At 41.0% G+C, this 51129-nt stretch overlaps 1 protein-coding gene across 2 annotated transcripts; it reads left to right on the top strand.

Annotated features, from left to right (window-relative positions):
- Positions 1 to 17414: 17414 nt before the first annotated feature.
- Positions 17415 to 50781, top strand: RHCE (Rh blood group CcEe antigens). 2 transcript variants are annotated; one of them, XM_072609365.1, is made up of 10 exons: positions 17415 to 17550; positions 27824 to 28010; positions 28982 to 29132; positions 32064 to 32211; positions 38571 to 38737; positions 38967 to 39104; positions 40133 to 40266; positions 41190 to 41269; positions 46623 to 46696; positions 50619 to 50781. In XM_072609365.1, the coding sequence occupies exons 2-10, from the start codon at positions 27844 to 27846 to the stop codon at positions 50643 to 50645; spliced, it is 1086 nt and encodes a 361-aa protein (XP_072465466.1). In that variant the 5' UTR covers positions 17415 to 17550; positions 27824 to 27843; the 3' UTR covers positions 50646 to 50781. The 2 variants fall into 2 exon arrangements, with proteins under 2 accessions (XP_072465466.1, XP_072465465.1); XM_072609364.1 differs by lacking the exon at positions 17415 to 17550 and adding an exon at positions 21542 to 21721.
- The last annotated feature ends 348 nt before the right edge of the window (positions 50782 to 51129 follow it).

The raw sequence follows: 51129 nt of genomic DNA, 5'->3' as shown, positions 1-51129 counted from the left end.
CTCCTTCATCGGAGAGCCTCTAGTCCAGCCCCCTCGTGCTACAGATGGGGAAACTGAGGCCCAGAGCGGTTCACCTCTCCAGCCGAATGTGTGTGTGTGTGACTGCGTGACGCCCACCCTTCTCATACAGAGGAGCATTTGGGACCCGGGCTCAAAGCCCATTTTTGTCCCTTACTACTTGTGACCTTGGACAAGTCGATGAGCCTTGATTTCTTTCTCTGAAATGAGTGTTGTGCCCTTTAAAATTCCACAAGCATTTATCCTTTCATCTCCAAAATCCCTTCTAACTCTAAATGCATGTGATCTGTATGGATGGTTGAGGCTGCCTGTCAAAGCCTCACACACGCACACACATGCACGCACACACACGCACGCACACGCATGCACACACACACATGCATACGCAGACTTTGCAGGGGACCTTGAGATCCAGACACGTGTTCTGTTTGGATTTGTCATGGATCAAATGAGATCACGTATGAAAAATGCTTCGCAAACCTTAAAGGGCTACATAGAGGTGAGTTGTTAGTGGGATTATGACAGCATATTCCCAAGCACTTAGCAGAAAGCCTGGCACATAGTAGGCGCTCCGTAAATGCTAATCGACCGACTGTATGTGTCTGAATCTGAGAACCAGCGTTCCTCCCTATCCCTCTTGTTTTACAGATGGGGAAACTGAGACCCAGAAACAGGAAAGAATTTGTCCCTGGTCGCACAGCTATTTAAAAACCCTCCCTGCTTCTAGTGCCTTCCCACTCCCCCCAGAATAACTTTGAATGTATTTTGTTTACAGTTGTCATCTATTTGTATATGGAATATACAGCTTCGGAGCATGACCTTGGGGCAGTCACTGTAAAAAGAGGCTGGATTGGAATTCCTATGGAAGGGTCATTATATGTGCAAATTGTTCTTTTCCCCTCTCTAAGTAAGTTCCGTGAAAGCTAGTATGGTTTTGCTTTTGCCTTGGTATCTTGGGTGCGTAGTATGGAGCCTGACGGGTCTCCCGCCTTGCAGTCAGTCCAGGACTCAGAACCCTACACCAGTGATCAGCGTACTCTTTGGGAAATCGCTTCCTTTCTCTGGACTTCAGCTGTCACCTCGATAAAATAGGTGGTTAGCCTCTAGACGATCTCTTAAGAGCCCGTCCAGCTCTGGCTTTCCAAGTGCTAGCGAGTATCTGCGTCTGGAGATGTGAGTTGACATGTTCCCTGTTCCGCAGCTCGAATTAATGTTTACGACCTCGCAGTGTTTTTTGGGTGATGACACAATGACAGGGCCTAGGCACAGCCCTTCGTTTAGAGCGTCCAGTCTCAAGGCCTTTAGGTTTGCTCCAGGCAAGGCCCCTGCAGGCACTCTTGCTGCTCCAAGCCGAACTGACCTGGCCCCATGAAGCCTGCAGGGATGCTGGAGGCGGGGCAAGGTTTGGCAATCCCACTTTGGGGCTAGAGGAATCAGACTCTTGCTTCCCTTAGTCTCCAGCCTATCACTCCTCCTCCTCCCTCCCCTCTCCCTTCAAGCTGCTCTAACTTCATCACCAGCCCAGTCAGGTACCCTTCTGTGAGAGACAGAAATTTTCATGCTATTAAAAAAAGAACATTTTCATATAATGTTAGAAGTATAAGGTACTTGAAAGAGCATCTGATCAACTCCCTAATTTTACAGAAGAGGAAATTGACACCAAATAGAGGAGGAAGCTACTTGTCCAAGGTCACACAGCTAGCACCTGGTCGAATGGGAACTGGAACCCAAATCTTCCTATTCCGAATCCGATTGAAAAAGCCTAATGCAGTTATATGCAACGCTCTTCTTTCTTGGTCCCAGACCTTGCGCTGCAGCCGCTCCCCAGCTGTCTCCACAAATGAGTCAACCTTCAACAATGACCCTCCCCCCAAACACGCCCGTTGGTCTCCAGTTCTCTCACCCTCCTGACAGGCCTCTAGATCTGTTCTCTCTCTTATCAATAAGGCCTTTCCTATAATATAGCTCTAGAATTCAATGTGAAACTCCAGCTTTGTGATATGACCAGGACCGAGCATAGTAGAACCTATGACATTCTTCTCCCTGCCCTCCCCCTCTCACCTCTGAAAGGGTGGGGTCTAAGAGTCGTTCTGGCTCTGGCTTAATGCAACCAATCTACTCTCAAGAGCTTTTCTAGCTGCCAGGTCACACACCATTGTTGACTCAGTGGGACTAGCAGATTTATACCAGGCAAGTCAATTCAACAGGCATTTATTAAGGAGCTCCTCCCTGACAAGGCTCTAGCCAGTGATGGTAGAAAGGCAAGAATGAAAACCGTCCCATCAAGGCCCAGGCACTCTCCTGGGTAGATACGCAATTCAACAAACCCAATGCGTACACAAACGAGCAACTACAAAATGTAAGCCAAGTGAATCCAAAAGAATGGGGTAAGGAGAACTTCCTTTATTGACATGGCACCTAAGATGAGCCTTTAGGGAAGCTAGAGAGATTCTAAGAAGTGGATGGGGAGGAGGGGGAAACACAGCAGGTGTGGGGGACATTCTGTGCAAATACATGAAGGCAGGAGATGGAAGGTGATCTATCTCTATGGAATGGTGAGTATGCCAGTGGAAATCATATGAAACGAGTCTGAAAAGGTAGATTGGGGCCACGATGTTAAGATCATAGGATCAAGACTGAAAGAAAAGCCAAGCTAAAGAAGTGGATAGTTTATTCTAGAGACTAATTAAGGCTATTATTGGGGATTCTTGAGTGAGCAAATGACATGGTCAGAACTGTGCTTTAGGAAGATTATTAGAGCATCTTCTGTGGAGGATAGACTAAAGATGGCTAATACTGGAGGCAGGAGAACATTTTAGAAACTGTTATAATGGACCAGGAGAGGAATGATGAGTTATGGAACCATATGATATTTCATTTCCCCACCTCCCAGTGCTATTATAAAGTTTGATTAGCAGAGAGGGTGGAGTTGGATCAGTATAGTCTGCTTTCGGGAAGTAGACAAACCTGACTGACCCCTGGATAAATCAGAGAGTCCATCATCCATTCTGTAGGAAGTACAGAAATCCAACCTAAATCCTTCTGATTACAAATTAAGTTCTGGCCACCCAACCAGTTCTCAAGGGAGAGGATTGGTTACTCTTCTGCCAACTGTAAAAATTCCAGCATGGGTTGTTGGGCCCTCCCCGTCTTCATTGTCCTCAATTTCCATAACACCCTAGTAATGGCACATTCTTTAAAAATCAAACCCAGTAAACATTTGTTAAACACCCAGGATGTATAAAGGTTGAACTCACAGTACAAAGATAAAAGTCTCACATCTCCTACCCTTATAGAGCTTACCAGCAAAAAGGAAAAGAAACTGTACAATGACTGGCCCCAGTCCTTTGACAGAGGGAAAAAAATGCCATCTTCATTCCACTGTCTTTTCCTATCACAAGGAAACAGACCAGCTAGACACGGAGCTGGTCAAGCCAAGCCAACAGGCATTTATAAGCACCTACTACCTGCATTGTGTTAAGTGCTGGGAACACCAAGTATTTATTAGTACCTACTATGTGCCAACAAGCACTTATTAGCACCTACTACCTGCACTGTGTTAAATTCTGGGGACGTCAAGTATGTATTATCACCTACTATAAGAACCTACTATGTGCCAAAACCATTTGTTAGCATCTGCTACAAGCACCTACTGTGTGCCATGCTGGGGATACCAAAAAAAGGGGAGAAAAAGCCCACCTAACCAAGTCCCTGCTCTCAAGGAATTTACAGTTTAACAAGAGGAGACAACATGCAAGCAATCAGGGACAAGCAAGATATAGACAGGATAAAATGGAGATAATCTTAGAGCAAACTCAGGCCTAGCAAGCAGAGGTCATTGCAAAAAGACAAATCAAACCTAGCCAGGCAGGCTGGTCTCATAGGTGAAACAGTCTATATTATGATGTGATTTCTCTGAACCAGGAAAACCACCTAGGCCAAAAAAATCTACCTCTGCCAGACAGAAAATTGCACTGGGTTTTGATACCAGTTAAAATGGCAGTCTCTCAGAGAATGGAAAAACTTTAAGGTGGAGCCTCCCATAAGTAGACTGGGATCTGTGTGTATGTCTTAACACTTTATCTGTTATATTTCCAAAGTTGGTTGTCTCTGAGCCTTTGGCTTCTTAGACTGGGCTGAATCCCTGAGGAGAAGGATGGAACAGGCCAATGTCTATGTTGACACATCAGCACTGGGCGGGGGTAGGGAACACACAGTAACCACAAAAAGCCTAGGCTCTGGGGAGGAAGGTTGAGTCAGACCAAGAGTTGGCTTGCAAACACTCCCTGTAAGCCTCCTTCTGATCCATGACAGACTCCCCAGCTTGAATCTATTCATGTATCTAGATTTTTTGCTCATCCCAGTCCCTTGAATTTTAGCTCTCTAGAAAGACCCAAGTTCTCCACTTGATCTGAAAGCTGACTTGGGATGGCTTGGATCCCCATTTGGTTTCCACCTGTCTTCCCTCAGGAGAAGAATCACCATCACTAGGGATTTCCCTAATCACTGGCTCATGTTGGTCCCCTGCAAGGAACTCATGAGACACTCCACTCCCTTTCTCAAGTGTGCTATGTAGTAGGAATGACAGGACAGCTAGGTGACATAGTGGATAGATCACCCAGCCTGGATTCAGGAAGACTCATCTATGTGAGTTCTGATCTGGCCTCAGACACTTACTACCTGAGTGACCCTGGGCAAGTCACTTTACCTTAATTTGCCTTAGTTTCCTCATCTATAAAATGAGCTGGAGAAGAAAATGGCGGACTACTTCAATACCTTTGCCAAGAAAACCCCAAATGGGGTCATGAAGAGTCAGACACTGAAAGTCAGACTGAAAAGCTACTCAGCAGTAGAAATGACATTCAAGAGTCACTCACATATTGTAGCAGATCATGTTTGTGTATGTGTATGTGTTTGTGTATCATGTTCTGATTTGTTATACGATTTCTTTCATTTATCTTAGTCTGACTACATAGCATGACTATAGTGAAAATATACTCAATAGGAAAGTATATGTAGAATCTATACAGAATTGTATGCAGTCGTGGGGAGGGAGGGGGGGAGTGGGGGGTAGGTGGGGGGGATAAAATCACAATTGTATGGCAGTGATTGTTAAACATTACAAAATAAAAAAAAAAAAAAAGAAATGACATTCAAGGAGGCAGCTAAGGGGTGAAGTGGATAGAGCAAAGATCCTGGAGTCAGGAGGACCAAAGTTCAAATCTAGCCTCAGACACTTGACACTAGCTGTGTGACCTGGGGCACCAAATTGCCTTCCCCAAAAAAAATATTCAACTGAGGGGTGTGGGTAAGTAAGGGTGGTCAGAAGATTCCACTTGACTTGAATCCTAGCAGTAGCAGCATAACCATTGTTAAATTACTTCACCCCTCTAAGTCTCATCTACAAAACAGGAGTGAGGCTGGTAAAATGAGATGATTTGTAAGGTGCCTCCCAGCTCAGATGTTCTATGAGTCACTTTGTTGATCTATCGATTGAATGGTTTATTCATCCCAGTAAATGAATGAATGAATGAACTCACTTGCCAAATAAAATGATCTTTTTTTCATCCTTGTTGAACCCTTTGCAGCTTTTAACAATGACAATTGTCTTTGTCTCCTCTGTACCTTCTTTTCTCTAGGTTTTCATGATACTGCTTTATCTTGGTTCTCCCCCTACTTGTCTGATGCTCCATCTCCTTTGTTGGATCTTAATCCAAGTCATACCCTTTTCAAAGAAGTGAAAACCATAAACCAGGCCCAGGTCAGTGGGCAAGGTTATTCGAAACACTCAAAGCCCAAGGCCTTACAGGAGAGAAGCAGGGGTGCAAAGAGATTTTAAGCTGTACATGTGTACAAAGTACCTCCCCAAAACTTGGCCCTTTTACATGGTTAGCAGCTGTTCTCTTGCATGCCAGCCTGCTCTGAGGTGTTGGCATAGTCATCAACTATATCAGCCATGCCTCCTTTTGGCTCAGTCAAATTGGTGAGGTGGCCCACTCATCTCCCTTCACTCCCCCCCTCCCCCCTGCCCTAGGCCACTCAACCCTTTGGTTCAACTTGGGAACAAAATGTTTAGGTCTGATCCCAAAGGCCAACAATTTGTGGTTACTCATTAGGCTTATTTCAGAACAACTAATAATGGTACTAATTTCAGGTTGTTGAGTGATTACAGCTGTCTGCTTAACTGTAGCAAGGGCTTTTAAAGTAGGAAATCTCCGTGGCTCCAGATCGAACCACAGTGACCTGTTGGAAAACACTTCACAGATAAGTAAGGAAGATCATGTGCCCAGGATCTAAAATAGGCTCCTAAAATGTCAGAGCCGAGAGGGACCTAGAAGGTCACTTGACCCATCTCCTGCCTAATGCAAGGATCTGCCAAAGACGGCTTTCCGAAGATATCTCTGATTCTTAGGAAATTTTACTGTGGTTGAGCTAAAATTGGCCTCTCTCTGTAGCTTTCACCTATTGGTCCTAGCTTGCCCTCTGGGGGCCAAGCAGAAGGATGATGATGATGAAGATGCTAATGAGAGATCAGCATGGCAGACTAATGTATTAGAGAGAAGGCTAGCCTTGGAGTCAGGAAAGGCTAGGTTTTAGGCCTCTAACACTGGCTGTGTTACCTTAGGCAAGTCACTTAACTTCATAGTCTATCCCCCCCTACAGTAATTTGCTAAGACTCTAAGTCATAGAAGAATGACTGATCTTTATGAGAAAAAGCGTCATTACCCAGAAATTTCTTACCCAATGACACCCCCATACACCTCTAAAAGAAGGTGTTCATGTAATCCTTTAAAGTAAGTACTTTAGGGACATTATTTCATTGAATCCTTACAACAATCCTATAGAGCAGATACTACAAATATCATCATCCCCATCTTTCTAGGAAAGGAAATTGAGGCTCAAAGATGTAATGACTCAGCCAAGGCCACATGGCTGGTAAGTATAAGAAGTGTGATTTAAACCCAGATCTTCCCAACACCAAAGCTTATATTCTTTCATGTGAAAGAGAAACAATAGGATGGCCCTTCTAATACTGGAAGACAGTTATCATGGCCCCTCTAAATCTAAGCTTTCTCAGTCCTCCCATCAGTCTTGTCTTTCCCCCTCCTGGTGACTTTCCTCTAGACCCTTTCCAGTTTGTCAACATCCTTTCTAAAATGTGGGCAGGATCCAAATCACTACTCAAAAAAGTGTAAACCAAAAGCTAGACTAGGTCAGGAACTTGGACACCATGCTTGGGGTGGGGTCTGACTGGGGGAGAATATAGCCGGACCCCATCCTTCCTTCATGCTACATTTCCACAGCAAGAGCAGTCTAGTCTGGGCATTAGCATTTTAGGGATTACCTTGTCATACTGACTTCATAACTTCCAAATCTCCAAACTACCAGTGATGTCTAAATTCGTCTTTTTCAAAGGCTCATAGACTTAGACTAGAGGGGTCATTAGAGGCTGCCTTGTCCAATCTCCTCCATTTATAAATCAAAAAACTGAGGCCCATGGAGGTTAAGTGACTGATGCCACATCACATGGGTGGTTAATGGTAGAAGCAAGATTCGAACTCCAGTCCTCCAACTTCAGTTCAGCCCTCTTTCCACAATAGCCTGCTGCCTTCTAATTATGTCCTTGGATTGTAGATGTTGGAACCTAAGTGAAGGTTTTTCTATGAACCTCCATTAAACATCTCACCACCCAGCTCCTACAGAAATTGTCCTCTGATGCCTCACTGCGTGGTATGGGATTGGCCCTAGAATCAGTGGACAATCTGAATTTGAGAAGTTTAGAGTTTGGTCCCAGTGATATCCAGAAGAGTGTCCATTCTCAAAGGACCAGTTTAGCTAAATTTGGAGAAGCTCATCTTCAGTTTAGCCATAGGGTGATTAATGTGGGTGCTACATCTACTCTCAGAGATGATCAACCAAGCAGGAAAGAGACTGCAATCAATTTCAGTCAGGATGCTAAAACAACCCAATGAAATTGCAGATTTCCAAAGTGTTAAAGTCAAAGTCACATAATTATTTTGTCATTATTATGAATGATGTGGCAGCCTGGATATTTCACTGGCATCTTGGTGATATCCAGAGACCTCAAAAAGGCACCTGGAACATTAGGTGAACCTCCTGTATAGAACTAATGGAAGAATATGGACCAGAAGTCCATGGGCCAGCAGGCATGAATGGTGTGTACGTCGTCTGCATCATTGGCAGGAATATCCATATTGATGAGATCGTAGAGCCATTGAAATAGTAAGACATCATTATCACTAATGATGAGGATAATGTCACAGGATGGCAAAGGCATAGCTAATAATGGTTTGTGTGAAAAAGATCTGGGACTTTTAGGAGACTGTAAACTCATTATGAGTCAGCATTGTGACATGCCAGTTGCAAAAACTAAAGAGATAGTGGACTGCCTTAAAAAAGACCTAATGTCTGTCACTAGGGAGATGATAGTCCCACTGAGCTCTTTGCTGGTCAGACCACATTTGGAGCTCTGTGTTCAATTCTGAGCACCATAGTTTAGGAAGGTAATGGAAATTACATACAAGCTGACTGTCTTCTATCTCTCATTCTTACTGATTGCCTCTAGATACCAGACCATACTTGCCTTCACATTCCATCCAGTCAAGCTATCTGACCATCTGCCCACTGTGAAATCTCCCCCTCCCACCCCCACACTTCCTGAGCTTTCTGCCTTTTACTCCTGTTACCATAATCAAATCGAGTGCAAATTACTTCTTTTTTTAATTTGGTACTTTATTTCCCCCCCGATTACATGTAAAGACAATTTTTAATACTCATTTTAAAAAAAATTTTAAGTTCCAAATTTTCTCCCTCCCTCCCTCTCCTTCCCTCCATTTCCCTAAGACTGTAAGGAATTTTATATAGGTTATATATGTGTAATCATCTAAAAACATATTTCCATATTAGTCATGTTATGAAAGGAAAAACAGACCAAAAGAAAACGCACACACACAAAGTGAAAATAGTATCCTTCGATCTGCATTCAGATGCCATCAGTTCTCCCTTTGGAAGTGGATAGCATTTTTTCATCATGAGTCCTTTGGAATGGTGGAATTTGGATCCATCTTGGATCATTGTATTGCTGAGAATAGTTAAGTCATTCATAGCTGATCATCATACAATATTGCTGTTATTGTGTGTAGCTGCTTCTGTTTCTTTCTTGGTTACCACTCCTCTCTGTGTGTTATCTCTAATAAAATTTTAGATGCAGATTTAATAAACATTTATTGAGTGTTTCCCATGTGCCAAATTATGTCCTAAGCTCTTTACAACTCTGTTTACAACAACAAATATTCACACAGACTCTCTGTGCCCAACCTGTGGTAGAGCATTCCGAGCTTGTATTGGTCTGATCAGCCATAGCTGGACACATTGAAATTTGACTCTAGCATAGCGATGTCATTTTGGTCCTCTTTGAGAACCAAGGACAACACCCAACCAACAACTATTAGCTCGTATTAGCTCACAACAAACCTAGGAGGTAGGTATTATTATCTCCATTTTAAAGAAGAGGAAACTGGGACAAAGACAGGGTGAGTGACTTGCTTAGGGTCCCACAGTGATGTGTGAGTCTGAATTTGAACTCATGTCTTCCTAACTCTATCTAGGGCTCTATTTACTGAACTACCTGGCTGCCTCTAGGTAAGCTCTGTAAGGGGAGGAAGTGAGTCTTTCTTTTTCATTTTTAATATTTGTATCTACAAAGCTCAGCCCAGTACCTGGCACATAGAAAGTGCTTAAACAATAGCTTTTTGTTCATTCATTCATTAATAAACTGGAAAGTGACCAGGATGATGAGAGATTCAGATACCATGTCAAATGAGGATAGAAGGAAAGAAATAGGCATAGTTGTCTAAGTGTGAGGAGGCTTAGGGAAACATGATAGTTCCCTTCAAACATTTGAAGGATTGTTACATGGAAGAGGATTTCACCTTATTCTGATTGATTCACAGGAGGGCATAACTAGTTTAAACGGGTAGAAATTTCAGAGTTAAATTTGAGAGATAAGGAAAATTTTCCCAACAACTCTGTTCCAAATTGTCTACTTAGGAGGTAATGAGCTCTCCCTCTTGAGGAATATTCACAAGCAAAGTTGGATAGCTACTTACTGGAGGAGACACCTGTTCAGGTAGGAGTGGGACCACATAGCCTCTCAGGTCACTTTCAACTACAAGATGTTGTGATTCTATTATTTTATTATTTTAAAATCAATTATGATATTAATTGTTCAACAATGACTATTTGATAATACTCATAATAACTTGCATTTCTAGTCTACTCACATTTTTGCCAGTTTTGCAAGGTACTTTCCTCCCAATAACCCTGAAAGGCAGATAGTGTAAGTATTATTGCCATTTCACAGAGGAGGAAGCTATGGCTTAGAGTGGTTAAACTTGCTCAAAGTCAGAGAAAAAGTCATTCCACCCACTCACCCACCCACCCACCCACCTATCCATCCACCCATCCACCCATCCATCCATCCATCTATCTAGCAATTCATCCATCATTCATCCAACAATTAGTGATTAAGCACTTATTGATTAGTCTGTGAGCTCCTTGACATCAGGGACTACTCTTTTTGGCCTTTCTTTGTATCCCCAGCATTTAGTACAGTTCTTGGCACATAGTAGGTACTTAATAAAGGCTAGTTGACTACTTTGATCTAGTGTGTTATTGGGACTTAGCCAAAGAATTAGATGGGTGAGCAGTACAAAGTATAAAACGTTGACTAAAGGTACATTTTAATGTACAATGGAGGGTTTGTAGCTTAACTTGAGGCATCTAAGGGCATGACAGAAGGAGAGAAGATAAGGGGAATTGATATATCCAGATAACAGAATATAGACACAAGCAGAATCAAGAGTGGCAAAAATGCCCAAGATTTGGTGGGGATCGCCTTTAGACCATGGCTGGAAAGAAAGGGTCTTCCAAAACAGTTCTGTTGAGTGATCTTACTTGGCCTTCATAATCCCAGATTCAGCTTTCCAGTTACCCTTCCCCTATGTCATGAACAGGGACCATGGGGACAGGCCACCAACTAGGACAGCTTTGGGTAACTCATGTTCTAGAGCATCAGCCAACCCAGCAAAGATTAGGGGTTTTACCGCAAGAGACAGGGGCTCTCTGGTACATCTGATTAGTGTCTTATCTTTGATGTCACAGACAAGGAGATGCCAATTAGCAAGGGAGCATAAGAGTGGGGACTTTTTAGTTCTGAAGGATTTGAGTAGATTCCCAGAAAGAAAGGGGGTCTCATGAAAGGATAAATCTACAGGAGAGACCACCTACCCCATAAACACCTGAGAGACAAGATGTTTTTCCAGACTTTTCCCAGTTTTTCTGTACACCTGTTCTTGGAACCGAAGATGCAATAATGAAAAAAACCAGCTGGTCTTTTCTCTTTAGAAGCTTAAAATCTAGTGTGTTCTGGGAAGTGGGAGGAGAAATGAAACACGTATGAAAGTATTACAGAAGAGAGTGTGGTGAGGACAAAGGAAGGATGTATTTCCAGAAAAAGCGAGGAGGCAGATGCTAGTTTCAGCTTGGGGAGGGGGTCAGTGAAGGCTTCATAGAGAAGGTGGTGCTTGACCTGAATCCTCAAGAAAAAGGACATAAATGGCCAGAGAGGTGGAAGGACACATTCTAGTCATGAGGGTGGGTATTTGGGAGAAGACAGACCGAGCAAGGGTATGGAGGCACTGGAAAGGAGGGTAAACATGGTGGAATGAAATCTGAGAAATATTAGGCCTGGAATCAGGAAGAGTCAACTTCATGAGATCAAATCTGGCCTCATATACTTACTAGCTGGATGACTCTTACTAGCAAGTCATTTAACCCTGTTTGCCTATGTTTCCTCACCTGTAAAATGAGCTGGAGAAGAAAATGGCAAATTACTCCAGCATCTTTGTCAAGAAAACCTCAAATGGGATCACAGAGATGGACTCATCTGAAAAAATAACAATGGCTAGAATGTAGAGATGGTCAGTGAGTCAGTCAATAAGCATTTAAGTACCTACAAATTGCCAGGCATTGTGCTAAGTTGAATGTAGAAGGGAATAATGTAAAATATGACTGAGAGAATAGGTTGGAGTCAGGTGATCAAGGGCCATAAATGCCAGACTAAACACTTTGTAATTGATCCTCAAAGTAATAGGGAGCTACTGAAGGTTTTTGAAAAGCTGAATGTTATTATCAGGCCTGAGCCTTGGGAAGGTGGTTTTCATAGCTGTATTCAGAATGGCTTAAGGAGAAGGGAGATGAATTAGGAATATTACAATAGTGACGAGGGCCTGAATTATGTGAGAAATCACAGAACTAACCCAAACATGAACACAAACCCCCAGCACAAAATGCCTACTTAGTTGTCCCACCTTTGCCTGAAGACATCTAGTTAAAGGAGAGCCCATTGTTTCTTGGGTAGCTAGGTGGTGTAGTGGATACTGGGCTTGGAATCAGGAAGATTCATCTTCCTGAGTTCAAATCTAGCCTCAGACACTTACTAGCTATGTGACCCTGGACAAGTCACTTAACCCTGTTTGCCTCAGTTTCCTCATCTGTCAAATGAGCTGGAAAAGGAAATGGCAAACCATTCCAACTGTCTTTGCCAAGAAAATGAGGTCACAAAGAGTGGGACACAATTGAATCAGTTTCACAACCAATCAGTGTCACTTAAGTCAAACATTCCACTTATGGAATTCCTTTCTTTTAAAACTAGAATCAGAGGACCTGGGTTCAAATCCCACCACTGACATTTACTCTTCATGTGATCTCTGTGGGTTTCAGTTTTCTTATCTGTAAAAATGGAAGGAATGGGCTAGAAACCTTGGAGGACCCTTCCACATCTTGTTCCCTGATTCTATTGGATCAGCCTCTTAAAAGTAACAGTTCTGAGGAATTTTTCCTCTTGGACACATTTTCTCTTGGATACAACATGTCCAAGTAACAATTAAAGAATAAAAAGCCTGCCTGTGTGTATTGAACACTTTGTAGCTTAATAAGGGGTTTTGCTATAATTCTTCTTGTCTTTAAGAATGAGGGAGGTGGACCAGATGAATCCCTTTGCCCCCCTGCCTCTGATCTAAATTCTGTGGTCCTCATAGTAACTCTGTGAGGGAGGATGGACAGAGACCATCTCTCACATTTTACAGATAAGGAAACCAAAGCTCAGGGAAATGAAATAACTTGGCTGGGGTCCCTCAGGCAGCCAGCAGGTGTAGGATCCAAAGCTAGGCCCTTTCCATCACACCAGATGGTAATGGGGAAAATGCTGTCATCCAAACCATCCCTCATTGGCTCTGTGACTTGCAGGCTCTAGGGCTCTTTGACCCATGAGGCTGCCTGGGGAGCAGGAGAGGGAGGACTTCTCTTGTTATGGAAGTGACAGCAGAGACATAGGGGTTGGAATGAAGTGGGGAGGGGAAATTCAGCACAAGGCTGGCGCTGGGCCCAAGAGCTGGACTTTTCCCAGGTCAGGATGGCATGGACTCAAATTAGAGTGGCTCTGGGAACCCCAGAAAAATGTTCACTAGGAAGGGCAGGTTTTCACCTTCAACTCTTCACCTATTGCCTGTCTCCAGCACCAGCACCATGGACAGCATCTTGTCCGTCTACTCCCCACTTGCATCTCCATCTGTAACAGAATCACATCTGTCAAAAAAAAAAAAAAAAAGATCACAGATTTAGAGTTGAGAATGGACCTTAGAGATAATCTAGTCTACTTCCTTCATTTCACAGATATGGAAAGTCAAGACCAGAGTGCTTGAATGATAAATGACTTATCCAAGGTCATACTTGGAAGGGAAAGAGGGAAGGAATGGAATGGGAAGAGAAAGGGAAAGAAGAGGGTAAAGGGAAGGGAAGGGCAAGTATCCAACAATAAGAAGAAATTTAGGATTTGAACCCAGGTCTTTTGTCTCCAGATCAAACAGCACTTTTTTCTTTTTAAATATTTTATTGATACTCTCTCTCTTTAAAAAAAAACAACAACTTCACTTTCACTTCTCGATCAATCAAGAGCATTTATTGAACATCTATGTCTCAGATACTGTGTCAGATTCTGGGAACTGGAATACAAAGAATGAAGCAATCCTTACTTTAAAGAAGCTAATGACTACTTTCTTTTACAGTGAGTGTGGTGAATCAAATAAGCAAAACCCAATCCATTTGCCATGTTTAAACAGTCATACCTTATTCCCTACCTGTAGGACAGCATTTTTTCTGCTGAGAAGTGTTTCTCTGTCAGTCTTCTGCAGTCATAATTAGTCATTGCATTCATCAGAGTTCAGAAATCTTTCAATGATGTTTTCCATTACCATGACTTTGCTACTAAGTCGTCACCTCAGGTACCTTGACCCTCCCTCTCCAAACACTGGTTTTCAGTTTGGTTTTATGTGTTTTATTCCCCCATTAGAATATAAACCCCTTGAGGTCAGGGATTGCTTTGCTTTTTCGTTTGTATTTGTATGTCCCAGATCTTCTCATGGTAACTGATACATAGTAACTTATTGAAGAACTCTTGAAGACATGACTGATCCTGCAAATTGTTCTCCTGGTTTAGCTTGTTTCTCTATGAATTGGTTCATGTAAATATTCTCAAATTTCTCTGAATTCTTCATATCTCTCATAGTCTACAGTAGAGTAAAGATTTACTGTGTACCAGTTACTAAGTTCTGCTCTCAAAGGGCTCACAGTTTAAGGGGGAAGACACGATACATTCAGTTGTTTCAGTTGTGTCTGACTTTTGTGACCCTATTTGAGATTTTCTTGGCAAATGTGCTGGAGTGGTTTGCCATTTCCTTCTTCAGCTTATTTTACTGATGAGAAAACTGAGGCAAACAGGGTGAAGTGACTTGCTCACGGTCACACAGTTAGTGAATGTCTGAGGCCAGATTTGGACTCAGGAAGGCGAGTCTTCCTGATTCTAGGCCAGATTCACTATGGCACCACCTAACTGCCTTCCACATATTTCCAAGTTGCTTTCCAGAATGGATGGACCAATTCACAGTTCTACCAACAGTGCATCAACATGACTCTTTTTCCACAGCCTCTCTAACATTTGTCATTTTCATTTTTTTGTCGTTTTTTCCAATCTGATGGGTGCAAATGAGACCTCAATATGGTTATAACGAATTTTTCCCCATGGAACTTTCCTTTTCATAATCTTTTATCATTTATCAACTGGGGAATGGCTCTTATTCCTATAGATTTGAACTGGTTCTTTATATATCATGGAAAAGATACCCTTATCAGAAAAACTTGCCGAGAAGTCTTTTCCCAGGTAAGTTTCTCTTCTAATCTTAACTGCATTGGATTTGTTTGTCCAAAAACTTATCTATGTAATAAAAATTTTCCACTTTATCTTCTGTGAACCACTCTTTTATTGGGTCATGAACTCTTTCCCCTTGCTTCTCTAATTTGCTTATGAAGTCAACTTTTAAGTCTAAGTCATGCATTCATTTGAATCTTACCTTGTTCTAAGGTATTAATGGAAACCTGTTTTTTCCCAGACTACTGTCCAGTTTTCACAGCAATTTTTACAGCACTATCAAATGGTGAGTCCTTACCCTGTCTTTACATTTCTCAAACACAAGGCTACAAGATTAATTTGTTTCTGTATGTTATGAACCTAATCTGTTCCAATGATCACCTTTTCCACTTTTTAATGAGTACTAAATTGTTTATATGATTCTTATGTTGCAGTTTAGTTTGAGATTGGCTGCTGCATTGACCCCTTTCCATTCCACTTTTAAAAAATAATTATTTCCCTTGAGATTCTTGAACTTTTTTTCTCCAGATGGATTTTTGTTAGTGTTTTTCCCCTGGTTCTATAAAGTGATCCTTTGGTAGTCTGATTGGTATGGTATTAAAGAAGTAAATTAATTAGGTAGTATAGTTGGTTTTTTTGCTACATTGTCATGAGCAATTAATATTTATCCTGTTAGTTAGATCTCTTTATTTCTGCAAAGAATGTTCATGGTTGGATTCACATAGTTCCTTGCTGCATAATAGTAGATATATCATGTCAATCAATAAACATTTATTAAGTGCCTACCAATTGCCAGACACTGTGCTAAGTGCTAAGGATATAAAAAAAAGGTAAAATATAGTGCCTATCCTCAGCTTGCAATCTAATGGGGTAGACAATGCATAAACAAACATATACAAAGCAAGCTATATACAGGATAAATAGGAGATAATTAACAGAAGGAAGACACTGGAATTTAGAGGGATTTCATATCTTCTTTAGTTTTTTAAATGGAAATTTTCTTTTGATCTCTTCTTGCAAGGTTTATTGGTAATTTACAGAACTGCTGATAACTTTTGTGGCTTTATTCTGTATACTACAGCTTTGCTGAAGTTATTAATTGTCCAAATTAAATTTGTTTTTTGTTTTTGCTCTAGGATTCTTTAATTATACTGTTTAATCATCTGCAAAGAGCAATAATTTTGTTTCTTCTTTGCTTATGTTTATTTCCTCAATTTATTTTTCTTGTATTATCGCTATAGCTAGTAAGTCTAAAACTACATACAATAGTAATGATGACAATGGATGGCCTTGCTGCACCTCTTGTCTTATTGGAAAGGACTTAGTTCATACACATCATATATATGATTATACATATATGTACATATATACATATATACATATGCACAGACACATATGATATGTATCCATACACAGTTTTCCATATTGAGAAAAGATCCATTATTTATACTTTCTACTATTTTTCCTATATTTTCTAGTATTTTTTAAAAAACAAAGTGGATGTGACATTTTTTTCAAATATTTTTCTTATTCTTTATATAATCATAAGGTTTTTGCTACTTGTGTTTTTAGTATGGTTAATTATGTTTCTAGTTTTCCTAATCTTAAATTAAACCCATATTTCTAATATAAATCTAATTTAGTCATAGTATACACTATGACTAAATCTTTGCAATATGTTGCTGTTGTTGTTGTTGTGTTTATTCTTTGTTCTCAAAGAGAACCATGACATCAAGACAATGACATGACTTGCAGTTGACTTTGATGTGAGTGAGGGAGGCCTATGTAACATCACCAACCTCACTTTCTTCTCCTGAGCCATCTGGGTCCAGTGGCCTGATATTCATCAGGACAACTGGAGATGACCCAGGATGCAATGGGAGACCCTGGCCCTTTCAGGCTAAGGTCTTATCACATTTTCACTTTGAGTGAGATACACTCATTCAATGAATAGGCTTCTTTAAGCAGTTACTCAAGGGATGACCTCTTTAATCAAAAAAAAAAAAAAAAAACCCAACTGAGAGGGGAAGATCCTCAGGGTTCCTGGGTAAAAGAGAAACAATTACTATTTAGTAGCTACATCTACTCTGTACTATGTGGGTGGGGACTTGTTGTCCAGTCCAAGAGCTCCAGAGTGAATTGGGTTTAAGGCTTGATCTTTGAGTGAGAAATGTAGCCAGTAAACCTGAAGAGAAAAGGCAGCTTTTGGGCATGGAGTTTACCTTCCCTTGGGTAGAACACCAGAGGTAAGGAGGAGGAGAAGAAGGAGGAAGAGGAGGAGGAGGAGAGGAGGAGCTGCTACTCACTTACAGGTTGTGTTTGTCCTTCATTCTTGAAGAAGACCATATCATCAAGATGATGACATGACTTGCAGTTGACTTTGATTTGAGTGAAGGAGGACTATGCAAGGTCACCAACCTCACTTTCTCCTCCTGAGCCATCTGGGTTCAGTGGCCTGATATTCATCAGGATGACTGAAGATGGCCCAGGATCCTAATCTTAAACTAAACTCATATTTCTAATATAAATCTAATTCAGTCATAATGTATAATCTTTGCAATATGTTGCTGTAGCCTCCTTGTTAATATTTTATTTAAAATTTCTGCATAAATGTTCATTAGAGATATTGGTCTGTTGTATCCCCCCACTCTGTTTTGATCTTCCCTATCATTCCTTACTATACAGTATTTATACTATAGGAGGAATTTGGTGGGATCCCTCTTTTTGTGTTATTTTTTCAAATAGTATGTATAATATTATATTTAATTGTTCTTTGAAAGGATGATAGAGTTCACTTGTGAATCCATCTGTGCCAGGTTTTTTTGGTTTTGTTTTTTACTTTTGAGGGTTCTTTCATGTCTTGTTCAATTTCTTCCTTTCTGAGACCGAATTGCTTGAATTCTCTATTTATCTGTTAATCTGGAAATTTTAGACTTTTGTAAATATTTATCCATTTCATTTTGGTTGTTAGGTTCATTGTCATGTAATTCAGCAAAAGAGTTTCTAATAATATTCATTATTACTTCATTTATTATAAACTTCATGTTTTTACTTTCAGTACTGGTAATTTAGTTTCTTGCTTTTAGTTACATTGGCTAGAGATTTATCTATTTTATTGTTGTTATTTTTAACAAATAGCTCCTAGTTTTATTAATTCAGTGATTTTTTTTTCTCTTTTAATTTTATTGATCTTTCTTGATTTACAGGATTTCCATTTTAAGATTTAATCAGGGCTTTAAAAATACTGGTTTTTTAGTCTATTCACTCTGGAAACCAATTCCTTTGAATTTGAAAAACCCCTACTAGACATATAAACTCTGTCCCTCCTGCCCCTGCTCCCTTGAAAGGTAAAAGACCAAGGGAAAGAACCCATATCTACAAAAATATTTTTAGTGCATTTTTTCTTTTTCTCTTTTCTTTTTAGAATTGTTTTATTTGTTTTCAGTTTTCTACAATCACTTCCATATATCTTAGATTTCCCCCCCCCTCACACTCCTTCCCATCTCCCTCCCTCCCCCTCCATAAGATTATTCTTATTTGCTTTTTAAAACATCCCCCTCCCCCAAAGGAAGAATTAAAAAAATGAAACCAAAAAACAACACCCTCTCAACAAACACGTGTAGTCCAGCAAAACAAACGCCCACGTCAATTACGTCCAAAAATAGATGCCTCATTCTTATGGCTAAGTCCATCAACTCATTGGCAGAAGGTGGGTGGTGTGATTCATCTTAAATCCTCTGGACTTGTGGTTTATGATTGCATTAATCAGAGTTTTAAAGCCTTTCAAAGTTGTTTTTTTCTACGTTACTGTCATTATGCAAATAACGTTCTAGTTCTACTCACCACTCTGCCTCAGATGATACAGGTCTTCCCATTTTCCTCTGAAATCATTTACTTTACCATTTCTTAGAGTGAGATATACTCCATCACATTCACATGCCTTCTTTGTGCAGTGAGCACTCCCCTAGTTCCCAGTTTGTTGTTACTACAAGAGGTGATGGAAACAGTTTTGTTCATATGACTCCATTTCCTTTTTTCTTTGATCTCTTTGAGATATAGGTCTAGTAGTGGTATTGCTGGACCAAAGGATATGCAAAATTTATTAATGTTTGGGGGCATAGTTCCAAATTGCTTTCTAGAATGAATGGACCATTTCTTAGCTCCATCCACAATGTATCAGTATCCCTGATTTTCTAAAGCCTCTCCAACATTTGTCATCTTCTTTCTTTTTTGTCATCTTTGCCAACTGATGGGTATGAGGAGGAATCTCAGAGTTGTGTTAATTTTCATTTTTCTAACAATTAGAATTTTAAACATTTTTTCTGTATGTTTATTGGTCACTTAGACTTCTGCCCTTGAAAAAATACTGTTGATATCCTTTGGCCATTTGTCTACTGGGGAATGCCTCCCAGGTTTAAAAATTTGAATTGATTCTTATATATCTTGTATATAAGGCTGTTATCAAGAAAATTTACTACAAAGAATTTTCCCCCCTCATTTACTTGTTTCCCTTCTAATATAGAGTGCATTAGATTTGTTTGTGCAAATACTTCTAAATTGTACTCAAAATTGTCCACTTGATTTTCTGGAATCATCTTTTTTGCCTACTTAGTTATGAACTCCTTCCCTAACCAGAGATTGGAAACGTAATTACTTTCTTGCTTTTCTAATTTGTGTATGATATCACAATTTATGTCTAAATTTCATATCCATTTGGAATTTTTCGTGGTGTATGATACAAAACATTGATCTATATCACGTTTCTACAAAACTGCTACTTTTCCTAATAGTTTTTTGTCAAATAGTGAGTCCTTACACATGAAGTGGAGTCTGTGGGTTTATTGAACCCTGTGACACTGTTTGCTTGGCTGATTGGTTAGAGTTTTCGAAGTAAATCATCTTCTCATCTGTTTTCTCTTTGCATATGCTTATTCCCTCCATTTCTCTTTCTTGTCTTATTGTTACAATTAACATTTCTACGACTATGTTAACTAGTGGTGGTGATCATGGGCACCCTCAAACTCACTGGCAGACCTTTAACTTTATTATATATAATGTTTGCTCTTGGTTTTAGATAAATCTTATTTACTATGTTAAAGATAAGTCCATTTATTTCTATGCTTTTTACTTTTTTGATTTGTTTACAGAAATTTGTTTTACCGAAATGTTTACAGAAATTTGTTTACAGAATTGGATTTTGTGGAAAGCTTTTTTGTAGCTTCTGTAGATACAATTGTGTGATTTTATTATGTATACTGTTAACATGATTTATAATTTTTGTAGTCTTCCTTATGTTGCACCAACCCTAATCATAGTGTATAATCTTTCTAATATGTTATTGTAGCCTAGTTGTTAATATTTTATTTCAAACTTTTGTGGACTACATTTATTTGTCATAAAGGAAGATTTCCTTTTGCAGACAACTAGTGAGTAGTGGTAGACTTTCAAAAAGCAAGAAGAAGAAGAAGAATAGAAAAAGAAGGAAAGAGAGAGAGAAAGGAAGAAACATAAAAAAAGAAAGGAGAAAGGAAGGTGAGAAAGACAAAAAGGTGGTATAAATTTAAATTGCACAAATCAAAAACAAAAAAATTCAGGAGACACACAAAGCAATCTTGTTGCAACAGAAAATTTAACACATACTTTAAATATAAGCTATGCATAACAAAAGCTCACAGTTTCATGTACAAGCCTCCTTTTTGTTTTTTCACACTAAAATATTCACATTTGTTGATGATTTTAAAGTTCACAATAAAATAGAAAAAAAAATTTAAAAAGAAGACTTATAGGTCTACCATCCCTTTCTCCAGAGACCCCCCAAAATTAAATCTGACCCAAAGCTAATATCTCATGAGATCTGACTTCAGAAGAAGGAAAAACTATCAGAATTGGCCCCCTGAGTCCATCTTGCCTGGCCCATCTTGCTTAGGAAGTTGCATCTGGTGGGTTCTTTAAGTGAAGAATCTAGGGTTAGAAGAACCTATAGCCCTCTCTTTTTTTTCAAGTCATTATGGCTCCCACTCGTTCTCCTCCAGGCTCTACTCTTGCCTCTGAAGACACTGGCATCTAATCCAGTTTACTATCTTAACTCACTAGACACAGACCATTGCTGGTTCAAGATAACAGTTTAAGAGAGTTTAGAACCTCCTCAGATCTCTACCCTTATCTGCTCCATAAAATTACTGCCTTCTGAAAGGCAGGGATAAGAAGAGGGGGTAAAAGTTATACCCAAGAAAAGTTCCTTGGGTCTGTCTCGTGGTCTACCTGAGGGAAAGATGGGCTCAAAGTACCCAAAGTCCCTCAGGATATCCCTGCCTTTCTGGGCTGTGATATTGGAAGCTGCTTTCATTCTGCTTTTCTACTTTTTCATATCTTATGACACGCCCTCAAAGAAGTTGGAGCTTCTGAAAACATATTCAGGTAAGCGTTGTGAGCTATGCAGTTGACTTTTGTTAGCAAACCTGGACAACTCTAGAGCCTGTGTATTCATTTGGATGAACTCCATCCCCTCCCCGGCCCACTTCCCACCCCCAGGCCCTCTACATCACCCAGATGTACGGATTTCTGTTTTCATCTTAGAAGTCTCAAGAAAAGGAGATCCACAACTTCTTCCTCCAACATTTATCTGAAGGCTCATAGAACATGAAGTAGCATATTAGGGTTGGAAGGTACCTTAGACTATAAATTTTTAGAACACAGAAAATTATAAAGCTGGTAGAGGAACTTAAATCCTAGAATGTTGGAACTACAAGGAACCTTGTGGGTCACCTACTTCAAATCTCTCATTTTACAAATGAAGGAGAAGGAGGATTTGTCATAGATCATAAAGTAAATTACCAAAGGTGGGACTAGATGCAGACATCCTAAATCCTAATTCTGTCTGTGTTCTAAGCCCCCTCCCACCTCTGACATGCTGTGTTCTAAGGCTCCTCCCAGCTCTGACATTCTGTGTTCTAAAGGCCCTCTCAGCTCTGACATCCTGTGTGCTAAGGACCCTCTCACTTTACTGATCTTACTTGATGTCTGCCCTATCATCCCTCAGCCTCAATAAGTGGCCTTTTTTTACCTCCCAAAAGAACCTCTCTGTCTCTTCTCCTGCCTTAAAGAACAGATCCTTTCCAGATGAGAAGATAATTAAACATGAAGCTGCCTTGACTTTCTCAGACCAGGAAGGTAAAGCTGAGGGAGGTTAATTGACTCGCCCAGTATCAGCAAGAGTTACCAGGATTTGAACCCAGGTGATCAGACTCCAGAGCCAAGACTGTTCCCATTGCTTGGTTGGTTAAATGAGATGGTCCTCTAATGTTCATTCCAACTTTGAGCTCCTATAGACCTTATAGTGGTAATAATGGTTCTTCATGTTAATGTGTTACTCAGTAATTTAAAAAGAATTTCTGCATCTCATTTGATTCTCACATTCTCAGCCTTGGGAGGGAGGTGGAGTGTCATTACTCTCCATTTTACAGAACTGGAAACTGAGGCACAGAGAAATTATGTGTGAGCACAGTCATTAAGTGACCAAGTGAGCAGTCCAGACCGGGCTTTCCAACTCTTAGTCCAAGATTCTTTCCCTGCCTGGGCTGAGCCTTTCTGAAACACAGTGTTATTACCCAGCAAAAAATACTCTTCTGAGTGTAAGTGAAGCAAACAAGATGGGTAGCTACGCTTTTCTTTATTGAGATGAATTTCAGACTTCTTCCTATATTTATCAGTTGTTTATGATAACGAAGGAACCGTTCTGCTCTCTTTGGGGAGAGAAAAGCAAGGCTGAATTTGCTTAAATGTTTATCCAAAAGTGATAGTAATTCAATTGCTGCAGAGCTGATGATGGGGCCCATTTGATACCTCGGTCACGCTGGAAAGGGGGGTTGGGGAGGGAAACATAATTAGCCACCATTTCCAGGGCTCAGCTGCAGGCATGCAAAGTGTTTGCAGCAGGTGGTGTGTTTCACAGAAAATCTGTATGCTTTGCTGATTTGGCCAGTTGCCAGAGACAGGGCACCTGGACCCAGAGGGTGAGAGGCCTAGGAATAATTCGGGCATCTAAGCAGTCATAGAATATTTGAGATGGAAGGGATTTTAGAACTCAAAATGTCTGGACTCAGACATTGTTTGAATTGGTAGAGGTCTTAGAATGTGGAATGTTATCAGAACAAAGAATGCCAGCACTGGAAAGAGCTTTGGACCATAGAATATGAGAACATAGAATGTCAGAGTTGGAAAGAATGTTAGAACATCAAATGCTAGAACATAGACTTTTATAATATAACATGTTAAAACATAGAATTTCAAAGGTAGAGGTGACTTTGTAACTTAAGAGATTAAAATACAGAATGTCAGGACTGGGAGGGGCTTTACAACGCAACATTAGAACTGGAAGATGTCAGAGGTGGAAAGGACTTTGGAACCTAGAACACCATAACATATAATATTGGAATAAGGAAAGTTAAAACCTAGAACATCAGAATGGCTACTGACCTTAGAATGTAGAGCAATAGAATGAGAAGAGATTCTAAAACTTTGAGCCCTCAGAACATAGAACGTTAGAACATAGAATGAAGGGACTTTAAAATATCAAATATCAGAAAAGACCTCAGACTCCCCTCGACCTTCTCCCTCCCAAAAAAATGTCAGACCTGGGGGACAACTTAGAACATAGGAGGTAAGAGCTAGAAGGTAACATAACAATGCAATGGGCTGAACATTCTCTAAGGTCTCATCCTTTGACCTTTATTAAAAATAAAACATAAAATGTCAGAACTGGAAAGGACCTAAGAACATAGAACATAGAGTTAGAACAGGAGGGGACCTTTGGAGAGCATCTATTTCAGTTATCCATTTAATAGATGAGGAAATTTAAGGCTCAAAGAATTAAGGGACTAACTCAAGAATAACCAGTGGCTAGTAAGATCTAGGACAGGGAACCAAATGTCCCACAGAATTCTCAGTATTGTGTTTTTTTCCACTCTCAGGAAGGGCAGAGGGAAGAGTGGAAGGGAAGGGGGAGAGGAATTAGGTATCACAGGAAGAACATTAGATTGGGGAGGTAGTGGAGGGGAGAGAACATTGAAGGGAACTATGCTAGCACACATATTGGAAGCTTTCTGCTGGGTATAATCCCTGCTCCTAAAATCCAGTGCTCCCACCCTGCCACAGGAAATTTCATTATTGTTTGGATTTAGGTATCAGGAGGCCTCCTTTAAATGCATGTCATTCATGATTGGGACTGAGCCAGGGAACTCCTAGATGAATTAACTCCCTTTGCCTCATGTTGGTGGGCACTTTCTCTGTGACTTGTCGTATATGAGAGCTCAGAGTGCTGAGAAATTAAGAGACTTGCTCAAAATCACACAGTTATTTAAGTATCTGTAGTAGGATTTTAATTCAGGTCTTTTGGGCTTCTTGATAATTCCCTACCCACTCTCCAAGGGGGCTTCTTGAAAATGAGACCCAGACAGAGGAGTGGAAGCTTACATACCAAATTAAACCCCCAAACTAGGAAAAGAACCCAGGTCTCCTGATTCCTTGGCCCATGCTGTTTTTGTTTTTGCCAGGCGTTGCCTCCATGCCCATTATCATTCAGGAACACTTTGGTGCTGAGCCCATTATCAGTTAAGCTGCCTATCTGTTTGGAAAGCAGGGCACAGTGCTGAAGGAAGAGACTCAAGTTAGGTCCAATTTAATTAAGAGACAGAAAGGCAGAAGAGGTCAGATGCCTTGGCTAATGTCAGGAGACAGAGAAGGCCCAGTTAACCAAGGGGTGGCCTGAGGACTCTGACAGCCTAACAAGGGAGGAGAGAGGAAGAAACTCTCCTTCCCAGGGTTCACAGAGCTGATGCTCTTAAAACCACAGGGGCCTACCAAACGTAGATGATACTCCCAGTCAGGTCTCTCCTCCCCATCCCCCATTCCTGATTTTTGCCAGACACCTAACTTGGTCTACAATGATGTCAGGCAGGACTGTGGGGGAGTCCTTACTGGCCAAACAGCTGAAAGCAGGGACAGCTGCTGGGGCTGATAAGGCCCTCCCTATGCAGAGCCTGCCCTCCTTATTGTCCTACCCAGAATCATTTCTGTGACTCTCTGTTGCCCCTTGTAAATTCTCTGGAATTTACATGAACCAGTAAGAAAGAGGTTCCCTTCCACAGTTATTTCTTCCCCTTTCAAATTTTTGTACCCACAAAGGGGTGTCAAAATAGGGTCTCAAAGTACCTGCAGGGGTGGGGGTGGGGCTGATACATTAATGTGCTTTCTCTGAGGTGGGTAGAATTTCTAATAGAATTATAGTTAGAGCTTGTTAGGAACCTTGCACAAGTTCCCAAAGTGGGCAATAGTGCCCCCTTGGGGGTACTGGAATGATCCAGGGCAGGGTGGTAGTAGCCTCCAGTGCAATATTGGGATGTTAAATAAAAATAAAGGGTCAGTGGAAGCATAAGGAAAGATGAGAAGAGAAAAATTTGAAAAACCATTTGTACATGTTTCGTCTGTTGTGAAGCAGAGTTAAAGTCATAGGGATCACATTATTTTCCAAATAAACATACAAAATGCAAGTTATAACCCATCAGTGGTCAAGTCTGCCAACAGGTCTTAACAAGCAAGTGTTGGCAGGCGAGCATGTCCTCCACTCACACTATCAAGAAGGCCAGCATGCATTGGCAGGAATATGTGCATGTAATGATTTGTTTACAATACAATGCTATACAGTTACATGAAATAATATTGCATCATCAAAATTTCAATGCAGGAAAAAACCCACAAATTTATAATAAATTATTAAATTTAAGATGTGCCATTTAAAAAATTATTTTACATTTTTTTGAAATGACACAACTTTCCAAAAAGCCATTAAATGTTTAAAGAAAGTACATATCTAGGGGGGCACTGAGTAATCTTTTTTAAAGGGGGGCAGTAGGTCAAATAAGCTTGGGCACCTCTGCCTGAGAGCATTGAATGTTAGTTCTAGTTAGGGATCTTCGAGCATTGAATGTCAGATCTAGAAATAGTCTTAGAATATAAAATATTAAAAATAGAAGAGGACTTTAGGACATGGAATGGCAGAGCTGGAAGAAACCTAAGACTATAAACTTTCAGAGCTGGAGAGGTTCTAAGAATATACAGTGTCAGAATTAGCATTTGCCTGTGAGGTCTTTGAGATCAGGCCTTGGTTTTTTGCTGATATATTTTGTTTGTCTGTCTTTGTATCTAAACCTCTTACTTATAGTTCCTGGCAAATAATAGGTACTTAATAAATGCTTGTTGATTGACTGCCTAGAAAGGACCTTAGAGACCTTTTGGTTAAATCTCTGTTTACAGGTAAGGAAATTGAGACTCAGAGAGGCTCTATTCAGTTCTCCATTCAGTTCTCCTCCCACTTCTAATGGCATAGTCAGTTTGAGAAGCTTATGCCCCTAATTTCCTGTTCCTTATTCCCCACGTCTTATCATCAGGCTCTGTAGAAAAATGATGATTTCTAGAACACTGCTACAGTTCATGAGAAGAGCTAAGAGGGCCCTAAATTCATTTGTCTCCACTCCATCCTTCCTCTCTTCCAATGACCACCCTGGTTTCCATTGCTGGGAACCATAGCTCTAACATCAGTCCTAGCTATCTGGACCTTTTCCCCTAACCTGACATGGACCCAGGCTGTGGCTCTAGCTCTTCCTCATGGTCCAATCAAACCTGAGGCCAAAATGGGTTAGAAAGAAGGCTCAGGCCAGCTGTCTGTGAGGGAGGACTTTGACCCTTCAAGAACTTTACAATCCAGTCATGTGAGTCTGTCCGCTGCTCCTCCCACCACACCCCATCTCCTGTTTCTTTGCTTTTTGCCATGGCTGTTTCCTACGCCTAGAATGTTCCATCTCATTCCCATCTTTTAGTGTCTCTGGGTTCCTTCAAGACTCTGCCTAAATGATATCTTCTGCAGGAGACCTTTTCTGGTCCCCCTAGCTAGGAGAGCCTTCCCCTCTAAGCTATCCTTAGCTATTTCCCTTACAGCTACCAATTCCCCTCTTTAAAATAGAAGTTCTCTGAGGGCAAGCGCTATTTTTTTTCCTTTTTTTCTTTGTATTCTCAGCTTTCAGCACATAGCCTGGCACACAGCTGACACTTAATAAATGTTTGTTGATTGATTACTTGCTTACTTTGGCCTCCCCTCCCCCATCCCCAAGTCTGTCTGTTTGTCTCACAGACCAGCAGCATCAAACTTAAATAGAAATCAGTCGCCTTAGAAAACCACAAATTAACATTATCTTTGTTTTGTTGTATCTTTATTTTGTTAAACATTTCTAATTTCATTTTAACCTGGTTCAGTTGGCTTTCCAGAGTTTTGGGGGCCAAGGAGTTTTGCACTTCTGACTTAGACCACCCTAGTGCCTCTGGGTATGGGGAAAGAGTTAGGGGAGGAGGCAGATGAGGAGAGATATGCAAGGAAGAATTATGCCTTTAGATTGAAATGTGATCCCTCCATTTGACCTTCTCCCTCTGCCTTGATTGTCTCTTCCTCTATTGCCCTTCCCTAAGCAGCCTTCCAGGATATCAATGTCATGGCGGTGCTTGGCCTGGGCTTCCTCAAGGCCTCCTTGAGGAGATACACATGGAGCAGTGTGGCCTTCAACCTCTTCACTCTGGCCCTTGGGGTGCAGTGGGCCATCATCCTGGATGGCTTCCTGTTCTCCTTCTCTAGTGGGAAGATCATCATCAGCATTCGAAGGTACCTGATCTAGGAGGGCCCAGGGACTGCTGCTTATGTCCTCTGGAATGGCTGGGTGGAACTGTAGGACCTGCACATGGGGAGGTTAACCTCAGATGCCATCAAGCTCCTCTCATGATCATCTGATCCAGACTCACCAAAATGCTCAGTACATCATTGCTTTATCAAATGTCATTTCCTATAGCAGGGCTTGTGAATCCCATAATGGATAGAGTTCTGGCCTTGAAGTCACGAGGATCTGAGTTTGAATTGTCAGATACTTCCTAGCTATGTGACTCTGGGCAAGTCACGTAACCTTTGTTTGCCTCAGGTTTCTCATCTGTAACGTGGGGATAATAGTAACACTTAATTCACAGGGTTATTGTGAGAATCAAATGAGATACTCTGTGTAAACTATGCAAACTTTTAAAAATATAAAGATGCAAGTAATAACAATAATTATTATTATTGGATGAAACTTGAGAGTAAAACGTTTTGCACTAACTATAAGTCTTAGGATCCTTGAGTGCCCACAGGGTATCAGAAGCTTATCAAAGGAGAATACTTGGTAAATAGCTATATTATGTGATTGAAATATTTTTTTAAACTCTGAAAATATTTCCGGTTGCTGAAGTTGTAATTTTTTTGTATATTCTTGGAGAAGAAAAACAAATGGATTTAATTAATTTCTTATGTTCATAGGTATCTTAAACTCTAGACATTATTTCCTTTCAAGTTGAGTAGGGCATATGGGAAAGCTTGCTGAAAGCTAAGGGGCATGGGAACTGAGAAAAGTTTGGGGATCCCTGAGATCCAGAACATTTTCAAAGTCAGAGATGGGTGAGTACCAGTTATTGCCCAAGAATAGACTGTTCCACAGGGGCAGAGAATGAAGGCAGTGGTACTTGGGATGGGGCATTCTTTGTCTTATGTTGTGTCCTCCCACCTGACCCTTGCCTCCCAACTCAATCCTCACTATTTCTTTTCCTCAGGATCATACTGGGTACCATGAGTGTTATGTCTGTCCTCATCTCATCTGGGGCCACCTTGGGCAAAGTCAACTTGATCCAGTTGATAGTAATGACCTTGCTGGAAGTAACAGTCTTTCAAGGAACCAAGAAGCTCACCCTGACCTTCCTTGATGTACGGCACTGAATCCCTGAAAGTTAGGGCTGAAAAGGACCTTAATAGTTTTCTGGTCCATCTCTCTACTTTTATACAAGAAGGAATAGAGGCCCCAAGAGGAGAGAAGAGGCCATTTGGTGTAGCTGGACAGAGCACTGAACCTGGAAATAGATCCTGCCTTCCAAACTTCCTAGCTGTGGGATCAAGGACAAGTCACTTAACCTCTATGTGCCTCAGTCTCCTGATCTGTAAAATGGGGATGCTAATAAGACCTCTGGAGTATTTACTTTGTAGGGTTAGTGTTCAAATGAGATGGTGTAGATAAAATACTTTGTAAACCTTAAAATGACAAATACCACCTAATAATTATTATTAAGCAGTTTGCTCAAAGTCATGCCAGGAGTTAGTTGCAGAGTTGGAATTATTCAGTTTAATTTGACAAGATTTTATTACATGCCTATTATGTTCTAGGTACTGTGCTAGGTATTAGAGATACAGAACCAAAAATGAAACAGTCCCTTCCTTCAAGGAGGTCACATTCTGCTGCAGGACCTATCATCTTCTGACTCCTGACAATGAATTCTTTCCAGGGTACTAGGCTTTCTCTGGTGGCTAACTTGCTTCTTCTTAGATCAAATGACTTGGCAGAAAATATGTGGGAGCTGGTCTATTGGGGGAAATGATTTATAGGTAGGGGCAAATGATTTCCAATACCTTTTTTTCTCATTTATCACAAGAATGATTTTGCTGTCATGGAAAAAACACCTAACTGGCAGTTTGAAGACCTGGATTCTAGTCTGTCACTAAATCATTGTGTAACCTTGGATAAGTCATTTTCCTTCCTTGAATTCTCAGTTTCCTCATCTGTAAAATATGGTCCATGGGCTAAGCTCCAATATTCTCTGTCCTGAAATCTCTTTCTATTCTAGCATCCTGTATTCTAAGATGTTCTAGTCTCCTTCCATCCCTGACATTCTGTGTCCTACGGTTCTTTCTAGCACCAACACTTTCTGTTCCAGCATTCTATGTTCTAAGCTTATGTCTAGCTCTGATATTCTATGTTTCCAACATTTTATATTCTAAGGTTCCTTCCAGCACCAACACTTTCTGTTCCAGCATTCTATGTTCTAAGCTTATGTCTAGCTCTGATATTCTATGTTTCCAACATTTTATATTCTAAGGTTCCTTCCAGCACCAACACTTTCTGTTCCAGCATTCTATGTTCTAAGCTTATGTCTAGCTCTGATGTTCTATGTTTCCAACATTTTATATTCTAAGGTTCCTTCCAGCACCAACACTTTCTGTTCCAGCATTCTACGTTCTAAACTTATGTCCAGTTCTGATATTCTGTGTTTCCAAAAATCTTATGTTCTAAGGGTCCTTCCAGCTCTATCATGTTTTATTCTAGCAATCTATGTTCTAAGATTCCTTTTTAGCTCCAACTTTCTATCTTCTAAGATCACAAGTTCTGACATTCTACAAAGATCAAAAGGTTCCATTAATGGTTCCAATTTTAAAATTAGGAATGAGCTATAGAACTGACTTGGTAAATGAAGAGAAAAAACATTAAAATATACTTCATTTCTATGGTGTGGACAGTCAGGAGTGAATTCTAAGGAAGGAAGAAAGGAGGGAGAGAGGAAGGAGGGAAAGAGGGAATACAAGAGAGAGAGGGAGGCAGGGAAAAAGAGAGAGAGAGAGAGAGTAGAAGGGTGGGGGGAAGAGGAAGAAATACTTAGGAGGACCTATCTCTGAAGAGGAACAGATATAGACTGCTATGAGGATGGAGAAAGAGATAAAAAAAGAGGGAAAGAGTGAAAAACTAATAATACTTATGTGATGCTTTAAGGTTTACAAGGCACTTTCCTATTTGGCCTCAAAACAAAACAACCTTGTGAGGAAGGTGTTATAGGCTTCCTATCCCCATTTTACAGATGAGGATGTGGTCTCAGAAAGATTAAGTGACTTGTCTGTGGTCACACAGCTAGTAAGTGTCAGGGGTGAGATTTGCACTCAGGTCTTCCAACTCTAAGCCTAATGTTATTCTTCTACACCATGTTGTAGAAGAGAAAAAAAGAGCAATAGAGAACAAAAGTGGGAGGAGAGAGCAAAGAAGAGGAAGTTTCTGAGGTCAGTCCAGGCAGACGTTGCTATGTATTTTATCTAGTTTCTTTTGAATACAGTCATCACATGTGAAATATGTAAAAATGCTTGCTATGGATGTTGCTGGCAAACTTACAAGTTTGCAAAATAAATTATGTCTAGTCCATGTGACCATGGACACGTCACAAATCACGGTGTCGCAGTTTCTTCATCCGTAAAATAGGGTAATAATAGGTTTTCCCACTCACTTGAGGTTCATAGTAGTCCTACAAGTAGAGACTTCAATCATTGTTTTTCTGTTTGACAGATGGAGAAACTGAGGCTCCATGTGTTCTGTGATATGGTTACATGGGTGATAAATATCAGAGGCAGGATTTAAACTGAAATCTCCCAAGTTCAAAGACCAGGGTTCTAATCCCTGCCTCACACCTATACTAGCCCATGTTCTTCTAGAAGTGTGTGTTTTCCAGACTGTTTTTCTTCACAATATTTCTGTAGGTAGGTACATAGCTCCATGGTACAGATGAGGAAACTGAGACTGGGAGTAGAAGTGATTTGATCAATTTCACACAGGAAATGGTTGAGCTGGAGCTTGAAGGCTGGTCTTCTGATTCTTTCTTTATACATACCCACATTCCTTCAAACACTTTTTATCCATAAAATTTCACTTTAACAAGTATTTCTTGAATGGGAAAATCTTGGCACCCAAACAGTCAAGAAAATGATTCCTTGCATTAGAATAGCTGAGCCATTGGAGTAGGAAGGGGAAGAAATCCAGGGGAGGGTAAGAGTTGGTCACATGCTTACCAGCCCTGTTCTCAAAGCATGTCCTGGGTTGAGTTACAGGGGAACGAACATCAGAGCATGATGCAAATCCACGTGTTTGGGGCCTACTTTGGTGTGGCGATGGCCTGGTACTTCTCAGGGCAGAGGCTGAATGAAGCCAAGGAGAAGGAGCAGAGAACCACAACTTCCAGTCTGTTTACCGCACTGGGTAAGACGAAGGCAGTGGGTGGCCTACCTTCTGGGACCTGAAGTACTGGGGGAAATCCTGCCTGTAAATATCTCACTCTTAGTGCCTGAAATTCAACCATTAATGTAGCCAAGTCATTCTTTTCAGTTGAGCATCGACTGATGTAGGCATAAGCCCAAAGGTGCAAAGACATCAAGGAGGAACAATTGAGTCCTTAGCAAGCATTAATGCTTTACACCTATTCAGGAGTGAGGACCAGGAGTGTTTCAGGCCTGGGAGAAATTTTAGAACATGAGCAGGTAGGACTTCAGTTTCAGAAGAGGCCTTAGAAAATAATGTTAAAGCTAGAAGGGGATCTTAGAACACAGGATGTCAGGGTTGGGAGGGGCCTTAGAATAGAGAAGTTATCTTATCACATAGAATGTTTCCAACCCTCATTTTACAGATAAGTTAATTGAGTGTCCGAGAGGTGAAGTTACCTACCCAGTTATGTAGCAGAATCAAGATTAGAACCTGTGACCTCCTGGTTCCACAATATGTATTTTTCCTGCTCCTTCCACTGGCTAATAGATTCGCCTTGCCAGATAAATGTGTGCATGCTGGTGTGCTGTTTTTTTTTTTTTTTCAGTGTGTGACTATGGTAGGCTATATATGTAGTTCTGTTAAATAGGGTTCGTTGTGATCTAGATTGGGGTCCAATAAGGAGCCTGAACGTCTGGGTCCCAGGGATGCCTCTGTTTCCATCTTCCTTTGGGAGATATGAAACAAGAGAAGACTCAAGAGAAGAGGAGAGCACTCTGGGAATTTACAATCCTTTTAGGGATATACTCTCATATACTGCATATACTCTCATTTTTATCCTTGCATATACTCTCATTTTTATCCTTGCATACCCATTGCCTAACACAGCATCTGGCTTATAGTAAATGCTTAATAAATATTTGGTGATTGATAGATATAACTGACCATTCAAAGCAGCATGCGATAAGCATCCAATCAATCAATCGTTATGGAGAAGTCGTGTAGTACAGTGGAAAGATCAATGGATTTTTGAGTCTGAAGACTTGAGTTCAAATCTCACCTGTTATTTGCTACTTGGGAGACCTTGAGCAAGTCAATTCCTCCAGGTCTCATTTTCCTCATATGTAACATGAGGCAGTAGAACTAAAGTAGTTCTATAGATCTAGGTCTATACATACTGTTGACCTGAAAACTTGGTTAGAGAAAAGGCAACAGGCTAAATGCATACATTTTATGATTTAATTAATTAATCAATTCCCCATAAAGAAAACAGTTACATAGCGCTATGGAGTCAGAGGTGACTCTGACTACCTAGTACAGAAATCATCTGTCTTAAGTACATTTTGCCATGAGAAAAACTCTCCTAATTAAGCAAATCATAAATTCAGTAAGACAGGACAATTAACAAAGCAATGTTAGTCAGGCCTTGGGATTTCAGGCTGGGTAAGCATATGTCTCGGTGATAAGGAAAGAAACCCCACCACTAGTAAGTGGCAGGCTTCCTCCCCTAAACAGATAATTGACATAGGAAAGGGTAAACAATGTTCAATAGAAATTACGACCTAAGATGTCTATATTTTCTTTACCATTAATATGCCATAAGATAGTACATGTCTGTAGATAATAAGATTCAAAGGAAAGTCCCATTATTCAAGATATAGTGTCTTAGGTTAAAGGTCTCCTTAAGGAGTGTAGAGTCGGCCTTGGCTGGCTTTTGCTGACATAGGAAGAGGCACTCTCTGAGTTTACTTCAGAGAGAACAAAGAGATTATTCCAAAATTTTATATTAAACATTATCAATACTTATTAATTTTCTCAGAGTCAGGAAGACCTGAGTTCAAATCCAGCCTCAGACACATACTAGCTGTGTGACCCTGGGCAAGTCACTTAACCCTGTTTATCTCAGTTTCCTCATCTGTCAAATGAACTAGAGAAGGAAATGGTAAACCACTCTAGTATCTTTGCCAAAAAAAACTCCAAATAGGGCCACAGAGTCACAATTCAATCACCACCACCTCCACCTCCACAACATGCCCAGGAACTGTTCTAGATGCTGAAGTAGGACAGACCTGTAATTTCTTTAAAAGTTTTAAGGAAGAGGTCCTGGGTCTCAGAGCGTCTAACTAGAAGCAATCCATCAATATTCAATAAGCATTCATTAAGCACCTGATGTATGCTAGATGCTGTATTGGGCTCTGGGAATACAAGGACAAAAAAATGAATTAGCCCCTTACCCCCAAGAAGCTTACTTTCTTAGGGTAATGGGTAAAAGTTGCAGAGAGGAAATCTTAGTCCAACATAAAGAAAACCTTCCTACTGAGTCCAGCTGACCCAAATTAGGGCAATCTCCCTCTAGTAGTAATGAGTGAGCTCCCCATGACTACAGGTCTTCAAGTGGAGGCTGGGTGAACACTTGCCAGGTATGTTGTCATGGGGACCCTTGTTTAGGGCATGAGTTGGACTAGATGTCCTCTGAAGTCCCTTCCACCTTTGAGATTCTGTGATCAGCCCATGATAGGTTGGGCAAGAAAGAGATGCTTGGGCAGGGCCTTTTGATTTGATTTCCATGGGCAAAGAAGTCTGTCTACAGTAGCTCCAAGCGGAAGTGCTTCCATTTGTCTTCCCTGGACCAATGGGGTGGGGAGCATGAAGGAGGGGGCATGGAAGCAGGGGGTGCATGTGCTGGAGACAAAATCTTCTGAGAAGATTAGATGGGATCCAAGCATATTCTTTAATTTCTGAGCCCTAATAAGGCTGGGCTAAAGTAAATGAACTCATCCCTGGCCTCTTCCTGACCACCCCCCTCATTCCCACCCCTACTGGACAGGAACTTAAGTAAAAGTTATAAATTGATTGCATTAAAAAAAATCAATTTGCTCTTAGTGGCTACCAACCCCATCAGATAACCCGTCTGACTAACTTGTTTTGGGGACCTTTTCCTTTAATCTTGCACATTCCCAAGCAAGGCAGGCAAGGAGGTAGGCTGTGTCTGTATTAATTTTGATGTGAAGCCAGGACACCAGATGTGCAGGCACCTGATAACAAATGGTCCCCTCATTCTAGCCTAGGCCTTATCTGCATTAAGCACTCAATAGGGCAGACAGCTCTAGTGGCCAATGTTTTTCCATGGCAAGGGAAGGATGTATGACAGTAAGAAGACATAGCCCAAGCAGAAAGTGGGGATTTTCGACATGGGGATAATCATAATAGTGACAAGGAGAGAATTCACCAGACTGTCCTGCAGTCAGATCAAATTGTGGCTTACAATTGCTGGGACAGAACCATGAAGGAATCATGACAATTTAAGAATGGGGACACACCAAAGAATCTCCAAATGATGTGGAGCAATAATAGCTAACCATAACAGCCAGTATTTCTATAATGCTTTAAGGTTTTCCAAGCACTTTACATCTGCCATTGTATTTGGTTCTCAAAACAACCTGTGAGACAGAAGGGATTATTGTCATATTAATTATTATTACTATTTCTGGGATGGGAAAATTAACACTGAGAGAGGTTGAAGGACTTGGCCATGTTCAAACATCTAGTCTGAGGTTGGATTTGAACTCAAGTTTTCCTGGTTGTGATGCTAGCACTTTCCCCTTTGCACTATTTAGCTTTCAAAATATAGGAAAATATGGGAAGAGGAGATATATATATATATATATAAAATTTCTGTTGTGCTGTCTGCTACTGGAATTGTCCTAAATATCCTTTCAGAAAGTCATTGGATTATGAGCTTAAATTCTAAATATAATTCAATTATAAAAAACAGGTGTGTTGTCCATCTGTGGGATAAGTCTGCAGGGCATTACATAGAATAGCAGGATAGCAACTTGTCCCAGGCCTGTTTTTATTTGAACTCCATCAAAACAAAGTTATGGAAAATGAAAAAAATCATAATAATAACATATCTCTCTATGTTGTTTTATGGTTTAAATGGTGCTTCCTCATCTATTATTTGATCGTCACTAGAGCCCTGTGAAGTAGGCAAGGGAGGGAATTGTTGTTCCTAGTTTACAGAAGTGGAAACTGAGGTTCATAAAGTGGAAGGTACTTTTCCCATATATCACATGACTAAACCATGGGCAGAGGTTGAATCAGAAAGCAGGTCTTCTGAGTCTGAGTGCCAGGCTCTTTCCATAATATTGACTGGGACAAGTTACTGGTTAAAAGATTTGAAAATCCTCATCAGGACAGGTGAGAGGCATGATATCCCAAAAAAGCACATCAGATGTTGACATCTTTTACCTTGGCCTCCTTGCAATTCCTCCAACAAGACTTGGATCAAACTCTGAGCATTTTCCACTGGCTGTCCTCAATGCCTGGAATGCAGTCGCTCCTTATGTCTACCTCCTGGCTTCCTTGAAATTCCAGCTTAAATCCCACCTTCTATAGGAAGTCCTTCCCAATTTCTGTTAATGCTGGTGCCTTCCCTCTGTTGACAACTCTCAATTTATCTGTATATGTATGTGTGTGTGTATATATGTATATATATATATATATATCATATCATACGTACATGGTTGTTTGTATCTTGTCAGCCCCTCCCTGTGACTGTGAGCTCCTGGAGGGCAGGGACTATCATTTGCCTTTCTCTCTATCCCCAGTGCTTACTTAGCACATAGCTTAGCACATAGTAGGTACTTGTTGATTTACCTTGATGAAATAATTTTCTTTTTCTGGGTTTCATTTTGTCCATCTTGAGAATGAGAGTGTTGGATTGATATCTCTATGGACCCTTTAATTAGTTGATGTAAGTGGAGGTATTTCCATGCTTGAGAATCCCCTTTGTCACAGAAGGAACAACTGCTTTGGAGAAGTCTTGGGTAGTTTAGTGTGTCACTGGAGCATGGGGAGGAACCAAATATCCCCCGTTTAATTGTGTTTAGATGCTAGATAATCTCAGGGAGAGGGATATGCATGATGGGAACAGGGCGGAAGGAGAAATTATCTACAGAGCTTATTCCTAGGTGGGAAGAAACACTCAATGGCCATCTTCCAAGTCATTCTTTCCTACTTCTAGGACAAGTCCACAACGGAGGAAGAATCAAAAAATTTTAAGTACTATTTAAATACAAAAGGGAATATAATGAAAAGAGCCCCAGACTAGAGCCAGAAGGCATGAGGTTTAGCCTAAGATACTGACTCTGAATCCTCTGTGAATGACCTTGGATGAGTCACTACATCTCTCTAGGCTTTTTCTCATCTGTTAAATGATGAAGCTGTATTTGATGAACTCTAAGGACCCTTCCCAGGTCTGACATTCCATGTTCTAAGGGCCCTCCCAGCTCTGATTTTCTGTGCTCTAAGGGCCCTTCTGGTCTCATATTGTTTGTTCTAAGGTCCCTCCCAGTCCTAACATTTTATATTCTAACACAGCAGTCTCCAATTTTTTTTTATCACATACTTCTATGAGTAAAAATATTCTGAGCACATTCTCTCTCTCTCTCTCTCTCTCTCTCTCTCTCTGTATACATATATACACACACACACATATTTACGTATTCACTTATAAATTATATACACTGTTGTCCCACCCAAAACAAATATGGAGAGGGGAGGGGAGCTCACTCACTGGTCACTGAAGAGGTTAGTCTACCCTTCAAGAAGTGTCTGTTTCCAATATGAGGTGATTTGGGACCTGGAAGTGGGCAGATAATGTAACAGTAAAGGAGGCAGTTTTCCCCTTGGCACCTTGGTAGTTGCTGCTGTGTGTGCCCAAGCCGTGTTTGAGTTCTAACTTTCTTAAGGGGAAGAACTCTCAGGGTATAAGGGGTGGTGGAAGGGAGCTTGGGAGTTTGCATCTTGTTCTATTTTCCAAGATTCTGATGTGGTTTGGGGTTGCTGGGAACCCTGAAATGTCACAGTACAGGGTAGAATTCACTTGGAAAGAATTAACACACTCAAACCTTCTTCCTAACTGGCAAGGTTTATTGTAACATCAATAGGAATGGGCAGGATTCCTACTGAATCTGCAGCTTGGGGGTGAGATTGCCGTTTATATACAAAAAGGACAGAGAAAGATCTGGATGGGATTAAGGAGTGTTAAGTAGTCTGGGAGGGGCCAAAAGTAATAGTGAAAGTTAATTAAGTGATCTAGGTGGGCTGGGGTGGGCCAGATGTCTTGGGCAGAGGTGACAGTTATTTGGGCCACTGAAATGTATGGGAAAATTCATAGTCTTTTCTTTTTGGGGACCCAGGTCTGATCACCTCATCAGTTCCTTAAGGCTTTCCAGGAACCTGTTCTGTGGACCCTTCTACCTCTAATGTTCCATATTTGAATCTGCCTAGTAGCCTGGGAAAAAGAATTGACCTACTATTGACACTGTCTGTCTGTTGACATCTATATCTCCCAGGTACCCTTTTCCTGTGGATCTTCTGGCCAACTTTCAATGCTGCGTTGCTAGACTACCCCAGTGAGAAGGAAACTGCTGTATATAACACCTATTATGCCCTTGCTGTCAGCTCAGTGGTTGCCATGTCATTTTCAGCTGCAGCTCACTCAGATGGGAAAATCAGTATGGTAAGAAGAAATCATGTAAAGTCTCACGGGAACTCCCTTCCCCAGGGATTTTTCTCTTTGTCAGGGTGTCACTGAACATTTCTCAGATCTCAACCTTCTATCTTGGTCCCAGCTGGTTTGGACAGCATGAATGAATACATTGGGTACCAGCTTTTAACCTGACCTTTGTTGTTGGGTGTTGGGCTTCTCTCTACCTCAGTTACCCCACGTGTGAACTATTTTTCTACAGAACCATGTCCACAGAGCAACATTGGCTGGAGGGGTCTCTGTGGGGGTCGCCACCAACCTCATCCACTCACCTTGGATTGCCATGGTGCTGGGTCTTCTTGCAGGCATGATCTCCATCGCAGGAGCCAAGTGCTTACCGGTAATGAGTTATAGACTTGAAGTTGGATACTCATGGAAGAAGTATTTTGTTGATGTTTCCATAATCTTAGAATTACTAGAGACCTTAGAGTTCAGTAACCCCTTTTGACATGTGGGGAAATGGAGGCCCAGGGAGGTTAATTACCTCTGAAGATCACACAGGTAAATATACTGGTACAGATTGTGAAAAAGCCATGAATGCCAGGGTAAATAACTTGCATTTCATTTTTCGGAGTGCTTTCAAGTTTTTGAAAAATTAAATACATTTTTATTGATGGCTACATTTCTCAGTATATACTCCATTCCCCTCCCTTTCCCAGAGAGCTCTCCTTCCTGACAAAGAATAAAAAGGCAGAGGTAACTATTCAGTGAAACCTACTAATGTATAGAAAAAGGAATGACATGAGAAGTACCCACGATCCCTTTCCTCTACAAATAGTTTGTGGGGGAGCTGTCATCCCATAGCTCTTCTCTGGGACCAAGCTTGGTCATCATACTTTCAAAAATATATTTGTATTTATTTTGTGAACTATTTCCCAATTACATGTAAAAATTTTTAACATTCATTTTTTTAAAATTTGAGTTTCAAATTCTTTCCCTCTCACCCCTTGAGAAGGCAAGTGATAGGATATTGATTATATATCATCATAGTTTTTAAAGCATTGAAATAACCATGGCTTTCTCCTTATTCTGCCTATTTCCATTGTTGTAGCCATCACTTCTAATGTTTTCCTAGTTCCGTTCTCTTAGCCTTGCATCAGGAGTCTACCTCTTCTATAAAGTAGGTACTGAGGAGCCATTGCAGGTGTTTGTTCAGAGGAATGAGTGACATGATCACACCTGTGCAGTCAGAAAACCTCTCTGGCTGTGTGTCCAGAACTGACTGGAGAGAGGGAAGGCTAAATTTAGGCAGGAAGTCTTACTGTGAGTCCAAGTGAATCTGTGAGTCTAAGGAGATGTGACCCAGGTTGGGCAGGACTCCTCCACTTTCACCAGAGGATCTAGTCTTCATTATTTTTCTCTTCCTAGGGATGTTTTAACCGAGTCATTAGGCTTCATGACACCTGTGAAGTTCATTCTACCTTTGGATTGCCGGGGCTGCTGGGAGGACTAACCTACATTCTGTTGATGGTTGAGCAAGCTAGCTGGACCAACCTCTCCATGTAGGTCTTTTGGATCTTCTTATGGATCCTCCACTTAGGAATAAAGCACAGCTTGAGGTGGAGAAGAGAATTGTCCTATGAATTTGAAAATCCATAGGATCATTGAATCTTAGACTTGAGAATTGGAAGGGAATTTATCCATCTGAGGCAGCCTGGTGTAGGGAGAACAAGACCTGGAATCAGGAAGCCCTGGGTTCAGATCCTGCCCGACACTTAATCTCTGTGTGACCTTCGGCAAATCATTTCCCCTCTCCTCGGGGAAAATGAGGGAGTGGACCTAGTGATTGTTTAATCATTAAGGTTCATTCCAATACCAAGATAACAATTTGAATTTCTAAAACATTTTAAGGATTGTAAAGTGATTATCTTCCTAACATCCTCAAAGCAGGTGAGGCAAGAATTATCTCGATTTTAAAGAGTAGGAAACTGAGATTCTGAGGTTATAGAACTAGTTAGAGTCTGAGGCAAGATTCAAAGCTCCACGTATCCATTGACCTTGGACTTAGGAGCTCTGGCTTTGAATGTTACCTTAGGCTCTTACTAGTCTACTATGTGCAACACACACCCACACACACGCACACACACACGCACACACACATACACACACACACACACACACACACACACACACACACACTCCTCGCCTTGTGAACAGGAGAACAAAATCAGAAACTCTGTCTGGTGATTGCCCTGATAGGAATTCCCCCTCTCTCTCCCTCCCCAAGTCCTGATTACTGTTGGCTTCTGGAATGGAAAATACCAAGATGCTACCTCCCTCCTTACCCCAAACTAGGCCCCTAATCCTAATGGGTCATCTCAACATCATCAGTAGCAACAGCCCACACAGAGTTTCTCTTGTCACTAAGGGAGATGTGAGGCTGCCTGAAACCTGAGTGTGAATGCATCTGCTTTGTTCCCCTCAGGGTTGGCTTTCAGATCCTGGGTTCAGCTGGCTGTCTTAGCCTCTTCTTGGCTATGGGTTTGGCAGGAGGCGCTCTAACAGGTGAGTATGACCCTCATTGGCTTTTTTCTTCTATTTTCAAAAAGATCAACTTGATTTTGCCTTGTGTGTATATGTGTGTGTGTATTTACAGTATGTTATTATTGCTATTTTATAGTATATTATTATGTATAATTATATTACATTTTCTGTATTATATTGCATATGCATGTTATATGTGCACATATATCACATATACATATATGTGTATATATGTATATATATATATATTTTGAGAGAGAGAGGATGTCCCAAAAGTCTTAGTATAATGGTAAGCATAAATTTACAACTGCACTAAGACTTTTGGGACACCTCAGGAGCAAAGTACTCCAAGAATCCATTTGATACATAATCACAGGAGAAGGAAAACTTCTTTCACTAATTCTCTTAGGAACTGTTATCAGCTCCTAGCCATCTGTTAAGTAAGTCTGCCATTGGGCACGTAAGCCAAATGCCCTGCAGAACATGGCAAATATCTCTCTCTGAGTCATCCTAGGAGGTTTAGAGCCACCATCTGGGATTCTGAGTCCCTGTGTGTGTCTGTCCAAGAGGGGCAAGCTGCTCAATGCCCTCAGTGACTTGTTAGCTTCCTTCCCCTTTGTCTTCTCCCAGAGTCATGGGGTTGGTCAGACCAAAAGACTGAACACTTACTAAGTGCATGCTGCCAGGTCAAACTCTGGGAAGAGAGAAAGATGAGAGTCCTTATAGACGGAAAGAGATGATAAGCTTTGCTGCTGCCTTTTGAAAAGTCCCTGGTTATATACGTTATGTCACCTCTCATCCCATTTTAAGGTTCCTGAGTCCCACACCCACCATCTTGTCAGCATCTTCTAGCTTTGGACAGTGCAGGGGAAACAGGTACTGGCTGTCTAGCAGGAGGCTACTGCCAGAAATTCTAAACATATGAGAGGAGGGCTTTGGGGAAAGAAAAATATTATGAAAAAAAATTAAAAATCCTTTCAAGAGTTTATGATTGCATCAGGATAGGCTTTTCCTCCCACCTTAGAAAATCCCAGCTTTTTTATGTCTCAAAAAATAGCTTCATGAGTTACTGTGGCCAAAAAACATTATCCGAAGTCCAGTACTCTGGGGATAAACTTTTTGGAACTTAGACTGGCCTTAAGAAAGTAGGCACATGGTACCTTTCTAGACCCATGCCGAGAACTTCCCCAAGTTGGCGGGATCTCCAGAGTCTTGCACTCAGTTTGTAAAGCCTTTGAGAATCCTTTGAGATAAAGGGTGCCTTTACAACACAATGAGACATAAACATAGAACTTTGATGGAGAAGTAATAGCAATTATATTACAGCTGGCATCAGCATAGGACTTCAGCAGAGAGATAACAGTCACAGTAATCACAACAGCTGACATAAGCATATAACTTTGGTGGAGGGATAATAATAACATGGGGCGGCAGCAGCAGCAGAAATGCTGACATTACACATTGGCATTCCCTCCAGGAGAGTATCATGGATTGTCTTTGAGAAATTCCTTTAAAGTCCCCAAGCGTCCCAGGAAAGAAAGGGGCCATCTTTTTTAACACCAATATTCTACTGGTGTTGATTTATGGAACATGGAATGAAACAGTCTTTGACCGAATGAACAATGAATATCTTACACTGAGGAAAATGGAAGAACCCAAGGTTGGGGTGAGCAGGCTATAACAGAAAACCAATAGGCAACTCCAAAGAATAGGGGTCAAAAATGTCATTAAGGAATTGGATGATAGGAAAAGAAGATGAACTGGCCAGGATGAAGGGTGGACTGCCAGAGTGCTCCTTTGGTACCTTTGTGATGTCTGGAGAAAATGAGGAGGACCTCCGGTATGGTGGATGAACCTCTTCCAGTGAACTTATGGGAGAGCATGGATGAGTTACTGAGGATGGGCAGGCCTGGTAAGGCTGCGATCTGCATTGCTGGAGGGGACTTTTACAGTGATGAGATCACAGATCCATGGCTTATAAAGCACTTTGCTTACTTATCCCACTTTAAAGGGGAGGAAAAATGGCACCCAAAGAAGAAAAGGTACAAACGAGTTTTTGAGCACCTACTATGTGCCAGGCACTGTTAGGTCCTTTAAAATATTATTTCATTTGACCTTTATAACAACAACAACAACCCTGGAAGGTAGGTACTTATTGATTATCAATCACCATTTTATTGTTGAAGAAACTGGGGCAAACAGAGGTTAGGTGACTTGCCCAGGGTCACAGACCTTGTAAAGTATCTGACGTTGGATTTGTGTTCAGTGTTTCTTGTTGCTGTATTCACTGTGCATCTAGCTGTCTTCAGCAACTAGAAGTTAAATGATTGGATTTAGAGTTAGAGGATCTGAGTTCTAGTTTTGGTTCTGTTACCTGCTACCAGTGCTTAGCATAGGTTCTGGCACATAGTACATACTTAATAAACTCTCATCCGCTTGACTTGGTCACTTTTATGGCTGTAAGCAAGTTACTGGACATTTTGAAGCTTCAGATTCTTCATTTGTAGTGAGGGGATTAGAGTTAGGTGATCTTTGAGATTCAATTCAGCAAACATTTCTTAAATGCCCATTGTGTGCCAGGAAACCCTCTAACATTATAAATTGTAATCCAGAGGAGTTTCTTATACCAGTTAATTCATAGGTTTGGTCCAAAAACAACCTAGGGGTAGATGGAGGTTGGTGGAGATTCAAAGGTAACAATGAAATAATCTACTCTCAAGGAACTCATGTTCCAAAGTGGAGAGACAGACAGACAGAGAGAGACAGGGAGATAGAAACACAGAGAGAGAGATAGAGAGACAGCGAAGAAGAGAGACAGAGCAGAGAGAAAGAGAGACAGAGAGAAAGAGAGAGACAGGGAGACAGACACAGAGATATACAGAGTGAGAGAGAGAGAGAGACATAAACAGAGACAGAGAGAAACAGGGAGATAGACAGGAGAGAGCTACAGAGAGAGACAAAGAAGGATACAGAGACAGAGAAAGAGACTTAATAATTGGGGAGGATCTGAGAAACTGAGAGGTAAGAGATCTTTTACTGATCTAAATCCTAGAATCTGGCAACTAGCCTAAAGTCAGTCAGAAAACTAGAGAGTAGGGACTGAGAACTCAGGTCTTCTTCCGCAGAGGATACCACAATAATGAATATTCATAAAATGAATATTCATTGTCCCTGAGACACCTGTGGAAAGGCTAAAACTCTACTTGATAGCCTGTTTGACTAGGCAGTTACTTGAGACACATACATTTTAGAAATATTTCCAGCCCTAAATAATTGAGACCACTTTTTGGGAACAGGGAGGGAGATGGTCCTTGAAGAGCTAAGCTTTAGTTGCCTAGATTGTGAGTCTTGTGAAGGCAGGGACCGTACCTTGTCTGCAATTGATTTTCCCCAGCACTTGGCACAGAACTCTGTACAAGATAGGTGCTTAATAAATGTTTGTGTATGCCAAATTCATTTATGATGGAATAGAAACTATGATCTGCTGTGCCATTTGTGGGATACTTGCTAATGTGTTTAAGGTACATGCCCCTTATCCAGGCCTAGAGTAGACCAGCAGGTTAAGGACACACCTGCTATGGTGAATCCAATCAATTCACACAATGGAGCCAATTCATATGAGAATGTTCTCTGAATTTCTGGGAAAAACAATAGCTTTTGGAAACCTGGGAAATGAAATAGGGCTAACCAACCTGAGACTGTAGGAGTGGCAGGGCAGGAAGTAAGTTCTTTGGAAACCTTCTCTCTCCTCATACAGGTTTAAATGGAATCTCTGTAACTCAGGATATTGAAAACAAGGCCAAAGGCTGTTCTAGTTGATGGCACTCAAGAAGGTTTGGTATGACACAGTGATCTGAATTATATGGAAGCAATTAGGTAGTGCAGTGTATATAGTGCACTGGATCAGGAGACAAGAAGACCTGAGCTCAAATCTGGCCTCTGATTCTTATTAGCTGTGTGATTCTGGGCAAATCATTTCAGCTGTCTGCCTCAGTTTCCTCATGTGTAAAGTAGGGATAAGAATAGTACCTACCATTGTGATTATTGTGAAGATCAAATGAGAAAACATTTGTAAAGTGCTCAATATAGTGCCTGATAATGGTAGGCACTTCATATATGCTTGCTTTCTTCCTCCATTAAAGAATGTTAGAGTGAACCCCTTAGACCCTCCGTTGGGGGTTCATGAACCACTAACTAGGAACCCTGAACTAGATGACTTCTAAGGTAACCTTCCAACTGAAGATCTAGAATCAGGTCAATCCCCAAGCATTTATTAAGCACCTATTATGTACCACTTATTGGGGATATGAAGGCAAAAAATAGTCCCTGCTCTCAAGGAGCTTTCAGTCTAATGGGGAAACTACATGCAAACATCTGTATATGAACAAGATATGATATGACAGTTTGGAGATAATCAACGGAGACAAGGCACAGAGGGACTGGGGAAGGCTTCTTATAGATGACGGGCTTTGAGCCGAGCCTTGAAGTAAGCCCAGAGCCTATGCTTTCGTGACCACTAAAGGTTCCTCCTACCTCTAAATTCTATGCTTATATGGCCTGATAAACAATGGAAAGATGTATAGCAGGGACAAGTAGGGTGTAGTATTTCACCCATGATACCTAATCTCAGAGAAGTAGCATAAGTGATATCAGAAATTTTATATGTATATATATATATATATATATATATATATATATATATATGACTGGGAAAGGAGGGGGCTGGCCAGAAGGACCGCAAGAAAAGGGTTTGGTACTTCAGCAGTGCCTTGAAGAGTCTAAAGGATCAGAGGAAAGCCTCTGGGAGAGGTGGGGATGGTCTCTATGGAGCATTTACAGACAACTAACTGTGGAGGAGCTAGGAGGCAACATGTGGCCCTCTAGGTCCTCAAGTATGGCCTTTTGATGTTTGAAGACCTAGAGGGCCACATGTGGCCTTGAGGCCACCCCTAGCTTAGGGGAAGGTTTGGGGATCTCTGCAGGGATCAGCTCCCAGATTCAGTAAAGGAGTTACGGATAAAGTGACTTCATTGAAATTTGTCTTGTCTTTTAAATGGGTTAACTTGTAAATGGTACATCCTCTAAAAAGAACTTTTTGTATCTTGTCCTTGGAAGGGTGTCAGATACACGGCTTCCAAAGTCCTTTTGGTGTAATTCAAATCCTCTTCGACAGTTGCCTTTGCCAGCTCCTTTTAGAAGCAATTAGCTCTAACCAAGGAAAGCCTGGACTTTTTTCTGGTATGCCTGATGGTAGGAAATGGGGCTCCCCACCAAGGCGCCACCTAGGGGAATTCAATATTCTGATTAATCTAGAGGATAGATGTGAAACTCCATAAAAGCAATGGTTAACCTTTTTGTATGTATTCTTAAACAGGTTTAATTTTAAGTTTCAACTTATGGAAGGCACCACCTGCAGCTAAATATTTTGATGACCAGGCTTTTTGGGAGGTAAGTCCTTCAATGAACCTATGTAAAAGTTGCAAACAGGTAAAGCTCCTTCTCTCCCATCTTTGGGTCCCCAGTCACTTTTCTTTTGGGGGGGGGGCAGGGAGTCAACCGGGCTTAGGTGACTTGCCCAGGGTCACACAGCTTAGTAACTATCTGAGGCTAGATTTGAACTCATGTCCACCTGACTTTAGAGCTGGCACTCTGTCCAATGTACCACCCAGCTGCCCCATTCCAGTCACTTTCAATGGTTATTTGTGTTGTCTCTGGGCTATCCTTCTATGTTCTAAGGTCCTAACTATTTCCAAATTTTTCTTCCAGCTCTGACATTCTAAGGTCTTTTTCAGTTTTAGCATTCTATTTACTAAGGGCTCTTTCAGTTTTAACATTCTGTGTCCTGAAGTCTAGCTCTAACTTCAATTTTTTTTTTTTTTGCATTCTCTGTTCTAGGTCCTTTCCAGCTCTAACATTCTATAACAGTCTTTGTTCCAAAGGTCCCCACTAGCTTCAACATTTTATGAGTCATAACCTAAGCGGATTTCCTTGTATCAGTCACATCTGACACTTCATGACCCCATTTGGGGTTTTTTGGCAAAAATACTGGAGGGGTTTGCTATTTCCTTCTCCAGATCATTTTACAGATGAACAAACTGAGGCAAATAGGTGAAATGACTTGTTCAGGGTCACATAGCTAGTATCTGATGCCAAATTTGAACACAGGTCTTCCTGACTCCAGTGGGCTTTCCAGGTATATCCATTTTTATGAAGCTCATGAGAGTAAATAAAAAGGTGGGGGGGAGAAAAAAGGGTTAAAATCTATAAAGACGCCACTGCTGCCCTAGTTGGTGAATGGTTGTTGACTTGCAAATGAAGGCTCCTTCTATGAGTCAATCAAAGCGATGTTTCTCCGACCTTCCTTAACACTAGTGCCTTCCCTCTGTTGATTTTCTTCATTTGCCCTGTATGTATCTTCTCTGTATATAGCTGCACTTTTGCTTACATATTATCTCTCTATTCCACTTCAGCTCCCCACCAACTCCCCTCAAGAAAACATACTGAGAGAGGGGCCTGGTTTGTTTGTTTTTTCCTTTGTATCTTCAGCATCTAGCACTATGCTCAGCATACAGTAGGAGTTTAATAAATATTGGATTGCATTGGATAGGCAGCTGTGTGGAAAATGGATTGAGAAGTGAGGATGGAACACTGGAAGCTGGGAGATTGATCAGGAGACTATTAAAATACAGGCATAACTAGGAGATAATTGTGTGTTAGTTCTGAAACAACAAAATAAAGCAAATATTGTCATAAAACAAGTCACATAAATTTTTCTTTCCCAGTGTATATAAAAATTATGTTTACATTATACTATAATCTATTAAGCATGCTGTAGTATAATGTCTAAAAAATCATTGCACATATCTTAATTTAAAAAAATAATCTTGCTAAAAAACTGCTAACCATCATCTGAGTCTTCAGGGAGCCATAATCTTTTAGCTGGTGGAAGGTCTTGCCTCCGTGTCAGTGGCTGCTGACTGATCCAGGTGGGGGTTGCTGAAAGTTGGGGTGGCTGTGACAATTTCTTAAAAATACGACAAAGATGAAGTTTGCTACGTCTCATCCATCGACTCCTTTCCCTCGAACACTTAAGAGGCCTGTGTAGGATTATTAATTGGCCTAATTTCAATATTGTTAGATCTCAGGAACTAGGGAAGCCTGAAGAGAGGGAGACAGACTGGAATGAGTGGTTGTGAGCAGTCAGAATACATATAACATTTATTGATTAAGTTCATCGTCTTAGCTGAGCACAGTGACAATAGTAGCTTTACCTCCCTGTAGAAATTCACCATGGCTGGCATTGATTGCCCGGCAGAGTAGATCCCTGTGAAGATAAGAACTCCCGATCCTATACCTCTGTGAGCTGTTATTATTACAAGTATCAATTCGTTTGATCCTTACAGTAACCCTGGTAGGTGTCATTATTATCCCCATTAACAGTTGAGGAATCAAAGACCAGTAGAGGTTGAATAACTTGCTCAGGGTCACATAGTAAGGTTGAGGGCAGATTTGAACTCTGTAAAGCACTTAGCATAGTGCCAGGTACATAGTAGGTGCTTCAGAAATGTTTATTCTCTTGTCTTCCCTCCCTCCTATTTGCAATAGCCTACTGGTTTGTTTCTCTGTCTCAGGTCTCTCCCTCCTCCACTCCATCCTAAAGCATAGTTGACCAGGGCACTCCAATAAACTCTAGTGGTTCCCCTTTACCTCCAGGATCAAATACAGAATTCTCTCTGGTATTCAGAGCCCTTCACAAGCTGACCCCTTGCTACCTTTTGAGCTTTTCCATTCTTTACTCCCCACTCCTGCCTCACCACCCACCCCAGTGTTCTGTCTTATGACGCTGTCCTTTTGGCTGGTCCCCAAACAAGACCCTCCCTCTCCTTATTATGTACATTTGCCCAGTGTCTCCAGTGCCTGGAATTCTCTCTTATATTCACCTCTTTAGTTTCTTTCCTTCAAGTCTCCACTAAAATCCTATCTTCTGCAAAAGCCTTTCCTATTCCCCCTAATCTTCCATTTATCCTGTATACTTCTTCTGTGTACAGTTATTGGCAATGTAGTCTGCACCTTGACTATCTTTTGGCTATCTGTAGCCCCAGCCCTTAGCACAGTGCCTGACACATAGTAGGCACTTGATAAATGTTTGGTAACTTGACCAAATAGAGCAGGGGGTTCAGACAGATGGTTGTTACCTGAAGGGCACTTAGACATAATCTATTTCAACCCTTTTTTTTTTTTTAAAAGAAGAGGAAAGTGAGGCCTGGAGAGTTTACCTTCCTAAAGTTATTCAGCAGGGCTGAGATTCAAAACCCTGTCCGTGGACAACAAAGCCAATGGTCTTTTCCCATTCCATCATGTTGGGTTTTTTTTCCCCCACTGACTTTCCATGGTGGGAGAGAACAGAACAGGACAGCACTAGAACAGCCCATCTTAAAATTCTCTGAAAAAATTACAGCCTTCTGCAGCTTCTGAATATGCATTTGCATCCTATTTGGAAACAATGTTCTTGCTAAGGAATATAAATAACTGCTCCTACTCTGGTATGAAAACAGAATGTGTCCAAGCTTGTGTCCAGTGAACTGCCAGCTCTCACAACATGGCTTCCGGGAAAACCTAGCAGGAATGCTAGGAAGACAGAGCAAGACCATTACCCAGGAAATGGAAAGTGGTACTCCTTGGTGCTATCTGAGTAAAGCAGGGTGATTCAGGGCAAAGTGTGTTGTTCTGGGGTGGTGGTTGGGAGGAGGGGAGCCAGGAGACTTAGCCCTCCCATGAACTGGCTACACACACAGAACCTTGGCCAATCCACTTCCCCTGTGGGCCTAACTATCCTCATCTGTAAAATGAAGAGTGAAAATAATTATGTAAAATGAGATCAGTCTAGATCAGGGGCTCTTAACCTGAGGTTCATAAACATGTTTCTTAAAAAGAATTATTTTGATAAACTGTATTTTTATGTTGTTGGTTTTCTTTATAATTCTATGTATTATATACATTTAAAACATGATTCTGAGAAGGGTTCCATAGGATTTACCCAGACACCCCTTCCAGGCCCAATATTCTGTGTCCTAAAGGCCCTGCCAGCTCTGACAGCCTGGGCTACCATGGAGAATGCTGGTGTTACCTTTGTGCTCTCTGACCCCACTCATTTCAGAGTGGCTAGAGGCCTGTCTGGTGCAGTTCTGGGGGCATGGTAGGAAGGAGCGGGTCATCATCTAAAAATACCTCCCTGAAACAGTGGGCATCTGGCCAGAAAAGAAGGTCAAGGCCCTTCATTTAGTTCATTGTATATCAAAATAAATCCAACTGCCACCACCATGGATATCCATAAGGAAAATACCCATTCACTTTTTTCTTTCCTTTACAGTTTCCCCATTTGGCTGTTGGATTTTAAGCCAATGGACCCAAGAAACAGAAGGCTGATTGAGTGTCAAAGAAAATCACCATTATTTCTTTCTTCTTCTAACAAATGTATGAAGAAACATGGCTGGACACATTTTTGATACTAATAAAACTAAAAACTCTCATGAGCTTAAGCCACAAGAGTTTCTAAAAAATCCAGTTAGCTTTATTCCAGATGACAGAATAATATGTTCTTCCACAGAACATTAAATACCACATTATATTGTTTGAGGCACTGGTAAATGCAACTATTTACTAGTGTGATGTGTTCTAGGGTCTTTTCTATACATGCTCCAAAAAGGATTCTACAGTCTTTCATCAGAGCAATGAGAAATAGAGAATTAACCAAAAATCCTTTATATTTAGCTCTTATTTTTTTTTAACCTAATTAGGTCTAATTGAGGCTTAGGTTAAAAGTGACTTATGTTCCAAGAATTTGCCTTGGTTAAGGGGAGAATTGGGGGTGGGGGGAGGAG

The sequence above is a fragment of the Notamacropus eugenii genome, chromosome 5 (genome assembly GCF_028372415.1).
Source record: "Notamacropus eugenii isolate mMacEug1 chromosome 5, mMacEug1.pri_v2, whole genome shotgun sequence".
Taxonomy (NCBI): Eukaryota; Metazoa; Chordata; class Mammalia; order Diprotodontia; family Macropodidae; genus Notamacropus; species Notamacropus eugenii.
The sequence above is the reverse complement of the archived record's forward strand: the minus strand, read 5'-3'. Positions and strand labels throughout refer to the sequence as shown.

Excerpts from the sequence above, each read along its gene's own strand:
- RHCE (XM_072609364.1), top strand. The coding sequence starts at position 21,577 with ATGGGCTCAAAGTACCCAAAGTCCCTCAGGATATCCCTGCCTTTCTGG. Across the intron at positions 21,722-27,823 it reads GCTTCTGAAAACATATTCAG|CCTTCCAGGATATCAATGTC; the intron begins GTAAGCGTTGTG and ends TTCCCTAAGCAG. Across the intron at positions 29,133-32,063 it reads TCACCCTGACCTTCCTTGAT|GGGAACGAACATCAGAGCAT; the intron begins GTACGGCACTGA and ends GTTGAGTTACAG.